At 37.8% G+C, this 59,581-nt stretch overlaps 3 protein-coding genes across 3 annotated transcripts; 2 read left to right on the forward strand and 1 right to left on the reverse strand.

The window, feature by feature from the left end:
• The first annotated feature begins 1,461 nt into the window (after positions 1-1,461).
• Positions 1,462-13,893, forward strand: LOC111608362 (stereocilin-like). The gene is made up of 25 exons (XM_023332051.1): positions 1,462-1,677; positions 2,376-2,441; positions 2,544-2,654; positions 2,752-2,906; positions 3,701-3,887; positions 4,288-4,403; positions 4,727-4,856; positions 4,949-5,131; positions 5,941-5,976; positions 6,074-6,265; positions 6,437-6,577; positions 6,928-6,986; positions 7,145-7,280; positions 7,367-7,455; positions 7,786-7,921; positions 8,488-8,684; positions 9,702-9,792; positions 10,017-10,188; positions 10,919-11,094; positions 11,208-11,363; positions 11,579-11,721; positions 11,824-11,972; positions 12,930-13,027; positions 13,165-13,303; positions 13,485-13,893. Exons 1-25 carry the CDS (start codon positions 1,468-1,470, stop codon positions 13,565-13,567), a joined length of 3,351 nt encoding a protein of 1,116 aa, XP_023187819.1. The 5' UTR covers positions 1,462-1,467; the 3' UTR covers positions 13,568-13,893.
• A 1,106-nt stretch (positions 13,894-14,999) lies between these two features.
• On the forward strand, positions 15,000-20,100 carry eif3j (eukaryotic translation initiation factor 3 subunit J). The gene is made up of 8 exons (XM_005813258.2): positions 15,000-15,149; positions 15,296-15,384; positions 17,658-17,715; positions 17,826-17,929; positions 18,017-18,113; positions 18,321-18,479; positions 18,592-18,665; positions 18,922-20,100. Exons 1-8 carry the CDS (start codon positions 15,137-15,139, stop codon positions 19,048-19,050), a joined length of 723 nt encoding a protein of 240 aa, XP_005813315.1. The 5' UTR covers positions 15,000-15,136; the 3' UTR covers positions 19,051-20,100.
• A 1,140-nt stretch (positions 20,101-21,240) lies between these two features.
• Positions 21,241-30,104, reverse strand: cilp (cartilage intermediate layer protein). Its single transcript, XM_014474187.2, has 9 exons — positions 29,984-30,104; positions 29,123-29,278; positions 27,393-27,446; positions 27,003-27,272; positions 26,705-26,884; positions 26,294-26,599; positions 25,070-25,178; positions 24,485-24,633; positions 21,241-24,395 (listed from the first exon to the last, which is right to left on the reverse strand). The coding sequence occupies exons 2-9, from the start codon at positions 29,184-29,186 to the stop codon at positions 22,048-22,050; spliced, it is 3,480 nt and encodes a 1,159-aa protein (XP_014329673.2). The 5' UTR covers positions 29,187-29,278; positions 29,984-30,104; the 3' UTR covers positions 21,241-22,047.
• Between the last annotated feature and the right edge of the window lie 29,477 nt (positions 30,105-59,581).

Here is a 59,581-nt window from a genome sequence, read left to right on the forward strand (position 1 = left end):
GCACCTCTATGGTTTCTCCATCCCCTGGGCCAATTCCTTCCTTTAACCTGGCAGCATGGTGCGACTACCAAAACTGGGCTGAGAAGCAGGTAGACGATTCAGTCGTTGGCCTCTGCTGGCAGAACGATCAGGTTACCTTTCAGGAGAACGTGTGCTGCAAGGCAGCTGTGTTTGAAAAGCTTCTGGAAAACCCTCTGAACAAATGGCTCACATCCGTCTGCATTGACATGGAGCAAATAACCGTGACACCACAGGTGAGTACCTTATAAGGTAGTATTTAGCCTGGTGAGTTTAGTTTAATGGAAGTAATGTGTACAGAAAAAGTTTTCAAAAACTCTAAAAACACAAAAAGTTGACTGGCATGCTTTATAATAATCCATAAAAATAGTTAGCCAAACAAAAACTAAGCTTTTACATTTAATTTTAAGGCAATGTATTGTGACATGGGAACAGTAAATAAAGTAAATAAGAAACCTGTAGATCTTATTTATACTAAAATACAAAATTTGCTTCCATTTTCTCAGTGATAGATTGCTGTCCAAACCATCTCAGAAACATCTGGTCTATATCTGATTATAGGAAGGCAGATCTCAAAAACTATTTATGCCATCTAAAAAAACAACAACTCCAAATCGTTTATGGATATTTACAAAACCATTAGTTTGTATTAGACAGTTATTGATATGAAAGCCTACAGTTACTTACTATTATGATTATGTTGGTCCCCAGCCCATTACCAATAGTTTAATTAATGTGCAGTATAACCTACTTCAGTCCATATTAAGACATTATTCATTTAAGGAAACTCAGGATGCTTGTTTTGTAATAATTTTCAGTCTTTGTTGTATGTTGGCTGTAATTTAGGTGTGCAAGTACTCTGAGTGGACCCGTCCCATTATAGTGGACATGACTGATCTTGCTCTGTGTGCTGAGATTGACCCACAGAACTTCACCTCCAAAGTCTGTGCTAATAGCACAGTCCTTCTGAACCTGCTGGCCAATCAGGACAACGCCTGGCTGATACGGTACTGCGGCAATTATTCAGTGATTCCTACTGCAGGAGGAACTGCAGGAGGACAGACCATCCGACCTGGATTCAGTGCCGCTGAACAGTGTCTGTACTCCAGCTGGATCACTTCTCTTCCAAATGCAACTCTCCTGGCTCAGTGCTGGGAGAAAGACCAGGCCAATTTCATCTCATCTATTTGCTCTAACGCTGGCGTCCTCTTGTTTCTGTCCCGGGAACCTTTCACAGCCTGGGTGAGCAGAATATGTACGGCAATCACCAACTACACCACCTCCCCCAACAACAACAGCACCACTACAGAACCCAATGATTGTGCATCAGAAACTCTGATCAAGCAGTTCAGCTTGATGTGCCCAGACTACTTATGTCAGCCTTGTGCCAGTCAGAACACGGTTTTGCAGATGATGGTGCACTGCTGGGTGGAGAGCATGAACTCCAGGATGGAAGGTCTGCTGACTACACCTGTGACTGAAGTGTTGAATCGAGCGGTTGCTGCAACTGTGGTGATCCTGCTGGCTGTGGAGGATTCTATCGGTCCCATTTGGCAAGTCAACACCACCATAGGACAAAGTGCTCTGACATCTGTTGTTGACTACTTACAGAGAGAAAACAACCAGGACAGGAAGAAGGCGTTGCTACAGTGCTTTGGGGTAGGTAGTAGATTCTGAGAACTGAGACTAAGGATAACAATAATGTGTTGAAACCTTTTGAATGGTTGGCAGTACTAAAGATTAACTACAAAGATGGACATGTTTTCTGTGTAGCTCTGCTCTTAGTTTATTATTGATTTAAACATGCATCAAATCAGTTTTCATTACTACATATGCACATTTGACCTCCAGCTTGTTGCTGGTGTTTGATTACTGTAATTGATATTGATGTGATAAGTCTTTGCTGCCCTGTGTAATCTCTACACGCTTACACCTAAGTTAACAATTACTAGTGTTGTGCAAACACCTGGGGTCATTGCCTCGTTTCGTCATGGTTTGAAATAAAGGAGACAACCTTTTTTATTAATTTTATTTAGGCAACAGGTTTAAAAAAGAACCAGAGAAATGGGCTCTACTTAGGATTTATGACTTCTGAAGGCAGTCAGAGGAAAGAGGCTTGAATCAGTTCCCCTGATATTGGTCACATAAAAGAAATGACCTGAAAATAGTGGGGGCAAAAAGTAAAAAAACTTAACATTTTCAGTAGGAGTGGAAGATTTTATTGTGGCCCTTCAGATCACAAAAAATGTTTAATGTATGCCTCTCTGAAAGAATAACCTTCAATACATTTTTACAGTAATATATGTCAACAGTATACCAGACACAAGTGCTGTAAAATTTGTCTGTTTTTGCTGCAGACAGTTCTCAGCCATCTGCTGCAGACATCAAGAGATGTGAGCGGCAGTGAACTCCTTTTAATGAAGGTTGGACACATCCCCAACATCAATGTTGCTCCGTGACGCAATGATCCCTTACAATTTGAGTTTGACCTCTCTTGGTGTACGTGTTGTTCTCCTTCTGTTTAGGAGTACCTCAGCTTGCCTTTGAGCAGCCTGAAGCCGGTGCTGGCTGCAGCACATATCAGCACCATCAGACTAATCCTTCAGTATTACAACAGTTTCAAGAACACCATAAAGGTGGTTGAACTTTCAATTTTATAATTCCCCAACTTCTCACTATGTTCTCAGTGTATTGTATGCTCACCAACTGCATTGTTGTTGCTCATTTTACCAGTTATCTAAAGAGTACCAGTCGACCATGGTGTCAGTGATACTTAAGACCCACCAGGCAACAGACAGCAAACTTCTTCTTGACCTGGGTTCTCTGCTGGTCGCAGTCAGTCCAGATGATATCAAGACATTTCCCTCCTTACAGAACAATGACAATTTGTAAGTAATAATTTCAGCTTTCATTTTTGTTGAGGGTAATGTCCATGAGATTATTTGGATTCAATAAAGCTTCGGTTTAATCCAACAAAAGCAATAGAAACACAGCAACTTCAGAGGGATCATTTTGCTGTTGGTATTCTTAGCAGATTAAAAGAAACTATTGAGAATAAATAATTGCTTCATCATAGGTTGTGAGTGAGAAAATACCTAAAAAAAATATAAAAATCCTTGATTGTTTTCAAGAAGGTTCATTTTGTGTGGACACAGCACTGATTCCTCCAAGAAATCAGAAGCCCTTTATGTCTGAATTACAGAGATTTTTTCCCCCCACTTATATTTAATACTGGAATCTCACTTACTTACATACATACATTTTACATTTCTCTGAACACATCTCTGGTGTCAGACGTCTGTGAGAACTAATGTCTCATTGTGCCACTATGTATAGAAAGTAAAGGAAGCTTGCTCACTGACTAGATTTCAATCTTTGGAAAGCCTGTGTTTCTTATAATCTTCCACCTAAAGAAATCTTTTCTTGGACTTTTGGAATATAACACTGCAAATCAGTATGCCTGCAATACATATATGAAGCTTAGGTTATAACAGTTTGGTTTTGTTCAGACTGCTAGCTAGTGTATTAACAAAAAATACATTCTAAATGTGCCTCAAACTTTCAAATGGTTTATTATACAACTGAGCCTTGATGTGGAATTTTGTAATGATCATTTTTAAAAAGCCATAGTACGTATTTCACAAGCTTTTACAACATTTCTGATGCTTTTGTTTCCTCCTAGACGGGAGATCATTAACACGAACTTGGACAGGATGAGCCTGGCCCAGCGGGAGGCCTTTGGCTTGTGGTACAGCAAAGTTTTATCTCCCTCCAACATCACTGGAGGTCATCAGTCACTCATCAGGGTCACAGGAAACCTGATCGCCTACTTGCCTTTCCAACTCTTCCAACACCTCTCAGCTGCTCAGGTAACGTCCCTCTGAGCTCTGACACCCTGACGAGGAATCTGAGAACCCAAGACACTGTTCGATTAGCCGTGGGACACAACAAAGCTGTGTCTCACCAGCCGCCCAAAAGAAAAGCACAGACTCTTCTAATGTCTGCCATCGCTATTAGAAGTAATCCTCTTATGGAAATTGTTTAGAAAGTAAAAACACACTGAACTGTCCACTCCACCTAATAGTGAATCATTGTAAACAAATAAATGTTAGATTTTCATAGGTTTTCTGTATCTGTACATTTTTAATTTCTTTGTACAGCAGGAGTGCTAATCATTGTGGTGGACACTGTATATTACACCATTGTAAATGTTACAGCTGTAATAACTGCAATATTTACAATATTTCAATGCTTTATGTTTATCGGCAGCTGCTGGACGGACTGGATGTGCTGCAGAGAAACACCCTCTCGCCGCTAAAGCAGGATTTCATCGCCAGCAAACTTATTGGGACCTACAGGAACATGACAGCTCAGGATCTCATCAGGTCAGGAAAACACGTTGGCTTTTTTTTATATTATCTCATCCAGAATATAATGTTATAAAACTTGTGCAACAAGTGGTTATTATCATTTCATCATATAACAACTGAATATTGATAAAAATGAAAGTTATGATGAAAGAGTCATATGAAAAATAAAAAAAGCATCATCTATCTTAAAGTAGTGGAAAAAATGACCATAGCTGCACTTCAGAAGATTGCTATTAATTCATAAAAAATATTGACTTTTTCTGAAAATGTTTATGTTTTTCCTTTCTGCAGGGTACATGATTTCCTGATGTGTGTTAAAACAATGTTTCTAATTTCAGATTGGGAAATGTCTTATGCCTCGCAGAGGCAAAGGATCTCCTTGTTTACAAAAACACTGAGGTCTTCCAGGTCATCCAGGAGATTATTATGAACTGCACACTCAGTGGACTCAGTATGCCCAGCCAGCTGGTAGGAGTGCATCATTCCCTTCTTTCCTTATTGTTTTTTAAAATGTGTATGGAAAAGGAACAAAAATAAGACAAGTCATATTCTTTGTCCAGGTTTCAGATCTCTTACTGAGCAACCCAGAGTTTAAGATCCCATCCTCACTCAGTTCTGACCGCCTGGAAGAGATCGCTCCACTCCTGCCCTTGCTGGGCGTAACTTTCCTGAATGGTCTGACGACATCCCAGTTGCTCGCCGCTCTTCCTGCCCTCAGCACCGTACCGTTTACTCCAACACAGGTAGAGCGGAACTGGACCCTTTCAGTCTGTGGCCGTAGATTAAAGAACCTTAAATAAAATAGGCTCCTCTTTGTTCTGGCCAGCCATCATTAGAATCTGAAGTAAGATTCTAATGGCAAAGACCTTACAGCTGTCAGTAGCCACACCTTACTGACAGCAGTCCAGCTATTTGAGATGTTCTTTTTCCGAGTACAACTGATGCAATCAAAGAAACCGTTGTTTGGTTTCTATTCACGGGGCTGAATAATTTTGACACTGAAGTGGTCAATCAAAGTTGGATGTAATGTTGATTTAAAAAGAAATAAAATAAGCTGTTGTAATTTAGGGTTGCACAGAGGTGCAGTTGGTAGCTCTGTCGCCTTGCAAAAAAGTCCTGATTTTAAATGCTGACCTAGGATCTTTTTGCATGGAGTTTTCATGTTCTCCTTGTGCATGGGTGGGTTCTCTCTGGGTACTCCAGCTTCCTCCCACAGTCACATGACTTTTAGGTCGATTGGTTTCTATAAATCCTCCTTTGATGTGAGTGTTTATGTGCATGTGTGATGGTGCTGTCTGTCTCTGTATTGGCCTGTGATGGACTGATGACAGACAATCACCCCTCGCAACCCTGCAAGGATAAGTGTGCAAGATAATGGAGTAGTTTTTTATTTAAACTACTCAAGATGTTCTTGTTGCAAACACCTTGACATTTTTTTATTGTATCAACAAACTTATTTTGCAGTGGTGGTTGGATAACCTTCTGTGTAACTAAATAAGCTGTAGGGGACTAGGTTTAACAGCAGCTTGTGTTCATTCTCTGTGTTTCAAAGGCCTCCGTAATCGTGGACAAACTTCTATCTAACGCAGTGAGTAACTTTAAAGCTTAAACTCTTAATAGACTGAATGCTGTGTGGAGAAGCTCGGTGTCATGTGTAGCCTCACGCCGCCCTTCCCTCTTCCCAGCGGCTCCCAGACCAGCTGGAGGAGCTCGGTTCCCTCATTGTTGGTGTAAAGACAGAGACCCTCCTGTCCCTCAATTCTGACAGACTGCTCTCCGCCATGAAGGCCTTCGCTCAACACACTCCCGCTCTCTGCCGGCCATACATGTCGGTCTTCTGTGCGCCGGAAACAAACGCCATTGCCACGAAACTATGGGTACTGAAGATGCGAGGGTTATTCACACTGATGTCATGTTCAGTACAAACATGTTCTGTTTGAAAGTTCAAATTTGAATAGAAGATCCAAAAGAAAGAAATTGAAAATCAAAGATTTAGATCTTTATTTGTAGAAGTGATTTGCTACATGTTTTTTTTTTTTTTTTTTTAGGGCTTCCCTGAAGTTGTCAGCTGGTTGGACGACATGGAGCCTCTGCTCAGATGGACGCCTCTGATATGTGTCCTTTCAAGAACACCGCTTCTTGTGAAAAATCTCTCCAAGACCGCCACGAAACCCTGGAAAACGCAGCAGGTATTGCAGAGTTGCCACTGAATTTGAAAACATATAAAAATACTTTAGAGATTTAATATAAAATTTTGCTTCAACTGTAATCAAAGCTCAACACATCCTCACCTGCTGCCTACCACACACACATGCTGTCTGTGCAGATGTCAGAGATGTTTTCGATTTTTATAGCATTGGCAACATTAATGTCAGAGAAGTTTGAGTTCTCTGTGCTTCCTCAGAATCGCGATTATTAAGCAGTTAAACCATGCAAACAACTTGCATTTTGATGCCACACCATTTTCGTGTCACATTTTTGAAAGTTAACAGAAAGATAAGATCATGTTTTAAAACCTTTTTTCCATTTTATCCTACAGGCTCAAGCCATTGTCAAGGCAGTTAATACTTACACAAATCAAACCAAGCAAAGTTTTCTGTAAGTATATTTTTGTTTCTGCCATGTGGCATTCTTTGTTTTTATAAATAGAAACAAATAGCAGGAATATTTCTGTTTTCATTGACCTAAATGCCACATCTGTGACTTGCTTTGCCTCATCTTTACTGTTCAACTCTCGCTTCTGTGTGTGTGTTCAGGAGCCTGGGAACCCTGGTTCAGGGTGTGAGCTGCAAGGACCTACACCAACTTTTTCAGGCTGATCGGTCGCCTCCTTTTGTGAGGAAGATCTTGGCCCTCCTCAGGCAACAGCCCAGTCTTCTTCACACTGCGCTGGTAATTTTAACCAGCGTAACCAACATATTTTTTACGTTGCATGTGATATATATGGATCATGTGTGTTGTTTTGTCCTGGTGGACAGAAAAGGTGTGTGATTGAGGAGCTGTACCCACTTCAGTTCTTCGCTGACCTTCTTCAAGATCTTGGAGCTGAAATTGCTTTGTGCATACCGTGAGTCATAAAAACTGCAACTTCTCTCAAACTCCTCATATTCATGTCTGTCAAAAACAATTTCTGCTAAATATTACTTGAAGTGCTCCGTGGTCTTATACTGATTGCTTAAAACAATTTATTCTGCAGCTGCATGTTGCTTTCTTTTTAAAAAGATTCTGGAATGAGTTTACAATACAGGAAACATGTAAAGATGAGATTGCAGAGCAAGATTTTCTATTTCTTTGTTGCCTGAAGAGCAATAAAGTAAACTGTGATGTTTCATATATACACATTTTTAGACTGTGTAAATGAAAAACATTGTGTATGTATTCATGTCGTTGCTTTTAGGATGGTCATCATTAGGTTGCTTCCTGCAGATATGATGGACATTCTGAGGAAGATGATTGTTGCCTCCCCTCAGCACTTTCTCATGTTAACTAGAATACAGCAGGAGATTCTCGTGGACAAAATCATTCAGAGGATGGTATGTAGATGAACTCCCCCACTCCACCTTATATCACATTAGTAATGTTAAAATTCAAATAAACCAGAGTCCAGATTTTGAGAAGTTAAAACTTTCCCATGCGATATCATTCTCAACACTTCCTACTCAAAGTTTTTTTTAAATATATTTTTGTGGGCTCCAAATCAAAATATTTCACTATATGATTTCTCAAAGTGGCTTGTTACCCAAATCAAAGAAAAAAACTGGTAGTTGTTTTCATCCATATGATCACACTGGTGTAAGTTTGTAACACTTGTCTCTTGAAATGTTGTCAGAGCTTTATTTAAGTTCTGGACCTGAGAAAAGAGTTACAATTATGGATTTTTAATGTGCAACAAAATAATTACAAATGACTTATATATTTCTTTAGTTTTGGGTAGGAAGGACTGCATTATCCAAACTCCTGAATTTGGTCACAATTACCGTTAAATCAAATCTACACCTAGTTAAGATCAGAAACCTTATTGTTTTATATACATTACCTCTCAGTCAGAAATGTAAGTGCTCTGCTTTATCACTCAGGCGTTTTTGACTTTTCTCTGTAGAACATGTACACTGGGCCATTCACTGAAGAGGAGTTTCGTTCACTAGACATTATGGCCCCATTTGTGGCGGATGAAGTTTTCGTTCAGGTGGATCGAAGCTTCTTCACTAAAAACCTGGATTACCTCCAAAGGCTTTGCTACAGCAGCAGCAAGATGGAAATTGTGGCCCGTATTCTTCAAGAACCGGCTGTTTTTGGGTAAAGATATCACAGACTGAAAAGAGACTCAAAAATCATTCAACCTATGAGAAACAAAGAGCAAATGTGGAACAATTGTACAGAGAACTAAAGAGAAACCAAGCTGTTCATAAAGCACATTTTGAAAACCGCAACTAATCTCAGCTCTAAAGATTGTTTTAGTAATTTGCCTAAACAACTATTCAGTTAGTCTCTTTGCTAGAAAAATACATTGTGTATTACAAAGGGTTAAATATGATGTTAGCTTCATTGAAATCTTGACGATGTATATACTTTACCCTATATGGAACAGTTATGCTGTATCAAACTGTTAACATTTTAATTAAATTAGGCTTCTATTTTCATTTCACCTCGTTAATTTGCTAGACATTCTGTGTGTCACAAACTTCCAGAATAAGTTCTTCCTAACTGAGCAAACTCAGGTTGAATCAGTCTTCTTCAGATGACTCCCATGAATAGTAATCTAAATCCATTTGCAAGGTGTTTTGGAGTTAATTAACTAAATGTTATTGTGATTAAAAGAAAAAATACCTGGGAAAGTCTGAAATTGCCCCAGTTTTCTTTTTGTAACATCTACAGCTCAGATTTTTTTTTAAAAAACCGTAAAGGTGTGGTTCTTGTTAGTTTATAAAAAATTATTACAGCATAGGTACGTATAAGAGCATCTGTCCATATTTAAGACAAATTTATACATCAAATTTATTTCTAGATTTGATCAATCTCAGGATTACACAAGACTTAGGCTAAACACTTAAGGTGATATTTGTAAGTTTTCCATTCTGTGCATTTAATTTTGTCTTAATAGAAACTGGGATGCAAATGTTCCAGTTTCTCCTGGGGAAAATATTAGTTTGAGTATGAATGAAACATGCAGTGATGCGCCATTGGAGAAAAAAATTGCCATGTTGAATTGTAACTCTTATACAGATGAGTTGCCATGTAAAATGTTAACATTTAAAAGCCGTTGTAGAATGGTAAGCTGTTGAGCTCATGAGGGATTTGTGTACTTGCTTACAGGCCAGTGAAGAACTGGAACCAGGCAACGCTTAGTGCAGTGGGACGATTTCTCTTCTTCCTGCCTCTTAACGTTTTGCAGGACTTGCCATTGGTGAGTTCACTGCAACAGATTCTGTAACAGATTCTTTCCCGTAACATATCCATTGTGGGTTTTGCTCGACTGGAATATGATCTCAGGGCAGGTCAGGCATACAAAGGCTGAAAAGAAATCCTTCAGGTGTCAGTTCTCTAGCGTGCTTAGGAATCAGGTGATGAAGTTCCTGTTTACCTGTGAGCTACCCACACACGATTGTGTTTTTGCTTTTGTTTCCACAGCCACTGATGACAGTGGGGCGCATAGAGAAGCTGTTCATGAGCCAGCGTCAGTGGGAAGATGGTGACGTGGGGATCCTCTGCTCAGACATGAACGAAATAAAGGATGTTTTTAGCAAACGGCAGTTCGTTCTGCAGTTTTTCCTGGGCTTCCTTAAAATGAATTATATGTCATGTGAGCATCACTGTGGTTCATATAAAGTGATTCTGTGGTACACTTTATGTAAAAAAATTTCAAATGTCAGGTTTTTGTGATGTGAAATCATGATAAATGATTTCTTAATGACTTTTTTCACTTTAATGCAACGTATATCCTGTACAACTCAACTGCAAGACAAACAATATCTGTTAGTGTAGAAATCAGAAAAGTATAAAGTTGTAGTAACTTTGTTGCATAGATATGCACATCCTTAAATTAACTTTGTTAAAATAACCTTTTGATTCAATTTCAGCATCCAATCTTTTTGAGTTTACATCAAACCCAAATTATAGTGAGTCTGATTTTTCCTTAGCATCATTTAGCCAAAGCCATCCTTTGCAGAGAGCTTACAAAAGTTCACAAGGGTCTCATTATTTAAAAGTAAATATGTAAGGAGCTGCAGGAATTTCTGGTTAGAATTGATTTTATTTTAAATCAATGTATTCTCCGTGTGAATGGACTAAGGAGTAGAGCTTTAAGACAGAAGCTTTTTCTTCCAAAGAAAACTTGACAACTCATCTTTGTCTAAAGATTTATGTAATCTACAGAACCAAAGACAGACAACTGAAACTCAATATTGTGCTAAATGTTTAACTTGTTGGGTTTATTTCTCATTGAGGTTTTTATAAACAATGAGAAACCAGTGGATGAACTTAACGTTGCAGCCCCAGACCACTATTTTTTGTCTGTGTTTCTTCTCTCTAAGCGCCTCCAATTGTTCCTACCTGTGAGATTTTGCACACCACGCTCCCCTCTGCTTGGACCCCCAGCAGCTTCAGCAGCATGTCTTCATTGGCCTTCTCCAACTGTCTGGAGCTGATAGGCCAGGACCCATTTCTTGCATCCTACCAGCGTGTCGAGATTCTCAAAAGAGTCAAAAAGGTTAGACCCACCAGGGGACATACGTCAGTACTTCATAGGCGAGATAGCACTTATGAGTTTTAACATTTGATGTCAATCCTGTCTTCTTCTGGGTCACTCTGCACCATGTGAAGATATACGGACCCACCGCCTCCTTCTCCCAGTCTGTGATTGCTCAGCTGGGTGAGATAGCAGTAGAGCTGACACCAGAGGAGCTGAGAACTCTTCGACTGACAGAGCGACGGAGTATCAGTGCTTTGGGAGCTCTCAAAACCTGGAACAAAAGACAGGTAGCCTATTTCTGCACTGTAATGTTTTACAAAATGTAACTTTTCGTTGTTTTTATATATTTTGAAGACAACATTTAGAGGTAGTAATCTTAATGGGAGAAAAGTAATCTTTTTTTTAAAATATAGCAGCACCATATCATGCTTCTTCACACCAGTTTACATCCTGTTGCCTTGACAAGGATTAACCTAACATTATGTTTTGCTCATCTTTCTAGCTGACTGCACTGTTTACCGCCGTGTTAGACTCTACCAAACTGATACCAAGTAAGCTTGACTCCAGTATGCTGGTGGCCCTGGGCCACATTGTGTGCGGAGCTCAAATCGCAGAGATCAACACTTTTAACAATGTGGAGTTCAGGTGAGATCAGGTACCACAAAGAAGGAGCTGTCTTTTTCACAGCTCAGCGTGGCACTTGTATTTACAGTCTTCTTGTGTTATGTCTCCCCCTGCTGGCTGCAGTAAGGCGGTTCTTTGGCTGGGAAAGCTCAACCTGACCTGCTCAGAGGAGCAGATGGGGGCTTTGGTTGGGCTGCTCACCCACAATCTTGCTTTTGGATTCATGAGCTCATGGGGCACAGATGTGTTTATTGAGATCGGATCTCTGGCAGGTACTGAATCGTTGACTCGAGTGTTCAACTTTGACTGATACCTTTAATTTTCTGATAACTCAGCTCAAATTATTTGTCACTTATTAGTAAAACAAATGACATAAAACAAAGTGGGACATTTTTTCCCAGGGTTATTCCAACAAATTAGGGTAAAACAATGATTACCAATTGGAAAAAAAAGTTTAGTGAAAAACACAAATTATACAAAACATAAAATATGTGCACTTAAAGCTGTAGTATGTACCTTTTATTTAAAAAAAACCTTTTATTAACCTTTTATTTTTAAAAAAAATCTGGTATTTTATATATCTGTTTTAATTATCATTATGTTGTGACAGCGTGGCATGAGACGGATAATCTGTAAAGAAAACAAAAACACTTCTCCGCGTCTATACTGCAGAAATGCACCACTCCTGGTAAAAAATACATTTCAAACATCCATCCATTTTCTGTTCACCCTTTGTCCCTGATGGGGTCGGGAGGGTTGCTGGTGCCTATCTCTAGCTACGTTCCAGGCGAGAGGTGGGGTTCACCCTGAACAGGTCGCCAGTCTGTCGCAGGGCAACACAGAGACATACAGGACAAACAACCATTCACACACACACTCACAGAGAGAGACAGTCTCTCTAATTAACCTGACAGTCATGTTTTTGGACTGTGGGAGTACCCGGAGAGAACCCACACATGCAATCTCCATGCAGAAAGACCCCGGCCGGGAATCGAACCCAGGACCTTCTTGCTGCAAGGCAACAGTGCTACCAACTGCGCCACTGTGCAGCCCAGTTTCAAACAACCAGCATAAAAATGTATGCAATAAAATAACAGTAAAATAACAGAAACACACAAGTAACAGCTCTATATTAAAACAATAATAAACAGTATAAGATAAACTAAAAACAAATGTATAAAAATGACCCAACATAGTGACTATGCTTTTGTCTTTGAAACTGTTCACAGGTGGTCTTCCTGACATTGTCATGTCATCTCTGGCGAAAGAGCAAATCGAAGGAATCTCACCCATGGCTATGTCCATGATACCACCTAAGAAGTTTTCTGTAAGTTTAGATGTTTAATGTTTATCAAAAGCTTCCGCAGAGTGAGTTTTGCTGCAGGTCTTCCATAAACTTCTCATTTTGTCTTCTCCTGCCGTCATGTTCAATTGCTTTCTTGTGTATTTGGCCGTTTCTCCAAGGTGGTATTTCACGAGAACCAGATCAACATGTTCACCTATGAGCAGGCTTATGCATTGACTCCAGAGCAGCGCTCAGCTCTGACAGATGTCCAGAGAAGAGCTATTGACATGGTGCTGACTTGCTGGAAAAGAAACATAGGTAAAACACAAAGCCAAAGCCTGTGAAATTGTTGTAATCTGATATTGATTCCATAGGAATATGTATGCTTGGGGTTTTTACAGCTGAGATAGCACTCAGCCTTTTGCTGGTGAAAAACACTAACTTTATATCACGTTTTGCATCGCTTTACATTTGTATTGGTTTCATTGTGCTCCCCTAGATTTGTCAGCAGGGCTGGCTCAGAGCCACAGCCTTCTGTGCATCATACTGGGACTGCTGATGGTGCTGGCCGTCCTGTTCTGACCCGACACATGAACCTGCTCACTCTACTGGATCAGAAGCTTCATCACAACAATAAAAGCACATTTCATTTACAACTCTGGACTATAAACATGACAGTTATCGCAATCACAATGTGTTTTCAGCAGCAATCAGTCAGTGTGACATCCAAAGCTTTATAGATTAACTCATGGCAGAAAAACATACGTAGACAGTATTTATTTTTTATAAGCCTAATTGAATCCATTCTGCCCTAATTTATTACTCTCTATGCGCAATGTATTAAAACAACTTCTGCCTCAAACCTACAGATTTATATATATATATGCTTTTCAAATAATATATGTTCTAAGAGGGAGTACAGTGGTAAACCCATTCTAATATTGCAGTGCGTTTTGCATTATTGTGGACTCTTTACATTGTGAATATTAAAGACTAAATTCATCCTGAACTATGCGTATTTATTTATTTATTCTCTACGTAACTTCACACTTTTGTTTCATTGCCAAGCTACATTCCTGATATTCATTCCTTTATTTATCTGTATAATCCTCCTATATATTTGATTAGATATATGAACTGTCCTCTTACAGCATTCAATGATCATCCAACATGCAACCTTATTCATTTTTTCATTCAACTGGGTACAAAAGTTTAAATTAAGAGAATGTTACTGTAATCCACATAATATTCACCTAACAATGCATAAATACAAAATAATTACAAAATAAAAACTGATTTCTTCCTCCACTTTTCAATTTTCTCTAATGTGTTTTGGGGGAAAAAAAACTTAAAATAGCAGTAAAGCTAAACTGGTAATGTGCAGTGGTTGCATAAAACAACATAGTGATCAAATTATTAACATGCAAGACAACAGCTCAGTGTGGCTACACCTCCTAAGAACTTTCTGTCAGCTGTTATCCTGACTTATCTCGCAGCGTCATGGTAGCACAGTACTTCCCATACATGGAGGGGGGAAAATCATAGCAGTCTCTCAGTCCATTGAACAATACAGAATATAAGCAAAGAGCTTATTTATTATATTTTATACCCCTCATAAACCATAAATAGTGTAGAGGAAATAAAATTACATCACAAAAGAAAATAGTAACGCTCAGTGATTTGGGTAAGTAACTTTAATCTGATTACTGAATTTGAAATAGTAACGCATTAGATTACTCGTTACTGAAAAAAGTGGTCCGACATCAGTAACATGTTACTGATATACTACTAAATAAATAAAATTCAGAGGGGATTATGCTTAAATATTACTTTAACTATTGTCCTATTTTTTTTTTAGCTCAAATCGAAATCATAACCCAAATGTTTAAGGCAATAGTCACTATGAACTCCGTTCCATAACTTATATATTTTTTCAGTAATATGACGAAGCGGGGTGGATTTCATGTTATCCGTGCCCACCAGGTCTGTGTCGTTTGAGGCAGTGGACGGTGGCGCACTGGGGAAGTGGTGACGGGGAGATAATCCGGGAGTGACGTCCGGAACGTGGGAGCAGTTTCTGAGCGTGGCCAGCCAACGGGCTGCAGCGCTGACTTTACTGCGAGCCTGTCAAACACAACCAACACAGCCGACATGGCGGACTGGGGTGAGAAACTAACTTAGGAAGGACATCTATCTGCACAGCATCCGCTTTTAGCAGACTTTGTTTAGGCAGCCCAACGTTCTGCTGTTGTAAAACCCAGTCGTTAGATGTGGATTGGCCTGACGAATATCATGTTGTTGGTTTTACAGACGCTGACAACTTCGAGCCGGAGGAGCCGATTAAAAAGGCGGCAGTGCTGGACAAATGGGAAGGCGAGGACGAAGATGAAGACGTTAAGGTAACTTAACGTGATTCGCGTGTGTCGTTGCATTTGTCGAGTTGGATTTGGGGTTATTTGTCGATGAATTGAAATATTATCTTCCCGGCTGTTACGCCATGCCTCACCCGCGGCTCCTTTCTCCCCGTCAACCCTAACATCGGGTTAGCTTTGTGCTAGCTGACGGCTAACTCATGTGGCTCTAAAAGGCAGCCTGTTACTCGGCTAGACAGAGGCCATTGTTCGAGTTGAAACATACTGCTCATACGCTTGATGTCAACATGTCAACTGACCACCTGGGTTAAAAATACAATTTTTGTGTGGGAGTTCCCTATAGTGATGAAACTCTTCGGGTAAATTTCAATAGCTTAGCCACTAGCTAGCATTTTAACGGGCCAATTAGCTGCTAGCATTGTGCTTACTTCTAAGTTCGCTTGCTTTTAAAAGTGAGATGCAACGTTTGACAGTCCGAGTTATGTCGCGTTTTTGAAATGTTTAGTGACGGGTGACACACGTTTCGTATTTTGACAAATTTATTAGCATTAAATATTTGGAGCAGGGTGTCCGGTTCAGTTTTGAATTCCTCCAGCTTGAGTCACGTTCAGCATGCGGCATCGCTAGCTTGCTAACAAACTCTAGCCTCAGAGGAGGAAATCATCCAGTGGGTTGATGACTCAACTGAAGTAAGAACTAGGCCAAAAACTTTACGAAACAACGGGGCGCCTTTAGGTTTTATAAAGATATAAGCCGATGTTGAGTTGCAGACACAGAGGATTATAGTTGGTCCTTGCAGTAACGTTGGCTTGTTTTCTTTCCAGAAACTTCTCAATAAGCGTTAGGAAAGAGCTGGCAGAGTCGATTGTTGTCGGTCACATATGGCGTCAGTGTTTCTAGGTTGTCTTTTCTGGCTTGTAGTATTTTCTAGGTTTAGAAAACAGATTATGGTGTAAAGAGAAAAACATTTGTCTACAGCAGTCGTCCCTTTAGTAGTATCTGAAATATCATGTACATTTCTATTTTAGCATACTTAAGTAATGGGAGTAAAAACCTGCCATCTTAACTCCTTTAAATTTTCAGCCACAAGCTATTTTCAAGATAAAGAATTTTGTTAATCAGGTGCATGCACACATAGGGTCTGTTTTTCAGGTTATACGATCTTTTACCTGTTCATGACAATTTTTGCAATAAAGTCCACTTCCTGTTCATATGGGGATTATCTTTAAACTAAGACAGCCCCTTACATTAATTGATAAATAATTAATTTATTTAATCAGTCCATCTCATATTTTCAAGTTTTTTTTTGTATTTGGTACAATAAAATTTTCCTTAAATGGAAAGTGAAGTGGACATTAAAGTAGGTAGAAGCAAAGAACATTATTTTTGATTTAAATTTGACTTTCTCCTTGTCATTTATTTATTAACAATTTCAACTAAACTCTATAAAATGTAATCTATTTAACTTTAAGTAAATAATCAAGAAGTGGCACATGGTCGCAAACCTGCTAAAAACAAATTAAGACCATATATTTATAAAGATGACTTCATAAATATTGCCAAAATAAAAACAAGTTATTAAACAATTTAAAATAACTTGAAGGTTCAGATGTGTAGAATTTGTTTTCTAAAAGAAGCTATCCATAACTTTAAACTGCTTTGCTTGTTGGTCTTTATCTTTTTTTTTTTCTTGTCTGTCAGTTTATTTTGGCTTAATGTTACATGGAACTTAGAAAAGAAAACTTTCAAAGTTGTTTACGGTTTATTTAAACAAATATTTAATTTCAATTTTAATCTCAGGACAGAAAGATGACATTCATTTATTCAATCAAAAAAAATGTCATTACATTCAGATACGATCTATCGGTTTTAAAAGGGTTGCTTTTATTACTCTGTACTTATCTAGCTTACGTGTCAACTTTTTACAGTGAAAGGGAAAACTAAATGGAAGACACTAACATTTTATATTAGAATGGTCACTTTTCTAATTTTTCCACCATTATCTTAAGATTTACAATTGATCCAACAAAGAGAGAGCCCTTTATATAAAATAAACAACTTTTATATAAAGTTCCTGGTTATTAAATCATACCAGGAAAAGAGAGCCTGGTATGATTTAACAAAGAATGTCATATCCCACAGAAATTTGTAATTATATAATCTTGAAAATTGTTTCATTTTATGTTCTGAATGAATTGTTGACTTTACAGCAAGGACTTTATTAAGAAAATTATTATAACCTTATTCAAAATGAAATTTTTCAGAATCTTTTCAACAGTGTAATTTTTATTTGTTTACAGGACAACTGGGATGATGAAGATGAAGAGGAGGAGAAAAAAGTAGAGGTGAAGAAAACAGGTAAGGTTTTAAATGTGTATGATTGTTACACATTGTATTTGTCCTTTTAATTTTAGCTTTCAACTTTGTTTTCAAAACTAAATGTTATATATGCAAAAATAAATTTCCAGAAACAAAAGTTTCTGAAAAGAAAAGGCTGACTGAAAAGATTAAAGAGAAGGAAAATCAGCTAAGGAAGAAACAAGAAGAACAGAAAAGGGAGACAGAGGAGAATGTAAGTATCATTGCACAACAAATGAAAGGGATATTTTTTTTTTGCCTTTTTTAAATGTGACTTTACATTTGGTTTGTGTTGTTCTAGCCTGAAGAATTTACTCAAGATGAACAACTCGCAGAGAAGTTAAGAGTCAAGAAACTACAGGAAGATGCAGACTTGGAGCTAGCAAAAGATGCTTTTGGTAGGAGATGACCCCATATTCTGGGATTTAACTTCTTACTGCTTTCTGAATGTTTTAAGGATGGCTTGAGCTCAGGCAACCAAAATCCTCTTAAATGTGGGTATCTAATGATATATTAGAGTAGATATATTTATTATGTGCTGTACTGTAGTAGGATTTTTACTCTTTGACTTCATACATTTTAAAACCTTGTCCTTGTTTTTGTAGGTGTTAATACTGTCGCAGGAATTGATGCCATGTGTCCATCCTCCAAAGAAGAATTCACAGAATTTGAAAAACTGCTGAAAGAAAAGATAACTCAGTTTGAAAAATCAGTCCATTATTCAAGTTTCTTGGATTCATTGTTTCGGGAACTTTGTATTTCATGTAAGAAAACAACTTTTATCAATATTTCCGACAATATCGGAAAGTATTAAATGAATATTGGCGCCTTTTTAAAACCAAGTTCTGAAGTTATAGTTTTCTTTTGTTTTTACAGTGGAAGTAGATGACTTGAAGAAAATCAGTAGTTCACTTTCAGTCCTACTTAGTGAAAAACAGAAACAAGAAAAGGTAAGTCTTATGCTTTTCTTTTGAATTTGAATAAAGCTTTATGGGCAGCAGGGGGTGCTGTTAATCTACTCCAGCTTGGTACTGTGTGTTCATACAGTAATGGGAATATGTTATATTTTGTGTGTTATACGCAGTCTAACGTTTGATATGCTTGATGTGTCATGGTTTGTTTAGTTTAATTCACATATAAAGCATAGTTGGATGACTTTCTAAAAACGTTCCATATAATTTAAGTCGTGTATTTTTTTCTTCTCAGCAAAACAAAGGAAAGAAGAAGAAGAAAGGAGTTGTACCTGGAGGTGGACTGAAAGCACAGATGAGAGACGACCTTGACTATGCAGAGTTTGACGGAGGTTATGCCCAGGACTACGAGGACTTCATGTGACATAGGCTCCATTACTACTTTCCTCCCCTCCTTCTTAACCATCAAAAGTACAGCTGTACCTTCCCATGCTGTCCAGTGCCATCCTGGGAAATCTGAACTATGTGCCGCCCCTTTCATTTTGCTTCAGTTACCAGAGGGACAATACCTGGGAGCATCCAGTCTCAGCACTCTTAATGTACAGAATGGCCTTTTCCGTCTCATTCAGCCTCAACTCGCACACAATCATGTGGAATCTGTTGTGTGACCCAGCTTCAAAGAAGAATACAGTTGTAACTGCTGCTGTCTAAATTTTGCAGGGCTGTTTTTTTTTTAAATAAATGTTGCTCCTGTTAAAATGGCAGTACAGCAGTTGTAAGTAAAGTGACATAGAAACAAGGTTCTATGCAAATTCCTAAACCAGAATGTCATGTATTATAGGTCACACTGAACTGTGGTTAGGTATTTTACAGGAAAAATGTATATAGTTAATATCTCTTGGGTTGCCAAATGCAGAACAATTATTCAGTTTATTATTCATCTCTGGAGCAGTTGCATTGTGGGTTATTTGAGAAAGGCACAACATAAGAGTAGTGATAATTTTAAAGAGTGCACATGACATTCAATATAAGATAAAAGGGATAGAGTATAATAAATGTGACTTTAAAACCTCACAGCCATTCTCTTGATACATCTCTGGAATATCCTTGAAAATATGGAGCAAATGATGCTTAAAAGTATTTTCTTTTGCATGACAGAAATGTAACTTACTAATTTGAGTTTTACTAATGCAGAAAACCAACAGATCAGGCAAATAGAGTAACTTGCTGCAACTGGTCTCTAATTGTTGCTTCTGCAGGCTTGTATCAAGTGTGATGAGGAGCGGAGGCTAATGGGCTCCACATGTCTTCATATGGGCTTCAGTTAGTTGAAAGCGGCATCTTTCTCCTTTTTCTGCTCTCGCTCATGACCAGTTCCAATCTTACACAGGCGGTTCAATACATGCAATTTTGAAGATATAACATCTGTTTTTTAAGCATCTTAATTTAATAAATGACTGGTCAGGAGAGCAAATTGTGTGTTGGTCATTCTTGATGTGCATAAACAGAACCTGAAAAAAATGTCCATTCACATTTAACAAAATCTGGTGTCAATAAGAATGTGATTGTTCTACAATGCTGCCACATTTGACAGTGATTAAAAAAAACTTATCAGGACTTACCAGGTTACCAAAATATTCAGCTAAAGCTGAAACGTTTGACAAACTGGATATGTTTGTAGTTGTAACAGAAAAAAAAAAAAAGCTCATACCCGGTGAACGACTGGGCCAACTGAGCCTGAAATTGTTGCTGGCTTTTAAAACCAATCCAGGATGGCTGCAAAACAAGTTGGATTTTTGTCATAAGATTCCCAATTTAGAAAAAAGACAAACAGTAACATTAAAATCAAAACTTAAAAGGGATAATGAAGAGGAATCAGCTGTATGACAGGTAGCTAAACCTTATAACAGCTAGTCTAAGGTCAATCTCAAATCAGATTTGACATTTTTAAATAAATCCAGTAATGCAAAGCCTGTCTTAAAAATCTTGATGCACTGGTACTTTTGTTTTGAATGTTTATTTGCATAAAAGTGTCAATTTTGCTTTGTGTATTTGCATAAAAGTATCTTGTGGTCTGTTCCAGTTACGTTTAACTGGAAACTAATACAAGGAAACGTTTTAAGCTTGACCAACCAGAATCTCTGAGGGAAGAAATTCTTATTTGCAGGAACTATTTAAGCATTTGCAATTGGATTACTGTTGTATCAGTTTTCCAGAATTGAAAAAAGGTGTATTAAATTTAAAAAATAAAAAGATCAAGTCGTTTTCTATTTCGGTATTTAGGATTGGCATGTTCTAGGCAATTGAGATTCTAAAGCAGTGTACAGTTGCTTTAAACACTGGAAGGTGATGTCAAAGTGCGTTAGCTCTAAGTGTTTCAAGTAAATGTACTGTAAATCTTTAAACTAAAAAGCTACATGAATATTTATTGACTTCTAATTACTTGGGCAAAAAATATTAGTTGTTAAAACATGGCATTTTTCAGATGACTCAAATCTTGAAATTGCCCCCAGGCTGAACAATCCAACTTGTTTTTGATGATCAAAACTTCTACCTACTGCACATGTAACACTGACTGCTCAATGCTCTGCACACCAACAAAAAATCCAAATGATCATTTTAAGTTTTTAATTTATTATTGCCAGATTCGGGCTCTCAAGTTGGCTGAGTCTTTTAAGTAACTCTCTTGGATTAGATGAAACTGAAAGAGCAAGAAGAAAGAAACTACATAGATTCTTTGGAATATGTTGAATGTGCTGCTTGAAGCTTTGGCTATAAGAAGTGGAGCATTTAAAGAGAGTTAAACACTTTGAAATGCCATTAGGCCACTCAGAAATTTTAAGGATACATGCATATAATGTCTACTTCAACATTGTAGCTAAGTGCAACAATGTTGATTGCACAGAGATTGACTATATGAAAGATTGTCCTAAAGTAAACTGCAAAAATAACCCAGAAATTTTAAAAGTAAACAAGTGAAAATTTGTAAACTGGTAAATGTTCAATTTACAGCTGTAATTCATTAACTGATGGCACTAAGATCCACATACTACAGTAAAGTGCAGATTTACTATCATTGAAGACGTAGTGTTCGGGGAAATGTTTCAGACTTCAGGCGGTGTATTAAAAATGTTAGTTTATTTGTTTTATGCAAATTTGTTCAATTACATTTGATCAGATGTAATTGAACATTTGTAAGTGAGTTCCTAGAAAGGGGGCTTTCATATTAGAAAAGCTGTACCTCCTAAATCACTGCTCCACTTTGGATGTCGATACACCAATGCTGAAGGTTTAGATTCTAAATCTTTGACCACTTTTATTATAAAGTATAACTGCAACTTGAATATGTTTTGGTAAATTACTTAAACATCAAAAACTGCTTCAGTGTCTTGTTATTTCCAGACATGAACTTTAGAGTCATTTATTTTTTTCCTCCTGTGGGATTTCTGGCGCTACGTTTCCCGCTCCTGCGGAGTGTGTTGGCCCTTTGTCGACGTCTGGCTTTCCTGTTGTCTCCTCTCGCAACACTTGTTACTATCTGACCTTGGGAGCTCTGCATAGCTTGAAAGATACTCTGACGTGTCACTTCACGATCCCCACAACTGAAGCTTAACGCCACACCCTCATTGGTTTTCATGACTCTAGATGTGCCATCAGAAGTGCCATCAAAGCAGCGCCCAAGTGCGATCTCTTTTGCTGTGCGTGGATCTTGTTCTGTCTCTGTGTAGATTCCATAGTTGTGGCCAAGAGAGTCAAGAGGTGCCAACATGGTGAACTCATTGGTGTCATTGTTGACAGCTAGAGGTAGGTGGTTCACCAGATAATCTTGAAGCATCGTGTTCACATGGTCTCTCTTACAGCTACCTTGAGGAATCACCTTCACCAGGGTACGATCCACACGGTCCTGATCAAACAGCATGCCACTACACTTGAACTCCAGACACACTGCTGAAACATTTGCCTGTTCCATATCACGAATGCTGCGAGTGTCTCTGAGACCATACAGCTGGCCTACTGTCTTTGGATGGGTGCCACCCATGTTACGAGACCTTACATTGATTTCATGCGGACTGTTAATTTTAACCTTGATGTAGCAGGCCCGGTATTCCATGGGCTTAGGCCACCAACTCAGGTAATCCTCTGTCCAGCTCATTGGGTCATCTTCATTAAATGGCACAGTGTTGTAATCATAACGGTCTCCTTCAACTCTTGAAAATCTGAAGTGTGCAGCACTAAATGGGGCCTCTTCACATTCTTTCAGCTTTTCAAATGCATATACTGGTCCATTAGACTCATCAGCTGCATTAGGACTTGGTTTCGCCACATTGACACTAAATGCAGTCTTTTTTACTCTGCTGTCTTCGTGGTCTGTTCGCCTGTAGTTTAGTTTTCTAAGGTAAGGCTGGGGAACTCCAACAAGGCTGGGAATGAGTTTTGGAGCAGAAGGCACAGCCTCTAGTTCCTCTCCTCCAAGGTTAGCCATCACATATGCAGAATAAGCATCAGGTTTTTGCTCATCACAGAAGGCAGGAAGACAAGCTCCATTCGGGCCAGTGACAGCACTATCAAAACGACCCCAGGCACGAGGATTAGAGGAGTAGCCAGGTGTTGGTTCCATGTTTATGAGACTCACCACAACTCCCTCTACCTGCTCACTGGGCATGAAACGCTCACTGCGGAAAGCTCTCACTTTGACATAGCATCTGCGATTTTCAGGGACATCAAGATTAAACAGACGCCTCTCTCTGATCTCCATGTTTCCTATCAAAAATGTTCTCTCTTCTCTTTTGCCTCTCCTTTTCTTATCTAGCTGCAAACTCCCTTCTTCCTCCCACAGGCCAGTTTCAGGGTTCAGTGACCAAAGCTTCATGTTGCTGAGGTGCTCTGACATCTTCACCTGAGCTGAGTCCAAGAACACTTTAACCTCGCCAGCATTTAGAGGCTCATTATTTTCCTCACCTCTAAAGTCAACTGAAAACATGCCATAGGTTCTCAGTGGAAGCACATCACCTTCACCTCCTATAAAATTAAGGTCACTTGAAGCAGCAGCAGCAGTAGTGACATCTCTCGGGTCTAAAAATGTAACACTTGCATTGACATTACCGGTAAAGACTTCTCCGTTCTCCTTGTAGAAAGAATGAGGGGGAATCTGGATTTGGACCATTGCTTCCTGGCCTTCTACCTCCCCGAGATTTAGAATGTTAGTTTCTGAGGAGCTGATGGTCACAGGAGCTTTCTTTCGTAGAACTTTGATTTCATGGTAAACAGCTCCTCCTTTTGTGTTAAATGGAAGCACCTTTGTGGTGTTAACAAATTTTTGCATGTTGTCAACAAAAGTCAACACCAGTCGTTCAGTGTCTGGGGGAACCTGGACAGAGAAGGTGCCTTTGTAGCCTGTGCGGCTGATTCTGACTCCATTCATGAAGATGTGGCCAAACCTCATTGGCTCACCATTGTCTGCAGCAATGGCACGACCATAAACAACAGCCTTGGTGTTAACACATTTCTGACAGCCACACTCTGTCACTACCATGGTGGGCAACTGGTAGCCTCGGCACGTCAGCTGTCTCTCTTCCATCTTTGCCACGCCACAGCAGTATGCCACATTGTCTTTGCACCTGATGGCATTGTCCAGCTGTCCAGCACATGTGCCTGAATGGCACTTGCCCACATCGTAGTAGAAGGAGTTTGTGCTGTTTTGGTAGCAGTCATGTGGAAGGCGAATGAGGTGAGATTCAGGCGTGGGGTTGCATGAATGCTCCTCTCTACCTGTATTTGAAATGAATGAATAAAACATATGTTAATGTCATAAGACCTACTCTATTGATGCTTGTTCAGTTATTTTGTCAAAGACAAACCTATGATTTTTAGAATGGCAGGTTTGGTCTTAACGGCGCCGGACGGCCCACTTGCTCTGCAGTAGTACTCTCCAGCTTGCTCTGGATGTAAATCTTTCAGGACCAGCGTGCTCTCCGATTGCATTTCCATAAGAATATTGTTATGAAACCTGTTGGTTCACGCAAATAGCAAAAATAATAGAAAAGGTGATAAAGTTTAACTTTAGTGTAAAATATGCTGTGGTAAACATGCTGCAAAGCTAACAGTAGTTTGTGAAGACAGAAACATTACTTTTTACTTCTATCCTATTTACCTACACCCAAGACTAATTTATTGCTCGTGTCTACACCTGTGAAAAATATGTCTTTAGCTGCCCATGTGTAAAAGTACTGCTCATAGTAACTATTCGCTTAATTTAAATTACATATTAGTTTTTTATTATTATTACAATCATGTTTATGGGGTTGTGTGATATGTGTTGAGGCATCTGACAGATTATGTAAACAAAATTTCTATTTCTATGAAGAATAATGTTTTTATCTTATCTTAAGTCCCCTAGGCAGGGACCTAGAAACTAGAGTTGTGTATCTGAGTTGAGCTCTTACCATTGGTACTTGTTAGGCTGTGGTATTCCAGCTACTTTGCAGCAGAAGGCAGCACTTTGTCCTTCTCTCCTGGCTTTACTCTCAGGGTTGCTTAAGACATGAAGCTTTTCTGGAAAAAAAAATAGAAATGTTACTTCCATGGCTTATTTAAATTTCAGTGGCAGCACAGACAGTTACAATATATGTGACTTTTTTCCTCCTTGTCTGACATTTAGTAAGGAACAACTAAATTTTTTGTGTTCACCAGAATAAGGAGTAAGATCTTTTTTTTTCAACATTTCCCACTTTCAAAAGTTGCTTTAGTATTTCCACATAATGTTTTATTATGTTTTTCCTGAGATGCCATCTATTTTTTGAAGTGCACCTGCCCTTCCTGTTGCAGAACACCCACAGAATATGTTGCTGCCACCCCTGCTTCATATCTGGGGTTGTGTTCTCAGGCTTGTACCTTCTTCCCTGTTTCCTTCAAATGCAACAGTGATAATTTTGGACAGACTTAAGTTAGTGTCTCCAAAGCACAGGGAAATTACATTTTGTTTTCCTGAGTGCATTTGCAAACTGCCTTTTGGCTATACATGTTGCTTTCGGGGTAATTGTGATCTCAGTCATTGTGTCCTTGGACAAGACGCTTCACCTGCCTTGCCTGCTGGTGGTGGTCAGAATCCCCACTTCTCTCAATCTGGGTCTGAGGGTCACAGAATCTGTCTACGTTCTGAATGGTATGGACATACAGACATCCACCATAGTGTTAATACCTCCATTTTTCAACAGATGGCATCTGGGAATTTTACTGAAGAATGAATCAGACTTTTGGAGGGCCACAATTTTTTATCTTGATATCTTAGCTGATTTATTTATTTTTTTTATTCTCAAAAAGAAATCAGCAAAGGAAACCGTTTGTTTTAAGTGTTCCCTTGAAATACATTCAGAGGTGTGCCTCAATTTAATTTTAAAAAAGAAATGGGAATAGTGTGTGTGTAATCTAATATACACACTACATGTGTGTAATCTAATATATATGAAAAAAATCAAAAAAATATTTCTGTTGTTATTCTGATACCGGGCAACTAGAAATAACATTCGTAATCATAAGTAACCTAAAACATAAATGTTTAGTCAGATTTAGTGTCAGAAAGTAAGAATGTAATTTTCCTTTGTATGTTTTATGTAAGTCTGATTTCATCTGTATGCGGTATAGGACTTGTTCTTCTGTACAATCCATACCTGCTCTTTTCAGCTGCACACTGAGAACTGAGGTCCGCTCAGTGGTGAGGGGCACAACGACATCAAGAGTTGCGTGACCCAGCAGGCTGACTGTCAGTGTTGTGTTGCCATCTGGGCATATTCCAGGTATTCTAAAGTGCCCATTGTGGTCTGTGAGGGTGAGGAGTTTGCCTGAGCGAAGAATTGCTGCTCCCTCAGCAATCAGACCACCGGCACTTCGCACAGAGCCCAAAAGGATGTGCTCTTCACACATGCAAGCATCACAGTCAGCATTCACTCTCCCAATCACACAGTGCAGATAACAATCTAGAAAGGAGAGCAAACACAAATATTAGCTCCTATCACATTAGTTTATGTCCAAGTGAAGACATTTGCAGGATAGTTTGTGTGACTCAATCAAGCTTGGCTCACCTGTCTTGATGCACTCAGGTCCGTTGCATGGTTTTCCTTCTATTTTAGGCCCATTGCAAGTTACTGCTTGAGACTGGCAGTTTCGATAGCGAAGCTGCACACCTACTTGACCGCAGAGAGCAGGACATGGGCTCCAGTTTGACCATAGACCCCAGGTTCCCTGAGTGTTTACACTTCTTTCTGGTAAAATAAAATTACACAAATTATTGTTCAACTAATATTATTGTTATATTTAATAGGTAAAAACACCACAATAAAATATATATTTTTTAAATCTTTAGTTTCTGAGTGTGCAAACCTTTTGGACAGAGAAAGCGAACTGCATAGTTAGAGCAGTTGTGTCCAGGACTTTGCTCTTCATTGAGACACCAGAATCCTACAGTTGGATCTGCGTGTACCACCTCCCCAGTTTCCCGGGCTGGGACCCATTCGGTGGTTCTAGCTTCAACTGCGCGCGGATTCTCACACACTCTGGTACGGTAATAGAAACGAATGGCGTCCAGCTGCTCGTAGTCTCCTCGGCCACCTGGGTGGTCAACGTTGAACCATGTGGTCCAGTCAAAGTTGTCTGGACATGTGGAGTTTACAGAAAGAAAGATATGTTTAGCTTATCTATCATAGTTTAACAATACATCAAACCAAAAATACACAATTTAAAACTTCAGGTTAATTTTTTTTATTAACCCACCATCAGAGTGATAGACTGCAAGATTAGACTCTTTGTTGTCTCCTCTCCATGATCCTGCACAGTATAGATGAGTGTGAGTGATTAATACCTTTCTGTCAGGTGTGTTAAAAAAAACATACCAGGTAAGCTGTTCTAAAACAATATTTGATGCTAGTTATTCACAAATATTAAAGGTAATCTAATCCATTGTTTAAAGTTAGCGATGTGATGTGTGAACCAGGATATATAAATCTCTGCTATGTTGAGACTCAAAGAAAATGTACTGCCATGGCAAGGAAAAAGGGGGAGAGAGTTAATATGCCAGGGCTGCCAGCTGGTAAAACATGTATGGACACCAACACCATGATGTTTGGTCATGCCAGTGCTGCATACAATGAAGGGCCAATGAGGTTTAGATGGCTTGTCCTGTCATTCAATAACTAGTGATAATATTTGTTGAAAATCACTTATCAAATTGTTAATGCTACAAAGGTGCTCACTCTTCATAGAAACAGGAAAACTACGTATTTCAATGTTCTACTAAACAACTAAACTGTTGCTTTCATTTTGTTTTGGAAATCGAAGCTGGAAATGTCACTCCCAAGAATGGGATCATTCGCAAGTCAGAACATGTGCTAATTGTTGTGGTGCCAGGTTATTTGTAACATAAACTGATACTACTGTTTTTTTTCTGAGTTTTATTGAAAGTTTAAATATTCACAAATGTATACTGGTATTTTTATACACCGTTTCAAAATAAGAAGCCAGAAGTGACGTTATTAAAGCTCATATTAAGTTGAGACATGCATTGTAAATTGCTGCTTTATAAATAAGCTGAACTGAATTGATATTAGCCCCATTTATGACATTTTACATGCGTCCTGTCTCGTTAGATACTAGAATTAGGTTTGCTAGGCAATCTCGGACTGTTCAAGTTGTAGTTTCAGTTGACCTTGTTGTATTTCTAATTGGGAATTCAGAAAATCCAGCTTCTGAACACAAGAAACTCTAACACACTAGAGTTTGGGGACGTAGAAGACCAGGAAGCAACAGTCAATATAATATCACATCTTTTTTATGGAGAATGGAGGTCTACTGGTGCATTGAGGTATATTCCAATTTGTTTCTGTGCAGCTCTTCCACTCAATCCTTTCAGACAGGTTGAGGTCTCCATGTTGATTTGGGTTTTGGTTATTTTCTATGAGCCGTGCATAGATCAAACTCAGGCTGAGGAATTTTAATTCAGAGAAAAGTGGTAGCTGCATTAAATGTTTTCCACTTGTAAATGGTTGCTCTCGATGGAACAACGGACTCCATATTACCTTGAAACTACTTTATTAATTTTGAATTGTGAATCATTTAGGTATAAAATCAACCAATGTATATAGATAACTGAGAAAGAAACCAGCAGTAAATATGATCTTTGGGTCCCATTGTTACATTTTCTATCTAGGATTTTTTTGTGATCATTTGTGAAATTTCTAAACCTTAGATATTTTTGTCTGCTGTAGATACAGTCATATTTGGGTATAAAGGCAGTACAGAAAATTAGTGTTGAAGTAACCAAAGTCTTATGAAAAACCCTTAGAAAGGCCGAAGAGACATTAAGAAAAATCAGCTTGATTTATTACAATCTTATAAAATTCTAAGAAATGCCAAGTGTTTTGAACAGTACTGTATATGTGAATTTAAAGAAGACATTTAAACATGAATTGGAGAAACAAAATAAAACTAAATGTTAAGTGTCACACCTTGAACTGTAAGAACAGTGGCTGCAGTTACTCCCAGAAAGATGAGAAGAGACCTATGTGACATTTTCACTGTCTGCCGCCACACTGGACCCTCCAGACTTTCTCCTCTGCTATGCGTAAGTCCACAAAAAAGTAAATCTTTGGCAGCAAAAACACCTGGAGGAATGATTAAGTTAAAATATGTTCCAAGACATGAATGTTCAGCACATACTGTACATCTCTATAAAAGAGTGAAGTTGATAGTAAAATGGCATTAAAACATAAAATGGGAAGTACACTTCATTACATTTATAAAAACAATAGTTTGTTTCTGGTAAAACAAAGCAGTAAATGCAGTGTACTTCTTTTCTCTGAGCTTTAAAGTTAAAAAAAAACCTTGGATGGACAGAGCTGTGCTCTCAGATTACACATCTGTGTTAGCCATCACCATTTGTCTGGGGAACACTCAAACATATCTGCATCCACTGTCGAAATCTGGCCACACAACCCAAACACCCACACACAAACACAAAAGGGCTGACTTAAAAGGAGGAAAAACTGGACACTAACAACCATGTTGTAGCTTCTTCATTGCTAATGTTTTTCAGTGGATATTTAGAACAATAATTGCATATGTAGCTGAAAGGGGGAAATAAAGAAACAACACAAGTGTGCTTGTCAGATATTAGCTTCGGATTGTGATTTACAAAATGTCCATAGTTTTAGCTTTAGAATACTTTTTATTACTTTTTACATACTTTTTACAGTAGGTTCCTTTTAGCACTTTAATTTCAACATGGTGATAATCTGACTTCTCTGCACAGTTTAATCTACCAGATTAATCAGAACACATAAAATAAAGTAGGATTTCTTTTTTCTTACCTGCTTTGATAATGGACACTTGCTAAAGAGCCTCTGGTTGTATATTTTGAACTGGAAAGTCTTCTCTAAACTTTTTTCTGAAATTGTTCTCTCACTCTTTTCTCCTTCCCTTGTGGTTCCTTGTTCTAGTTGAAAATCCTCCTCCTTCGGTGCTTTTATACCTCTCTGCCTCTGCTTCCACTCCCTCCCCTCTCGACTACTAGCCACAAGGTCTTTGTTTTTGCACCATGATATTTTTTATCACCTCCCCTTGTACAACTATGACATTAAAGGATTATTAGATGGCTTGTTGCATAAAAGAGGAATTATCGCAGGCTCCACATTACAAAGGCAAGTGTTAATAGATTGACCTGTGTGTTAAAAGATCAGTGGTGATCGACTGGATTTGCTCTCATTTCAATCTTCCCATCAGTTCAATTAATCTGCTTGAAAAGCAATACTTCTAATAAAAAACTTATTTAGTATCACACATTTATAAAAAACAAACAAACTCAGTTTTCTGTTGAGAGGTGATAATTACAAAATATATAGCTGAAAATGATTTGAACAAAGGTAGCACTTTATTAACTATGTTAATAATTGAATACAGCCTTGCTTCATTTTTTTGCACACATCAGTTTCACACACATTATTACATTTGTGCTCCTGGGTTCCAAGGAGAAATTAAAGTACAGCTGTGTCTACAATTTTTTTTGTCTTGTGTTGGTTTAAACTTTGGTGTAATTTGCTGATGATTTTTACCTCTTAAACTCAGATCCAGTTCCAGCTCAAAAAGATACATATTTTAGGAAAAACATAAATGGACAGAGTATTGTCTTAAAGCGTTAAGCTATTCTAAATTGCTTTTAATTTTGCTTCAAAGAAGCCAACATTTTTTTGTGAACTTGATCGATATTTTGTCAGGCGTTCCTAAATTTTTAAAAAGGATTTTGGTGGATTTTCTGTCTGGACTTTGGCAGGATATGTTTTGTTTACAGTGTGCAATTAAAATAAAAAAAGAGGACAAATGGAGGTTCAAAGGAAGTTTCTCCAACAAATTACAGTGTTTGAAACTCATGTTTTTTGACAAATAAGTAAAAAAAAAAAGCAAGGAAGTTAAACAGGATCTGTGGAGATTAATATTTCGTTGATTATTTCCTATTCTCAAGTTTTAAGAAAATTATGCTTTAGTGTTTGCTGATTCACCTATTCTCAGATTTTGAAAATTATGCTTTAGTGTTTGCTGATTCACCTATTCTCCGATTTTCTGTGCAAAACAACTCAAAAATTACTAATTGAACGTTTGCTTCTTGATGGAGATTTTTGTAGAGCAAAAGTAATAAAGAAAATGCATCTTTGGAAACTGAAAATACCTTGGCGCACTGCTACTTAACACGCTATTGGCTGACGTTTGTAAAGCAGCCAATCCACGAGCCCCATTCATTTTCCTTGGCGTTGATTGGTTGTACCCGCAACAGCGGAGATGGGGAAGACTGCAGAGTTTTTCCTGGCAGGGTGTCACCTCTGCTTCAAAGATAAATAACCACATGCTGTTCTTCTTTCTTTGTTTATTACAGTTTCTAGAGAGAAACTGCAATAAACTAAATCTGCTATCTGCAAGTCAAGCCTTTTTCTAGCTGCAAAATGCAGCTGGGAAAAATATTCAGGCTATTTCCACCATGTATCCATTCAAATTCTAATTTCTGTGGTATTAAATCCGCACACTCCTCCTGGGACTTATCTGACTCTTTAGCTGCTAATCGCTCCATTGTGTCTACCCAGCTTCTGACTTTGACTGGTGTTTGGTGATAAGCATATGGTCTGCAGTTGGTTATACAAGCTATTCTTTTATCAGAAACATCTGATCATTGCTGCCAGACACCGCACTATGACTATGCTTAGAGTAGGTCAAACAGTTGGAGGCCAAAATACTGAAGCACTGAGCTGAAAGGCTCCTCTGCAAAGCTGGAGAGGCTACAAAACCAGCAAATAATTTTCTGTCAAAGATGCCACCCGAGGTTTTTTCAGTACTTTTGATGTGTGCAGGAAGAAACAAGCAAAAACACAACTTGGCACAGTTTAAGTATTTTCTCTCAGAGGTTCTGTAATGCTTCCACCGTGATGTTTTCCCACAAATCGTTAGGTGACATCACTGTGTGAACTAGAAGGAAAAGAAAACCCAGGGGACAAGAGATGACCTGTTTCTGCACCTCAGTATTTTCTGGCTTCCTTTAGTTCCCAGGCTAAGTAAAGGAACAAATGATGGTACAGTGAATAATTATGTTTTAACTGCATGCATGCCAACAAGTCCGAATTAGTGCTGAGAGTCCAGAGGCAGCTGAAGCATTAAAACAATGCTCTGGGGTAAAATCTCGATAACAATTTATACAATTTTTGTAGTGCAGAGGTGAAAACCACTGCTGTAAAAACAACTTGTCTTAGCAGCATACTTTGTTTGTATCTAAAGAGCATGCAAGCTTCCATTAACATGGTCAGGTGAGCATGAAAAACTAATGCACAAGTAATTACCGTGGTCAAAACAGTTACTCACTGCTTCAAGCAGATTTACTGAATTCATTAGAAATATTTCAGATAGAATGGGGCTTTAATTGCACTAACAGCCTGATTCTGTTTGTTTCTCATCACCTCCAGTCACAACTGAGAATATGTTTCTCTACCTTTTTCAGTACAAATATGAAGAATCCTACCAGCATCTCATCATCCTTGCTGTGTTGGATTAGAAGATAGCTGGATTATATAATAGTTTTAAGAGCTGAAGACTGAGACATGCAAATGCTGCCTCGCTTCTGCTACAGGATTACATACGTACATATTTTATAGACAGAAAGGAAGTAGACGGGGGTAAATGTGGGCCTCGGAGGCCCTGATGATAGGAGCAGAAGCAGGTTTGCATATTTTCACTGGTAGAGTCATTAAAATGGACCAACTGCAGCCCCTCGTTTCTTTGTCTGTCTCTCATCAATGTCCTCTGTGCTGGACGAGGAGACATGTCATGCAGTGTGGGGTTAGTCTTTTACATACATGTTAAAATTTTGACCTGCTCCTCTGAAATCTATCAGTTCATGGCTCTTTGTCAGCAGTAGCAACAATAAAAGTTTCTGTAAGCAGATAAAGTTAGAATTCAAGTAGATTATATTTGTTTGATGCATTAGCAGTTTGATTGGCCGTCACCCATTTTATTCTCTATTCTAAAAAAAATCTTAAACTCAAGGTGGTTGAAACATAATTTTTAATTAACAATGAGGCCATTCTGTTGATTGATGCCTACTTTTTAAATGTCCTCTCTATAAATGTTCTAAGTCCTTCTGGTTTTTTCTTTTGTGATAGTATTATTTGTCTTGATATGCACACATTTGCTGATCACAATGTTCTTATTTGACTGACCCAAAGATTTCCAATCCAAGCTTTCAATCACTTATTAGTCAGTGAAGAGGAGAAAAAAATCCCAATAAGTTCAGCACTGAGGTGAAAATATTTGGCTATGATGATACTAGGGAGGGGAAAGAATGTAATTTTTAATGTAAAGATCAAAAGGTAATTATAATCTTGAGAAAACTACTAAGCATGTGTTTTATGCATGTTTTGTTCAAAGAGTAGTTTATGTTTCATGAAGTTTCATTTTCTTGTTGATTTTATTTTAAAGCAGCTGTCACTTTTGATTGTTGCTATAATGTCTAAGACAACCCTGCCCAGTCTTCTCTGACCTTTGACATCAAAAGGTACAGACGCTCATGCAACTGCTGCTTGCTGGACGTCTTCTTTCTTTCTGACCATTTTCTGGTTAAGAGTGAGAACCCAGTAAATCAAGAGTTTCTGAAATACTCAGACAACCAGGTCTGGTTGGCTAAATTCAAGCTAAACACCAAGCAGAAGGGTGACAGGAAGATTAGAATATTATCATTTTAGATAACTTTATGTTTTTCATCCACAACACCAGCAGGATTTGGTCTTAAATGTAATGTGGTTTTAGTGTTTGCCTCAGACATGACCTCTTATGTCTGGTTGTAATGCCTTACTATTAGGCTGCCCCACGTTACTCACAGTCAAAAACTCATAAAATAGTAATGGGTATGTTTGTGTTCCAAGTAGCATGTGTGAAAGAGGTGCTGATTTGAAGCACGAGGGGACAAACCGCATGGGAAGTTGGCGACAAAAACAAACTGGAGATTCCTTTACAAATAGTGATTAAAATGTCTCAGGCTGCATTTCACTCCACTTTGAACAGCTGTCATGTTCTCCACAAGCAATATACAAAAACACACAACTGAGGGAAGCAAATAAAACCATTAACTTTGTTTAATAGTTAACAGAAGATTGCAACCAATGAACTGCGTTAAATTTTATAGGTTTTAAAGGCAAAGTAGGGTATAACTGGGCAGGACTGAAACAATGCTGACCTTAGGTGAGAGAGGAAAATGGAAATACTGAGGTCTACTGTGAAATCTACTTCCTGCTTTCCTTTGACTCTGTTCCTCACACACTTACAGCTGTGTGTTTCATCTTAGGTTACTGCATAACTGATCTGGCGTTGGTGCAAAAGCACCAATGCTGTTTGTCTAACTGATGATCATCTTAATAACTATGAGGAAAAAGGGGGAAAGTGAACATCTGCACAATATTATGACCAAATCATTATCTATACAACACATGTTTGAAGCAAAAAGGCATGTCCACTTACATGTCTGCACAGACACATAGACATGAATATGAACGGGAGGAGAGCATGATGGAGTTTCCGCTGAAATGTTACAGAGAGTAAAAAATCCTTCATGTTTTGTGAAAGCGTCCAGCTAATGAAAGCATGAAGACGTGACAGATTGAAAACATGTGGGTCCAACATGGAACACAGATGAAATCTACATTTTCACTTTCCTGCTTCGAGAGCAGCTTGGAGACCTCTGCAGATTCTCAGTACTTCAGGTCTGAAGGAGGAAGATCCCTGCAGTAGAAAAAAAACCCCATGATGTTACACTTATTTTAACTTTAAATTCGTCTTTCTGTTAATCTGTAAAACATCTTGTGCAAACAAAGATCCTCAAAGTGACACAGTGGATCTTTGTTTATTCTGCTGCAGAAAACCAGGCTATGCTTTCACAAATGATAGCAGGAAGATGTTAACTCCGGGACAAATTATGTTTATGATTAGACAAAAATAACCCTGCAGTGTTTTCATCTTTCTGTTGTCTGTTTCAAGAACCCACTGTCCTTTACACTTACCTCATCCTGAACAAAATAAAATAACTAACAAACAAAAATACACTTGATTTATTTTTTTTCAATTAAAATACTTGCACTTGATGTCCTGGACATAAAATTATAGTTTTTTGTTTTTTTTTAATAATGTGCTTTTTATTGACAATCATAATGGCATTATTAGTTTGTTTTAAATTAAATTTAATCAGGAAGTGCAAATTAGTGGCCTTTTTAAGCACCTGTGCAGAAATTCAAAATTATTTATCTACTTATTGGTGATTTCAAAAATTCAGATGTTGGAGTGTCAAAATGTGGGAAAATTATTCAAATTTGGTATCTGAACTGATGGTAAAATATGACAAAAGTCATTGTTTCCATTAAATAACTATCATTTTAACAGACATGTTTTTACCATTACTACATGAGGAAAACAGATGCAAGTTGCTAAAAAATAAAAGGAAGACAGATAATGTTTATGCTCTGACAACAATCAGACAAAAAGAAGGACTGAGCCAGATCTATCTGTGAAAGAGAAGCTGCAGAATCATCCTGTGAAGTTTTCTTGAAATTCATCCATTTTCTCTGAGCTCCCTTTGACTCTACCTGTCAGGGAAACATCTAAAATAGACCAACTAAAGGTTTGGAAGAACATTTTTTACATTAAACAGGACTTCTTCAGTCTTTGGGAAACTGACAAACATGGTTTTTATTGGTTGTTTTACAGCCAGAAATATGAGAATAAGCTATAAAATAAAAACAATCTATGAGAACCAGACCTTCCTACTAGGATTTACCACAAAACCTTCAAAGCACCTTTTTTATGGCTTCCACATGTTAGTTCTGACATCCTCTTTTGCTGTTTTGTGTCCATTTGCCCCTTTCTCCCATTCACACACGTTACAGTTTAGGCATCTACACCGTTTCTGCAGGGGTGTTACAGTTCCATAACTGTTCTTAACTTGACCACTAATTTCTTTAAAGTAGGTTTTTAAATTTGTGCAGAAAAAGTCGTAGCCAGTTGAGGAGTAAAATCCTGACAAAGAAACATAATAAGTGTTGTGATAACCCACTAAAAGACAATTTCAAAAGTCAGAACTGATGCTTGAGTTTCAAATGTTAGTTCTTTGGTGGTATTTACTTAATAATTCATTTGTTAACAAATGATTTACAGAGGATAAACTCTCATTTTCCTAAACCTCTGACCTCACTGATTTCTTTCAGATCTTTCTTTGATATGGCCCAGGACTGATCAAAACAGCTCTGGAAAGCTGATATCCCCTTCTTGGATGTTGGTCATAATTCACTATTACAACACAAACAAGACATTCAGCACTTGCATTCCCAAAGGCAACCTGAGATATTTAGACCTGGCAATGTTTAACTCTGGCACTCAGCTTTCATTGCTGAACGTCAGGGCATATGTTTCTCTGATAAAACCTTTATGTCTCACAATTCTCTGTTTGTAATTATACTGCAAAATGCTGTGTTTATTTAGGAAAAACTGCTGGCTGTGATATTGGCAAGCTGATGTACTTGTCCAAACACAAAAGCTCTTTTGACAGTTATGTACACCTATGTCTCTTCTTTGAATCAACATCTGTTAGCAATCCAACAATCTCTGTTTCTAGATGGACACAGTATGTTTGTGTTTTTAAATGTTCCAAGAAACGTTGACGTGGAGACAGTTTTATCACTTGTATTAAATAGGAAAAAAAAAGTAAATTTGCGCATACTTGACTAAGCAGGTTGAATCTCTACATCTTGGCTTAATGGGTAACTGAAAAAAATACGAAATGTTATTCAGTCTCCAAAACATGGTTCTTGTCTTTGATGCACAGTCTGAGCACCACATTGACTCATCGTTTATTTATTTCCTTCTTTCAGTCATTCATTTATTGTAATCACCAGCTAGTTATGCAAGCATTGTTTTGAGCTATAAAACTTCAGTCGACTATAATATTTATTCCTTGTTGAAATAAACCAATTCTGCCTTTTGACCAGTTTACTGTACCAAGGTCACAATAGATGACTTCAGGGTTTGTCATAGACTCATTTGTCTCTTTGTTTGCCCATTTATTGACTTGAGCTGGAGTTAGAGGCAATTTCAAAGATTAAGACCTTTCTCTGTACTGCCTACCAAAAATAATTTCTCTTTACAGTCATTAGTGTGAATGCTGCAGGCATTCACACCAAGTAGATCCTCCACTTTTTTTCATACACTTTTTGCCACATAAATACTTCTGCATGAATTGTGCTATTTCACCCATTCAATTTTCCCCGCGTTCTGCTCATTTAAGACATTACAGATATTTATTTTGGTATTTATATGCTCTATGGTTTAAGAAATATTCAGCTTTTTGTGATAATCTTTGGTCCCTTTGAAATGAATGGAACGTCCCATAAGATCTGAAAAATTCTGCTAAAACCTATCACAGCTGAGTCCATCGAACCCTCCTTCCATCCCTGAAACCCTAAAACCCTGGACTATGTTTCGGACCCACCTTAAAATCCTAATTCCAATCCTAATTCCAATCCTAACCCCAACCCTCCTAAGCAAACTAAACGGCTGCTTGGTGCCCCAGCGCCACTAGGGCCCCCCAAAGTGGAACAGATTTCTTTTTTTTGTTTTTTAGTAATGATTTCTATGTTATTATATTAACAAAAACAATTTCACTTTAAAGTTGTGATTATTATTTTTTTACAATAACATATATTTGATCATGTAGAAATCATTGCATATACGAGCAAAAAGACACAAAATTGTTCTTGGCTCCCCCTGGTGGCCGCGATAGGTCATGCTTCGCCGGTAATATTATCTGCCGTATTTAATTTATAAAATACTTAAATATTTTATGTACTAAAATATTGAATTATTTACTTCGAAACTTTTTAGGTTTGAAGTAATCTAAAAAACTTTCTGTGAGAGAAAATTTGGCGGTGAAATTTTTAGATTTTTTTTAAATTGACCTTTGCATCAGAATGCAAAGCCAAATTTCTAAGTTAAACGTCGGACCACTTTTTTCAGTAACGAGTAATCTAACGCGTTGCTATTTCATATCCAGTAGTCAGACTACAGTTACTTATCAAAATCATTTTTTCATTACTGTGCGTTACTATTTTCTTTTGGAATTTAATTTTATTTCCTCTACGTGTCTTATCGAGTGATCGCCGTTTTTATGCGACAGTATCAGCAGCGACAGAAACAATGGAGGGAAGAGGGAGATGCGCATTTTGTTGGTGAAAAATCAGGAACTACTTTGAGTTTTTGTCGCCAAGTCCGATTTTTATAAGCGGCTGTGGGCTTTTTTTGTTTTGTTTGTTTTTTTAAAGTCGCTTGCAAATTTAATGAGTCGCGGGTTGCGCTTTCTGGGCCCGTTTTTGAACGTGAAGTTGCTCATTTGGGCTTGGAAATAAGCAGACAGAAACCCCAGAATGTGTCTGACCTCCAGTTAGTTTTAGTCAGGCCCTCCCTGTCCATCATTCCCCGGATGATCCGTCCGTTTTTTGTACTGTAACCATTAAAAAATCTTCCCTTCAGTTCAGCCTTATAAGTGGAGACACATTGTTGATGTTACCTTTATAAAATAGCTTACAATTAAGTATCGGCAAAGATCAATGTAATTTTCACGGAGTTGTTGTTAGCAGTTGCTGAAAGTAACTAAAAAAAGTTACTTTTAATGTAACTTAGTTACTTTCCAAATCAAGTAGTCAGTAATCCAACTGAGTTACCTTTTCAAGAAGTAATCAGTAATCCGATTAAAGTGACTTTTTCAAAGTAACTATGCCATCACTGAATTTGACATATAACAACTGAAAAACAAAATTACACATGTGCCTGAAAAATACATAATTCACGTCCGGCCACCTGCAGATGGGGTTAGGTAACCATCAATTCTTTTGTGCACTTTTTTACCACAGAAAGTGAGATCTTAATTGGGAATATTTTTTCTTCTCTACAGAAAGAATTAAAGCAGAAAGTTAGAATGTGATTTTATCAGCTGCTTTAACAAAAACTAAGACTGAAAGGTTGTCAGTTTTCATTATGGTGTAGAAAGACGCTGCTGCACTCTAGTGGAGGCCAAGTTTTAGAGGTCACACCTCACAAACAAAGATGAAAAAGTGTTAAGTGGAAAGAAGAATAATTTTGCTGTTGAGTCATTTTGCAGGGAAAATTCTAAACTTGTTGCTCTTCTAACGAGGATAGTAACAGGATAATCCAAAAGTGGAAAACGAATTTTTCGTGTGACAAAAGTGCATTTTCACCTAAATTCAGAAAGGGAATTACAGGACTTCTAAATCAAATCAAAATTGAAATGAGCAGGTCAAACCGAAAGTTTTTATTTATTTGATATAGTTCTCAGTTGCTTCATTTGTGAAAGTACTGTTTCTTAAGTCAAATTGCAATAATTAAAAAAAAAAAGAGTGACACAAATGTTTCTTTTGCAACGTTTATTGCTTAAAATTTTCTCCATATTTTAGCCATGACTGAAAATGATTATCCATTTTCATTGCAGGCCAGTGATATCTTGAGCACTGGTGAAATCACTCCGGCCCATCAATCTGACTGGAAAATAATGGCAACGAAAGAGGGGCAGGTGTGTTTTAATCATCTATTCTTCTGTCTACTATCACTACCTCCAAAGAAAAACACCATTACATTGTAGCAGTACAGTCTCACTAGTAAAAAAAAAAAAAAAAAAGAAGCTAAGAAAAATGATGGATGAAATCATCCTCAAAGAGTAACTTCTTGCAACAAATCAGCTCCAGCTCATGTATTTTCCAGGAAGAGGGAGTATCTTGTCTGGATATGGATAAAGTCTTCTAAAGGTTAGAACATGCCAAGTAACAACTTGTTCCCATATCTAAAAGCAGTGAAGGGATAAACAGAAGCAAAAAGATTTTTAAGAACATCAGTCATGAATAAGACACGTATACATCTCCCTCAATGAGACGCTGATTGTGATGGAGGTACTGATATTTGTGTGCCAGTCAAAAATTTTGACTGTTTTTTAAACTCTTACTACACTCATCATCCAGTAGGTGTCTCTACATGCCATGTATTTTCTTTAAAAACGTACCAGAAGTCAAGTCAGCGCCATAAAAGAAAAAAAAGATCCATAATTCAAGCTGTAAATAATTATTTCCCAGCAGATCTCATATACACAAGAGGTTTTGTATAAAAGAAAAGGTGGATGTCAGCAGCAGCTGTTCAGTTCCTCTACCAGACCAGATTTAAATTAAAATAGATGGTCTTTAAAAGCTTTCTAAGCTCTGTTGTCTCTCTTCTTTAAAACTGCTCCAATAAAGCAGAAGTAGAAACAAGAAACGATTGAAAATTTCACTTTTATGTGTAAATACACATGAAAGCTTTTCCCTGTGTACCTTCACATAAGCATGGACATGATTTTCTGTTCTTCTTTGTATGTTCCCCCAGGTGTAAACCTGAGTAATGGATCCAATTAAACAGTTGCTGTAGCATAAAGCCCTTACATACCATAAGTAATAGTAATGATCAAGACAGTCAGCAGTTAATAGGCAATTCTCCAACCTCCTGAGACACTGAAGGCCTCCTGCTTCTCCCAAACACCTAATAAGGGCGTATGTTGCAGATTTGTTATTCCTAATTGTCTTTGGTTTCATTCTCAATAACACAGAGAGCATCAGTGGTATGCAGCGTTTTTCTTTGTGAAGCCAGAAATACTATTATTTAATTTAAAATGGTGATGTCAGAAAATGTATGAAATTAGATTTTAAGATACGGGTGACATTATGCATTATTCGATTTATTTTCATGCACACCAGGAAATACTTTCCTCATTTACTGCTAAACAATGAGCTGAGCTCAAAGCAAAGCTCGGCAGAGATAATGAAAACTTGTAGATTTTGCCCTCAGTTTATCATTGCAACCAACCTCCTTCACAATGTTTTCAGATTGTCTCTGACAAATTGCTCCTGTACAAGTATTGATTAGTGCATCCTTCAGTGCTGACTGTTAAAAACAAAGGTTTCAAGTACGCTTCTATCGACTGTAATTACTACGACAGCTGGAAACAACAGTTGAATTGAACAGGATTCCTGGCAGCTTGTCAGCACTTATCTGAAAATCTGCGCCACAAATCTCCTTAGACAAGTTTGTTGTCCTAGCGCTCCGAAATGTTTTCACATTTTAAACAATTTAAATATATTGTTCTGATCGTGTTTGGAGAAATAAGTCAAGATGTCAGGAAGAGAATTGTGGAGTTGCGCAAGTGAACACGAAACAACTTTCTGGTTTGGTTTGGTTGTTTTAGATTTGGTAAGTTTTAAGGACTCACTGAATGGCATTATTTTAAGTGTTGATGCATTTCCTGATTTTTTTTCCTGATTAGTCTCCATGTTTGTCCTGGTTTTAAAACATGTCTCCTCTGTCTTTCTAGCCTTCCCGTGGACCGTTATTGATGCTGCTCATCTGTCACTGTCCCAACAGAGGGGTGAAGCAGAGAAGAGGCCATCTGGACTGGGTCAGACTGTAGCAGCGACCACACGGGTCGTGGCCAGAACTCCCTTCCAGATCATAATAAGAGTTGTGGTGGGAAGAACCTATGGGAACATTTCCCCACCACAGTGGGACTCTTTCTTCCCATGCAGCCCCTTCCTTCCGCTCTGCGGATCTCACTTTCTTCACACCTCTTGAGATACTTCTGTGTACATGAGTTGATAAATCCTTTTTTGTGTTGCCCCATTTATCCGGGCTTTGTCTGTGTAGTGCTAGCTTAGCTTCATTCAAGAAGAGAGCAGCATGTCTGTGATGAGGGAACATTTGGGAAAAGGGCTTTTGTTGCCGATTTGAAAGAGTCTGACAATTGGTGGCACACTGATAGGGAGAAAACAACAGTCAGCGCACATTCACAGACACACAGTGTCCTGCCAGATATGCACGCTGTAACACTCAATGCTCACCCACACATACATGGGAGGAGAGATCCGCTTTGCTCCCAAAACTCCACCACTAGTGAAACAAAAACTACAATTCACCCTTTTAATCATGCATTTCCATAACACTGGGTCAGTTGCTGGTACACTTCTCTTTCCTCTCTACCATTGTGGAAATGTCTTTGCACAGTGAATACAGTGCTCTGTTTGGTATCTGACACTCTTGACCTGCATTTGTTTTGGACCTGCATCCCTTCTGGCCCTCTTTAGCGCTTTGAGAAAGTCCCCCACTGTGTAAGGGAATCCTGGTGAACACCTCTCCATGTTCGCTACTGTGTAAGATAATAAACTCATAAGAGAGTAGGTCACACTTGTTCATACTCCTTCTATCTGTCATTGCTCTATGAAAGAGACAGCACTGAGAATGGAAAAGGAAGTAGAAATTACAGACTGGCAGCTGTATCTTGGGTGCGGATCAAAAACCTTGGACTATTCTGCCACTTGGTGGTCTTGACACAGAATGTGGCTAAGTTGCAAGTGGCCTCATCTCCAGCAGGAGGAAAAGGAAAATGTTTCTCTCCTTGCCCACTCAATTCTTGCATTGATCTATCTCTGGACGACGGAGAAGTCTAATATGTTGGAGATTACTGTTGAAGCTTTTCATATGCTGCTTGGGTTGGCGATTCAGCCGACAACTCATTAAGTGCCCAGAAGCCACAACTCTGACCTGAATGCAGCACAGACATCATCCTCAATCAAACAAAGCATCTTATTCTCCCTCACTGTCACACCTTTATCCTCTTCCTCTTTTTATCTATTTCTCTTGCTCACATTCACCTTTTCATTGCAGCCAATCCACTTCTCTGTCTAAGTTTTTTTTTTCTACTTAAACAGAACAATATGTCAGACAAAATTCCATCTGAATTTATGCACATTGTGTCAAATTACAACAACAAACATATAAAGACCAGATCACAGTACTCTGTATGTGTGAAGTGGGAGAAAATGATACATGGTTTTCACATTTTCTTCCAGTTAAAATTTTGAAAGCCACAGCACAAATGTCAAGTGTGAGGAGTCTCTTGGGATATACTGTATACTGTAAATCTCAAATTAAAACAATCTGAAAAAAACCTGGCTGTTCACTCAACTTTCCATCAAAGAGTTCCTTTGATGTTACCTCTGTCTTTGTGCTTGGGCCTTTTAGACAGAAATAATATTGTTTCATCACTGACGTAGATTCGCATTGTTGCCTTTAGCTAAAGACTCAAACCACAATGAATGTAAAGGCATTTGTTTATTAATATACCGTATTAATGTACTGCTAAAACACATATCTCAACATGTTATAACGTTTCTGTTACAGTTACGTTACAGCTCTTGACTTATAGGACTGAGAATATGCAAAAAGGTTGGAAGCCCAAAAGTAACCACAAAGCAGCAGAGAATGCAGCTTAACTCAGGTATCAGCACTTAGCACAATGCATACCCAAGACTAAAGCAGGGATAGCTACCTCTGCAGCTTGATGATGATCTCAAAAGATAAAGCTGAATGTGCCATTTTATTCTGTGAGTAGGTGGAGGAAATCAGGAAAAAAAAGTTGCCTTAAAGCAGTTGCTTAACATAAATGGAAGACAGAATCTGCATTGAAATGTTCTTCCTTCATTTAGCTCAGACACAGAGACAAAACAATGTAGAGAGCTATATATAGTGACAGGTCAGCGTTTGGACTTCAAACATAAACACAACCCCAAAGTTAGTGAGAACACCAAAAGGTGAGATAGCTTAAATTTCAAACATTTGCTGGGTCAACAATTTGATCAGTTTCCCATGCAGATTTAATGTGCAGTGTTGAATGCCAACAACACCTCCTGTCGTCTTGTACTGCCAGGTATATTTATAAAAACCTGCAGCTGTGTGGAGTATGGCTGTCGTTGCTTGTTATTTATATCAATGGCCAGAGGGAGCTCAGATGTGGCTTGTTTTTGTAAGTTTATAGTGGAAATATTTTGTGAAAGAGACCATAAGAAGTAAAAATAAAAAAAGCACATTGAAAGAATGTTCTTACCTGAGAAACTTTGTCGTATCTTATTTGTTGTTTTGATGCTCCAGCACCTGATTCCTTTCTTAAGCTATCATGGTAAAAGCTATGCTGTGTCCTCTTCCCTTAAGATTGGGTTGTTCTGTGCATTAAATCAAAAATTGTAATTGTTTCTTAATCCAGTGGCAAAAAGGGTTCTATTGGATCTCTGCAAATTATTATTTTTTCGAGAGAAGCTCACTCATGTTTCTGCATAGCAATCTTTGTAGTAAAAATGCTCACTGTTTTATTTTGGGGTTTTTTTCAGATAAGTTGCCACACATCTGATTGAAAATCATATCAAGATTGTGATATGTCTATATTTTATTCACTCAAAATGTTTAGATTTTTTTTTTTACATTAGTGACCTTTACTCAGTAAATCGACGGGAAGAAGGACATGCAGAAAATAAAACTATAACTAAGGAGCTGTATAAAAATGTGGTACAATTTAAACGGTCTTATCTTGTTTTTCATAAACAAGCGGTCCACTGCTTGTATTTTCCCTGTCAACCTCACTTTTCTCCGAGTACGGTATTTTGACTGCCAGCCATGGATGTCAACAGAAGCGATTCTTTTTTTTTTTTTTGGTCTAATTGGGTGTCAGCTGTAAACGGAGCAGCAGGGAGTCTGCTGATGTTGTCTGGTTGCTGTAATTTTAATTTATTCTCACCAGAAACGATACACAGAAAAAAGCAAAGTGCTTTATGTTTTCCATGCTGTGGTTGGAACAAGGTATTTTATATATGTTAAAAAGACGCACAGTTTTTTCTCACTGACAGGAAAAACCTGTCTTGTTTTACAACAGGTTTACCAGAAGTAATTCTACATGTTAAATACAAGGATATTGTGGAAAATAATTAAATTTTTTTTTTAGCATTTTTCATCATTTCAAATTCAGTAGTTTCTATCCAGTAAGAATTTTGTTCCTTTTAACAAGGACAGTACAGATGGTGATGTCTTGGCTTATACAGATGTACCTGAAACATCTGAGAGAAAAAAGTTATCTTTTAAATTTTAGTCAGCATAAAATATCTGGTTCAATTGTATGAGTTTTTAGCCCAGTTGTCAATTACTTCACCTTTCAGAAAGAAAACTGGAGAAAAAAAATCCTTTTAAGCTGTTAAATTGGTTCATCATCACATCATGTCTACCCTGTAGTTATAGACTGCTATGGAAATTGAGAACATGATTAATAAATACCTTTGCTTTGATACCTTTTAATTTTTCTAATTGATTTTCAGTGCAGCCCAATGGGTGAGGGTCCAGAACTAGTTGGTCGATTTTTGTCGCGTTCTGGTCAGGGCCGATTGATTTTATGACAAGGTTAAATTCCCAGGACCAAACCGATCAATTAATCATGATTGATTTCCAATTGTCAGGGCCTGGGGAGTGTAAGATCCTCCTTTATTACATTTGGGACATATAGGATAAGCCTTGAAGAAATCTGTAGCCATAATGATTTTCAACAAACAGTGAAGGCTATTTAATGTAAGAAAGAGTGAGTTTCATCAGTTGAATGCGTCACATATTTTGATTTTGTGGAGAAAAAGACTGTAAATCAACTTTGATTGGTGATATTTTTGAGGTCTTACGTGAGTAGGGTAAAACTTCATGAGACGATGATTGAATGACGGTATGTGATGTATGGCATTAACCTAGATCACAGTCCAGTATGTAGGATGTGGGTTGTTTGGTAGGAATTCTGGCTTTGAACATGAGCTGGGATTATATCTGTTATTTCTGTGTAATTTGTTACCACATGGAGATTACTGACACTGCTGAGATGGAGTACATTTGGGTAAGGACTTCACAATTAATTTTATAAACTGAGATTATTAAAAGACGTTACATAACATTTTTTCTGTGGATTTATTTTTGAAAATGTCACAACGAAAAGAAAAAATAAATGAAAAGTAAATGAAGAAAATTTAGAAAAATTTAAAAAAAAAAAAGAAAAAAAATCTGATAAAACAATAATATGTGACATGAGAGTTTCTACTTTTGATTCATTTATTTCCCAGCAATTCAGGTGAAGAACATTAAGAGGCTACCTAAGAGAAACTTTCACACATTGTTCTGTTGAACTTAAACCTAAACGTAAACCTAGCAAGGTCGCAGGTTATTTGGAGTGACCTGCCTGCTAAAAGTAGGTCAAAGTTTACATAAAAGATGGATTTTCTGTTCTGTCTAAAAGGTGGTAATTTATAATAGTTTAATCAGAGAGTTAAAATGAATCTGTTGAAAAGCTCATTCGTTTTCTTTAAAGAAAATGGCCTACTTGCACTGTGGTATTATACCTAACAGTTAAAGAAAGAAATTCTGGTAACAAATGCTCTTCTACTCTCTGAACCTAATTAGTAATGTAGAAAAAGGTCATGCTTATTATGATTACACCTGTGGTACTTTGTTCAAAACAGTTTGAACAAATCTGCTAATTATCATTTTCTTTAATCATGCACCTCCATGAAACTGTGATATTTCTGTTCAAGTCAGAGACAAGGTCAGAGAGTAGCCCTGATAGAGGATCACATAGAAGTCGGCACACATTTCTCTGAGTCTTCAAACATTTCATGCTGTAATTGACCATGAAGTGTTATAAACTAACTGATGACTCTGTATTATAAAAATACTCATACATACTGAGCAGATGGAGATTATTTCTTGGTGTGTCACTATACCAGCAGGATCTGTGCTATCAATTCATAACCAGGAAAAGAGAGAGAAAAATCTGTGTTATTACCCTGTTCTTGAGAGACATTATCTCTTCTGAAACTAACAGTGGCCCATTTATTGAAATGCAAATTTCGAATCACATGGGCGACACACATCAGCATATTTTTCATATTGAATGAGTGGCTGAACTGTGGCATGTTATATTCCTCAATTCTCAGGATTGAGGAGGTAAAATCAGTGAGGGAAATAAAAAAAGGCTTCTGATGCATGTGAGTGCTGCGTCTGTATGTTAAAACCTCCTTTCATCATCAAAATTGACTGTGCATTTCATAATTGCTTTTGACTGCATGGAATAGAAATGCAGCAGAAACAAGAACATGAAAGAGGAAAGGGAAGTTAATGATGTCAGGGTCAGACGTGTGCTCCTCTTGAGACAGATTAATGTTCTGTTTTGTGACAAGGAATGAAAAATGATAAATCTATAGCAGAGTTTGCCCTCACTTTCTCATTTTTCTTCTATGGATTTGCTTTTAGCAGGAGGATACAGTTGTTTTAGGAATTAGACTGTGGCCATTGAGCCTGCTCCTCTTTGTTCTTTGTTGCAGAAAATAATCTGCATAGTCGGTGAGAATAAACAATTAAAACTAGCCGGCCTTGAATTCCAACTTTCTTTTCTCCCATCTCCATATGAAAAGTGCTGCCAGTGTGATGCACAATGAATTATTCAAGCACTGTCTTTGTGTGCCAGTGTACAGTATGTAAATTGTGGGAGATAGTTGCAATAATTGAATAAAGGTGGAGGACCTTAACTGATTTAGGAGAAGAAGTAACTGCTTTTCTTAACACAGCTAAACACATTCATATGCTGATTAGTAAAACTCACTTCACTTGTTTTTTTAATTCACCAATCAGCCCTCTCTTACAGTCCACACACATCTGCTGCATGTTTAATTGCGTTTGTGCCCAGCGTTGATTTTGCATTCATCTGCTTGTTAATGGTAGCTGACTGTTCCAGCACCAATAGAGGAAATGAAAGGTCAGAAGCACAAAAAGAGGTCAGCTAATGAGCACTTTAAAGAGTTCCTTGTACTTGTGACTCTATTTCTGACCTTTCCATCACCAATTCGAAGGAATCCAAAGCATGGATGGGATTACAAATCAGGAATGGAAAAAGCAAACGTGGAAAACCCAAAGCGGATACTTTCTAGTTTCTTCCATTATACGTTAAAACATAATTATCTTACTGCCTTGTTTGAGTTCATCTCCAAAAGGCATGAACATATGGCCATCAAATTCACATTTGCATTCCAAAATTGCTTTTACTCAGATTACTTAATTAATGATTATACAGTGCACATACTAAACATGTTGTTTTTCGTTATGTGAAACAGGGCTTTGACTTCTAATTTTCAAGTGTTTAGATTCGATTTAGTTCAATTCAATTCATGTATACAGAGACCAAATCACAACATGTCATCTCAAGGCGTCTCAATATATACACTAAGACGCATAACTTACAGACCATTTTCATGTAACTCAAACAATACATAACAACCTTGCATCCAGGCTTTCGGTGAATTAAAACCTTGTTTTTCTTGCTTCAGTTCAAAGTTTTCTTCTCTGAATGTTCACTGTCCCTCATGACTGTGTGTAAAGTAAATCTCCAAGATGGTTGTTGAACTCGGCGCATTAAAAATTCATGCTGCAGCTCTTTATCCTGGGAATTCCAATTATGCGGTGGACCACTAAATTGTGTTTGCATTTACAGCGTCATGAAAAACAAATTTGCTCCCCAGATTACATTTCAAAACTCTTTTTGTTTCTTTTTTTTGTGACCAAGTTGAACCCAAAGACCCTATTCTGAGCTAAATGTGAGTAGCATCTTACTTCTTGGTTGAATGGTGAATTTTCAAGAGATGTAAACTTCAGTGAATAGAATAAAGCAACTGCCAAACATTTAAATCCTTCTCATATTTATTACTAATATTACCTTCAATGATACAAACTCATAAGTGGTTGTTTCCAAAATAATTTAATTGTAAGTTAAACGTCTTTTATTGCCCTCATGACAAATATTATTTTAAACCCAAACACATTTTAAAGAACTCATTCCATCAAACTTTGGCAAAATGAGATGTATAATAATGAGGTTTCTCAATAAAATGCATACGAAGTTATAATTAATCTGTAGTAAATGTTTTCCAGTGAATTAAGTCTTCAAACTTGTCTGTTCAGAATATTATTATTTTACTCTACAAGTCAATATAGCTGGAGATACACACATTGTATTTAGATAACTTTAGTCAACTAATTTAGTACTTTCAATTAGTTATAGCAAATTTTTCTCTACAAGCAATAAGAGAGGAACGGACAATGGCACTTCCACCTCCAATATTTACATAAATCAGTGTTGCTATGTGGATTGATGTTTTCCCTTTTCCCTCCTTCCTCATTTAAATAGTAAAGCTTTAAATATTAGATCATTCTTTATGCAGCAAAGCTTCATTTAAATTACTGATTTTCCCTGTTCTTGCCTGACTCTACTTCACCCCTTAAATTAAAAATGAATCCTGGAAGTTTAAAGGCTTCTTTCATTCGGCTGTGTGAAAAGCTCAACCAGTCAGATGTACTCCTGTGCAGATGTTGAGAAATTTCTTTCTTAAAGCGCCTTTAGTTTTTGGTAAATCAAGATGAAAAAAAACTATAGTTACAAAAGATACAGTATTATATATAAGCACACCTTTAATTTAACATCTATTCTTCTCCTCTGAACTTATCCAAGTGAGTGAATTTAGAAAGAGAGCTCAACATTTCCAGATATTGATTGGGAGCTTGTGGACATGTATGTCCAGACCGATCCTCCTCTAGTCCCTGAGATACTACAAGCTACCAGCAGCAGCAGAGAATACAGGAGGAATATTAGATGTTTTGACAAAAACATATCAAAATTCTGAGTAGTAAGTGTTTCTCTAGAAGCCTTTTTGCTGTTTGGTTGACCATACACAGCACCAGTTGACTGAGGTTGAAGGAATAATGGGGGATTGTGTAGTGTCCTTCTCAGCAGTGAGATTCAGAACTGTTTGTATTGACCTAGGAGGGAAACTGCAGGCTCATCAGCAACACACCACCAGATAGTCAATCACCCTGCACAACCTGGATGCTCCCATCCTGTAATTTAACATATACACACACAAACTCAACACATGGACATATGCACACGTCTCAGAGGATTACACATCCTGACTGTGTAGATTTCTTTGTATTGCAGGAAACCGAGCCAAGAGGCCAAATCGAGCAGAAATCAATGTTGGAGGTAAAACTACAGATTTTCTCCTTGCAGAGGTTCATGTTGCATTTTGTTACAACATCCAAAGACGTGGATCAACTGAGAATTCCCTTTTCCACCACTAATCTGTGTTAGTTTGATAAAGCAAAAATACACTAATTTATTTGAATTTAAGCATCCCACTAGGCTTATTTTAGACATTTAAACATTGTCCCTCTTGTTAAAATGTTTTAAATAAAGGTGGAAAAACATTGGTACTGGGATTTTTCTTTTTCCCTCAGTGGCCTGCATGTCCTATGGAGAAGAACAATGCCACAGTTGCTAATACTTCTTTGTGGGAGTAAAAGTAAGGAAGACCATCTTTATCATGACCTACTAAAGATAGAGTGTCAGAAAGAGCTGAAGGAGCTTCATGCAGAGACAAACACCTAATTTATGATGTCAGTTTTTTGTCAAAGTTATTTTAGATGGATACATATATATAATTTGCCATTACAGTATGGCAAAATTTAGTCACAAATATGAAAAAATTAAATTGTTCTTGTTCTAAATAAGACGTTTTTTTTTTTTTTTTATTATTTACAAAAAGAGTTTTTAACTAAAAAATAGATATAAATAAAACAACATTCCTAGGAGGCTATAATAGAGTTGGGTATGTTATCTCATATATGTATCTATAAGCATTGCATTGTTGTATTGCTGAATGCAGACACACTAACTAAACACACTGCATCAATGTTTAAGTTAAAAATGTATTAATACTGTTGATTCTGCGTGCCTCAAAATTATGGTTATATTTTAAATTGCTTTTATTTGAGTTTGCTTTGCAATACACTGTTTTCCTCAGTAGCATATTGAGAGCAACAGTCCCAAACCTAGAATCTGTTCATGTTTAATAAAAATGTTAACAATATTTCTAGGAAGTTCTGAAAGCTCAGGGCAAATCCTTAAAAAATGCTGTTCTATATTGCCTACATGTTTATTTGTTACGGTCTTTCATAGATCTATTCTAAAAACAAAAGAAAAAGTAATTAAGAGCATGCAGTGACTACTTCTGACCCTTAGGTGGCAATGCTTCTCTTTCCCACAACAAGACGAGCTTGGTGTGACTTCATTTTGTGTCCCTGTGTTTGTACACCACTTTGTGTGTGTCTTTGTGTTTCGTCATCCACACATTACCAAGAACGCAGACCAATAGCATCATGCCCATAGGCTGAGACAACAAAGGAAAAGGCCATTCCCTGTAATGGCTGCAATAACAGCACAAAGGCCCGTGATCTGCTCTGACTCCCTGTATAATTGGGCCAAAAAAAAATGTGTCTCAAAAAATATGCAATTTTAAACTTGGCCAGTTTTGAGGAAAGGTTAAATCTGTGTCCGAACCAACACATGTGTTGTAGTGGAAGTCTTGGTCTGCCAGACTTATACTATCATCTAGTTACTTCTCAACTCTTTATACAAAAAGATTAAAAAAATGTCCGTCTGGTGAGCTCACAGGTATTTTATAGTCGCTAATTGATTGTGTGATTAGCAACCCAGCAGGCTCCACCCACTTCATGTCCAGTTAAGAGTAATAGTACTTGAATAAGCTGTCAATGGTAAAGAAGATTGTTGACCAGAGAAGCCTGATGATGGAGAACCGGGAACTGGGGTACCGGCAGCAGTATCCACCGTGACCTTCACCTTTCCCCCACACAGGCTCATTGATTTGATTAGACAAACCAGCAGCAGGGTTCCCCCCCTGCCTCTCCCCTTTCTGTGATCACCCACTCATCTCTCTCCACATTAGCCCAAATCTTGAGCACATGAAGCTTAGAAATGGGCTTTGTGTTTCGGTACAGGGGTTGGTACATCCATTAGGGCGAATATCCTTCATCCTGCGGGTGATGATGCAACATGAGAGCAATCATTCCACATGATCCAATCTTAGTGAACCACAGGATTAAAGTGGGCCCTCGGGCCAGTCCTCATGTTTATGTGTTCCTGTTGTCAATAAAACAAACTCAGCAGCTTTATGTCCTTTTGTTTGGTTGTTTGTTGTCCTAAAGCTTCACTCAAAGGCATTGTATGCATAAAATATCCTTGACTGTGTGTTCTGCTGGGGTTAAAGAGAAGAGGATTAAACAGAGTTATTAGTGACGATGTTCCACCCTGAGAGAGAAAAAAATAATAATCAAACAGACCTAAAGAAGAAAAATCTAAAGCCGGTATCTGAATAATTCAATTGTTCTCTAATCCACGTCTACCTTACAGCCTGAATTTCTATAATAACAAATCTCATAAATGTAGAAGGGGCTGCACTGAGAAAGAAGAACTTTAATGGTGGGTGCTTGTTTTGTAGAATTGGGTGAAGCAAATGAGAAAGTGAATGTGACGTCTCCTGGGACTCTTCTGGGAAGGAGGCCAGGTGACTAATGGAGGCTGGGTTTGGCAGTATAGCAGTGGCTGGATATGATTTTTGGGAGAAAGAAAATATAATTCAACACTTATTTAGCTACAAGTCAAACAATAACAGGCTTCTTCAGACAGGTCAAGGAAAGTATGTTTGAAAAATAACTACAAATTCAAGGTGTTGCAATGATTAGACAATTCAAATGAGAGACTCAAATACTAACCGGTAAATTTTACAAATACCAGCTGAATTTTGAGTTTTAAAAATGCCATAAATTTAATGTGTAGCATGTATTTTCTGTGTGAAGTTAGAAATATTGTGCCTGTGTTCAATAAAATCAGCTATGATCTACAGTCTGCATTTTCCTCAAAGCTTTCGAACAGATGACATGCTTCTCATGAAAAGGCACAGAGGAAATCCTTCACCTGCAGAACATTCACCTAGAAAGACTTAGACAGTAAAATAGAAAAATGTTCAGTACAACTGAATTGTAATTGAGCAAAGTCGTATCCATTGAATCTGAAATATCTGATAATGCATAATTCATGCATTTGTAATCTAGCTAGGTACAATAATGTTTGAATGAGCATTAATGGATCGTGTACACTTTGATCCCAATTCAATTTTTTAAATGAATAACTTGAATCGAGTAGAGATCACAGTAGCAGCATGCAAAAACCGTTATGACAAAACTTTATGACAAACTCTGTTAACTTCAAGCAAAAAAGAGTGATCAGTTCCCCTCCACCTAGAATCTGTTTGTTGGGTAAGGGCCATGTGGTGAGTTGCATTCATATAGTGTCCTTGTGCCGAACTGTTATTGATCACATTTTAAATGTAACCATAAAAGAAAATAAACGTTCATGGGTATGCTTAGTCCCAGAAGTGTCTGAAAAGCTGGTTCTTCATGCAGCAAGGGAAAATGTTTGAAACATTGAGCCTATTCGAATCTTTTCTATGGTGATTTTACCCATAGTCTGGCCTGAAATACCTCTGATTTTATTTTCATTTACTTTCACATGTCTTGACTTATTTCCAACAACAGCACTTTTTTAGTTTACACACGATGAGTTGAAGTGCACATGAGCCCATAGAATATTAGGCTTGCAGACAGCTGTAAGTCAAGCTCAGGGCAAAAAGCAAATACAAAATAAATATGCAAAATAAATGTATGTTATGATTAAGGTAATAGCCAGCAGATGTCTTACTGATCCAACTTTGGCTTTCCCTCAATGTGAACATGAACAACAGTAAATAAATGTTGTTTAAGGTCACACTAGTAATTTTTGTCTTAAATCTGTTGTGGCTTTGCACCTGCTCCGCTACAGAGGGTTATCACCAACTGCCCTCATCCAGGCGCAACTTTGGTTTTGTGGTTGAAGTTTACCATGTACCATCCGTTGGTTCATAAGAAGCGAAAGAATTTTATAGCTAATGAAGAAACGCAACCAACTATGAAAGTACACATTTGGATATTTTTTCAGCTGTTGCAGCTTTAAGGATACCAAGGAACAGCTAACAAGCTTTGAACCATCTCCACCTTCTAAACCATCTCTATACACAAACTTTCCATTCAGCTGCCCAGATGACAGCTGGGCAAACACTGACCCCATGTGTGCCCCTTCCCTACAGCTTCTAATCTGCTCCCACCCCCACCAGCTTCCTATTTGGGCCCCTTTGCTCCATCAGTAGGCCCCTTTTTTCAGAATTTCAACAAACCACCTGATTAGCCAAACCATGGGCCTAGATGCCCACCCAGATTCATGACACATGGGACTCAGGACTTTGAGATTATGAGGAGCTCAATAAACCACCAAAGTTCACCCAAAACAAACACCAGAATCAGATTTGCTTTGTTTTCATAGTTTCACAAGTATTTTGGGGTTTAGAAGAAGTTACCCATGAAACTAAAACACTAAAACATTGAAAAAAGTCTGCATTTAGTCAAAACTGGCATGAAAACATAATTAATTTCAACATGCATGAGCAAACCCAAAATTTCTGCTTCCACTAGCATCTCAGCAAGTTAATCGGCCACATGGTTGTAGTCAAAGTATTATTACATCCCTCATTGCTCCTGCAAGCTGAATCTTAAAATTCTCAAAACATGTATTCTCCTTTTTCTAAATGTATGAAAATGCCATTCTATGGCAACTTACTACAGCTTAAATCTACCAGTTTCTAATCATAATCATACTTATCAAAGACCAAGCCACTAGTTTATCTGAGCTGGCACAATTAACTCGAATGGGCAATATTTCAATTCATACTGGAATGGGCAATATTCCAAAGTTGAATATTCCATTTCACAGTTAAATTTAACTATATAAGCACCATAATTTATACAGTTAAATTAAAAAGTTATAATTTAAGTGTATAAGAAGTTTAATGACTCTATTGCAGAATTTAACTACTGACTCTAGTAATATTTTGCCAAGTTATGTAGTTTGTTGCTGGATCCAAATGCAGCAGGCAAAGCCACAGAGTAGATTTTATGGTTTTAATGAACAAATGAAGAACAACAACTTACAACCAAAAACCACAGAGAACACATGGACACATGGACAGGGAGCCAGAGCTGAGCAACACAGGAATCCAAAAATGACAACAGGGAATGGATGGGGAGATAATGGTGTAACAGGAGGAACCAAAAAGGAGTGACTGAGAATGAGGTGCTTAAGTAGTGCTGAACAAAAGACCTGAGCTGATGAGCTAAAGTATTGCAAGGGTGGAGAAAGAGCAGAAGACAGGCTGATGAGAGACAGAGAGAAAGAAAGACGAAGTAACACAGGGGGCAAGGGAGAGCACCCTGAGGTCTAGGAAATTAATCTAATAAAATAACTAAACAAAGAAACATAATAAAACTAGAATAACTAAGAAAAGACTAGACACAAGAAATAAATATGACTAGAATAACTAAGAAAGAACTGAAGGAAAAGTAGAAACAATGCAGAACTAATAGGAAGAACTAAGGAACATAAATAATAACAAAACTCAAAACAAACTCAAGCAACCCAAGATCCTGACATATTTATGCTAAAGAAAACCCTCCCAGAGACAAAAAACACAACTTATCACTGGCACATTTGTATAATACAAAATATATCCCAAGAGATTATGTCATTATCTCCTAAAGCTAAGCAGAGTTTCAGTGAGGGTAAAATTTATACCTTTAAAAGAATAAGAACATGTATCTAGTTAAATAACGAAAGCAAATCGTACTGCAGCTATCCAGCTATGATTATAACACCAGAGAAAAACACTGTTATTTCAATAAAGATGGGTCCATACAAAAATATGCTATATAAATAATATAGAATATTCTTTTAGAGGAAATTCCTTATTGATTTTCTTTTTTAGCCCAGGGGCCAACAGGGAACCACGTGACTCTCTGACTGGATAAAGCTGGAAGATATCTGACAAATTTCCCTGCCATGTTCTAACTTGCTGTCCACTGATCAAATAAAATGGCATTTAAAAACTTGCATTTAGTTTTTGTTTGCATTTCCAATTCTATCATTAGACGGCATGCTGTGCCGTCCTCGCAATTTTCACTAAGCTAAACTGATTAAGAAAAAGTGATTCTTTTTCTTAATCAGAAAACATGGAAGGAGGAAAGAAGAAACCTTCTTCGTTCCTCCTTCCATGTTGTGTATGCATGCTCCCTTTAAAAATAACTTTTTACCTTGTTGTTTTTCTACTTTCGTATTTTGTTGGTAGGTTATCTTTTGCGTTTGGAGAGATGCTTATTTGTAAAATTATTTATTATTATGACAGTGTGTCTTGATTGATAGTCAACAACTCAATTGCCAATAAAAATCCAATGACAAGTTGCTGATAACATTCATAGAATAAATGTGGAAATGTACAAATTTATTGGTAAACATAAATGCTTCTTTAAATTGCAATTCTGTCATCTTTTCAGCTCTAAACTTACAGTAAAAAATGTCTTTGAGATGTTGACTTCACCGTATCGTAAAGACCTCTGGTGCTCTCTGATATTAATTGCATCCTTTACAGGTGTTGGTTGAAAGACCTTTATTTTTTTAATGACATATCCTGTTATAAAAATAAAATTATAATACTTGTCTACTTGAGCTGCATAAATCCATTACTTGATTTAAATATAAAAATTCTAATTGCATCAATGGCTGAGTGACTTCTTCAAATAAAGTTGATTGACACGACACAGTTCAACAACAAAAACTAACATGGGTAGATATTTTTTAATTTACAGTTTATATATGCAATTAAGCCTTTAGCCCACCTTTGTCAGCTCAGGCTCATCCGGAGGTCGTAGATGTTTGCCATCAGTTCTACCAGGAAAATATTCTGCTGCAGTGGACCCACCAACACATTGCCTGCCATGCCTCCATCCTCTCCAGTTTATGCTTCTGCTGCTGGCATAGCAACTGCTGGAGCCATTCCTGTCCCGGGTGTGGGCCCACACCCTGGGGTCTAATTAATACAACACACTGTGCATCCATATGGCTTCCTCAGGCAGAGAGAGGGAAGGGATAGAGGGGCACGGACATACAAGATACACTGGAAACATTCAGAGTTCGCCACATTTTTCCAAAGCAGTAAATAATAAAATACTATCCGTCAATTTGCTTTACTTCCAACAGCTTCCCTCTGTTTATGTAGATAAAACAGCAAGCCAACCTTGGCACAAAGCAAGATTAGACACTGCAAATTCTATACATACAAATGTTTGAGACAAATAGCCTGTAAAATCCATCCTTTTTTCATTTATTTGCCCATAGAAAAACAAGGCCACACATTTAAGTGATGGAACAAAGCCGCGAAAACAGATCGCAGTCCTTGAAAAGCTTTTATTTTTTTTTACTGTTGTGAGTATGGATTAGAGACAGGGGTGAGCTGCTGAAGAGACTGGCCAGGGCAACAGGCAGAAAGACGAAGGAAGAGTACAGAAAAAAGCACTGAAGAGCAGCAAGTGGGAAGGAGTGAGAGTGAGTAAATGAGTGCTTTGTCACACAGTGTCAGCTAAGCACACATATTGCCATGACTGTAAAAGCAAAACATTGGATGCTTGGACTTTTTCCTGGAAACAAGCACAATAAAACTCTCTTTCTATTTACTTTAAAACCAACACCGAAAGCCATTTAACTTCCTCAACTTCTCCACAAAGCAGATGTAATTCCCTCTAAAGCTTCCTCTCTTTTTATTAAGCCCACTCCCACATGATTGAGTGATTATTGTTTAACATCTTTGTCAATGTATGTTCAAGCGGTGTAACAATCATAGACTCCATTTGATATAGATATTGCTATTGGCAGAGTTGTTAGACAGAAACAACACCTGAGGTCGACCCCGCAGGATGATTGGCTTCCTGCATCAAAGACAGAGAGGAATTAGTCAGAGTAAGCAAGGTTTTGTAAAAAAACAAACAAACTGGTGATGGTGAGGAGGATGTTAGTACTGTTAGGATATTGGACTCATGCACTCTTGGCAAATTAACAAATTTATTTTAAGGAAACTATGCTCGCTTCAATGTTGACAACTTCCATCCAAGAATACATAACAAAGATATAAGAATCAGTGTTTGATTTATTCTACATTGGCCAATGTTGGTGCAAACAAACATGAAATTTGACTCCACTTACACACTCCCTAAGAGCACAGACATTAAATATGAATATATATAACCAAGTGACCTCCACAACCGGAAAGCAATGTTGGGACCTGTGGATAAAAATTCAGCGGCACTCTGTCTACCCAGAAGCAATGTTACTGCTACTAAACCACATGGTAAACAATTTCCCAGTTTCAAGATTTCCACGCAGTGTTCAGGGCCATTCGCTTTGAAATTAGCAAGTGCTTCAGGGCTCTTTTGTGTCTGTTGAAAACATTTCTGGACACAATTCTCAAATGTTCAATTTAGCAGGCTTTCTTCAGAGAATATTCTGCATGGTGTTCAGAGATGTCAAAGATGATCACTGGGGAAATTCACAAAATTTTCTTAATGATATGAACTTCTGAGTGGAAATATAATGCCCTACCAAGAAAATATGAACTCAGGGTGCATACCCTGAGTTCACTCATAAACACCTCAGTGTTTATGAGTTAAACCTTTAATACACAATCTCTCCACCACTCTGTGTTTTCAAATCTTTACACTTTTGTCCATGCATTCCCACCTCCTGCATTAATCGCTCTTACTTCTTGAAGCTGAAGCTTGAATCCTCACACCTCCATCCTCTGCTCCCTTTGTTCCTCCCTCATCCTTTCTTTGTCCTGCTCTGCACATCAGTGTGCACACAGGGGATGCAACATCTCTCCCCCTCCCCCTTCCCCATGCTTTACCCTTAACCCTCCTTTTTTCTTCTTGATGGAGCTCAGGCACATGGTATGCCTTCACTGGTGAATACTCAATCCAATCATGTGTGTGTTTGAGTGATAAATGAAGAGAAAGGAGACGATAAGATCCATCTCTGCATGTGGGCTCCACACTTATTGCCAAAAGAAAAGGCCGCCCGATTTATCTTTAAATACACATAAATGTATTATAAGGTCAACCGTCCTGCCTGCATGGTCATCTGCAGCACAAAGATTCCCTCGACACACATTGCAATCACATCAGCCCTCCTTTTCTCAGAAACAGTCACTCCATTAATGCTTCCAGTGCCACGTCTCCCGTGGCCTCAGCATGTTAATGCTCACATTCTCCATCAGTCACCCTCTACCACAGGACAGTCCGTCTTAAACCAGAGCCACAGGCAACAGCATGGGGCAGAGAGAAGTGGCAGAAATGATATCATTTTCAAACACAAAAACCCCTCTGCTTGAAACATACCTACAACAGTCTCACAGTTTCTCCATAATTTACACAATGCAGTTTATTTGCATTTTTCCCTTGGAAGAAATGTGTCAAAAAAAAAGAGAACGCAATTGGAGAGATTTCTAATCATATATTCATTGTATTGCTCATCTGTTTTTGTTCAAGGACTTTTCAATGCTGAGAACAAAGAATCAAAGAAAAACCAGCCCTGGGATCATTAGGCCAACGCATTACCTAGTGTAATGCATTTCATGATT

The sequence above is a fragment of the Xiphophorus maculatus genome, chromosome 4, assembly GCF_002775205.1.
Source record: "Xiphophorus maculatus strain JP 163 A chromosome 4, X_maculatus-5.0-male, whole genome shotgun sequence".
NCBI classification, from domain to species: domain Eukaryota; kingdom Metazoa; phylum Chordata; class Actinopteri; order Cyprinodontiformes; family Poeciliidae; genus Xiphophorus; species Xiphophorus maculatus.

Excerpts from the sequence above, each read along its gene's own strand:
- cilp (XM_014474187.2), bottom strand. The coding sequence starts at position 29,186 with ATGTCACATAGGTCTCTTCTCATCTTTCTGGGAGTAACTGCAGCCACT. Across the intron at positions 25,179-26,293 it reads TGTGCAGCTGAAAAGAGCAG|AAAAGCTTCATGTCTTAAGC; the intron begins GTATGGATTGTA and ends TTTTTTTTCCAG. Across the intron at positions 24,396-24,484 it reads TGCCATTCTAAAAATCATAG|GTAGAGAGGAGCATTCATGC; the intron begins GTTTGTCTTTGA and ends TTTCAAATACAG.
- LOC111608362 (XM_023332051.1), top strand. The coding sequence starts at position 1,468 with ATGGAAGGTCTGCTGACTACACCTGTGACTGAAGTGTTGAATCGAGCG. Across the intron at positions 4,857-4,948 it reads TCAGTATGCCCAGCCAGCTG|GTTTCAGATCTCTTACTGAG; the intron begins GTAGGAGTGCAT and ends TTCTTTGTCCAG. Across the intron at positions 5,132-5,940 it reads TACCGTTTACTCCAACACAG|GCCTCCGTAATCGTGGACAA; the intron begins GTAGAGCGGAAC and ends TGTGTTTCAAAG.
- eif3j (XM_005813258.2), top strand. Across the intron at positions 17,930-18,016 it reads AAAGGGAGACAGAGGAGAAT|CCTGAAGAATTTACTCAAGA; the intron begins GTAAGTATCATT and ends GTGTTGTTCTAG. Across the intron at positions 18,666-18,921 it reads AAAAACAGAAACAAGAAAAG|CAAAACAAAGGAAAGAAGAA; the intron begins GTAAGTCTTATG and ends TTTTCTTCTCAG.